Raw genomic sequence first — 72,089 nt, forward strand, 5'->3', positions numbered from 1 at the left:
ACAAGACTTGAAGAGGAAAGACCTAAGAAGCAATAAAAGAGATAAAATTACCAGTGGGAGTTTTTGTGTCAGACTCTTGGGAATATTTTTCCCTTTCCTTTCTTATAATCCTCACAGCAAAACCATTCCTGGAATAGGTAGTTCTCTTCTCATTTTATAGAAGAGAAGTTGAGATTCAAAAAAAGCAAAATAACTCACACAAGATTCCATGGTCAATGAGTAATGGGGTTAAATTGGCATGACACCTTCCAGGCCTCAATCCTTACTGTTCACTGTTCGAACTGTAGCAAAGAGAGGTTTGTGGACACTGGAGTAGACATACCCATTCTATTGTGTTTAAATAACAGCTTTATTTGTGCACATTTTACAGTGACTTTTAATTTCCTACAGCCATAACTATTTTTTGAGCATCCAAAGAGATGAACTTGTCTTCAGAGAAATGTGCTCACACACACACACACACACACACACACACAAACACACAAATATTTCTATATACAGTTTTAGAATTTCTTATCTGCCCCAAAACCCATCTGTTGACCATGTAGAAGGACATCTCCTTTCTTCTTCACAACTATTGCATTAGATGTAGTTTCATTCTTTTTTTTTTTTTTTTTTGAGAGAGAGAGTGGGGCAGGGGAAGAGGGAGAGGAAGACAGAGAGAGAAAAAAGATCTTAAGCAGGCTCCACTCTAGCATGGGCCAGAAGTGGAGCCTGATCTCACAATGGTGAGATCACGACTTGAGCCAAAATCTAAAGTCAAATAGATACTTAACTGACTAAGTCACCCAGGTGCATCAGATGTAGCTTCATTCATTCTAAGTTGAGAAAGTGGAGACTCTGAAATGTTAACTGACCTTAAAAACTGCACAGTTCTGACTTAACTGGTAACTGACCCCATTCCTACCACCTTACATCGAAATACTATGTCTTTTTCACTTAGAATCACTTAGTGAATCACTTAGTGATTCTATTGCAATCACTAAGAGCAGGGATGCTCAACTATTTCTAGCTTGGGGAAATGTGTGTGTGTGGAATGTGTAGTGCGTGTTTTATAGGAAAACACAAAATACTGAAGATAGAGAAATTTCAGGAGTTTAAGGAAGATATGAAGACAGTAAAGTAAAATATTATATAAATTGACTTTTTTTCCTGTATGAAAAAACTCATTGCCCAATTTTAGAAGGAGAAATCCATCAATGGTTTATGAATATTAACCCAGACAATTGACATACACATAGTTTATCTTGACCATCCATGCTTTCCATATTCATTTCCATTCCTATAATATATATTTGCCATAATAATGAAGAGGACATCAATGCAAAATAAATTTTTAAGTCCTTATAAAATTATTTTAGACATATGCTACATTTATTCATCCAGATGCCCAGTTTGCATTTGTTAAGCACCTACTGTGTGCCAGTACCATAATAGATGTCGGTACAAAAGAAGCAAAAAGTGGGGCGCCTGGGTAGCTCAGTCGGTTAAGCGTCCGACTTCGGCTCAGGTCATGATCTCACGGTCTGTGAGTTCAAGCCCCGCGTCAGGCTCTGTGCTGACTGCTCAGAGCCTGGAGTCTGTTTCAGATTCTGTGTCTTCCTCTCTCTCTGACCCTCCCCCATTCATGCTCTGTCTCTCTCTGTCTCAAAAATAAATAAACGTTAAAAAAATCTTTTTAAAAACAAAAGAAGCAAAGAGGATCTTTCCTGGTCTCAAGGGTTTTGTAGTCTTGTAGAAATTCTTTAAGAAAGAGATATGAGCATATTGCCAAGAAAAAAAATATGATTAAATCCACTTGTTGAATTGATTATCATTGCTTATAGTAAAGTGGCACCCATTTGCAGGGTCATTTGCTTTAGGTACAATGTTCAGCTGAAGAAATGCCATTGCTGTGGGAGTTGTAGCACTGTGCCCACATCATGGAGATACTTGTGTAAAAGGAAGCAGCAAAAACCAAAGTGACCATTTAAATCTTGACAGCGACTCTATTCTGATACGTCCTATTATCCTCTAGTTTCTCCTTATGTATGCTGCTTATGCGGGGTTCCATAGAGAAGTTATTTAGTGGGCAACAGCAAAGACAGTGTGGCCATGGAAAAATACATGGAGAAAGATCCTGAGTAGTGTTCCTGGGGCTGCGTCCTACTGAGATAATCTCTTCTCCATTCTCTTCCTCCACCCTCTTCTTCAGATTCCGCTCTGCTCCTCCTCAGCCTTTTCTTTCTCTTTCTATACTCTTCTTTTTTCATCCTGCTTTTTTCTTCCAGCCTTGTGATCTGCAAAAATTTCAAACCTACAGGAAAGTGGGAAGGGAAATACAATAAACACCTGAAAACCAGGTGGCAAAAGCCACTTTTGCTGCTTTTTAAATCTCTCGTCTCTCTTTCTGTCTCTGTCTCTGTCTCTCTATTTCCCTGTCTCTGTCTCTCTCCTCATTAATTTGGTTGTTACACCTTTCAAAATTAAATTGCAAACATGTAACTGCTGAGGTCAAAGGCATTCTCCCGAATAATGACAATACCATTATCAAATGAATTGAACACTGGTAGAGAATACTACCTAATAGACAATCTATGTTACTATTTCACTGGTTGTCTCAATAACATCTTTATAGCAGGATTTACTGGGGAGGGTTGTTCAAAATCCAATCAAGAATCTCACCTTGCATTTGCTCCCCAAACCCTTTAGCCTCATTTAATGAATGACGATTATGACATTGACATTTGCAAATAGGTCAGTTTTTAATGGAGTGTTTCATATTCCGGAGTCGTCTCATGATTAGATTCAATTTAAACTTTTTTGTTGCCATGTTGCATGCTTCCTATACCAGAACACACCAAAAAGCACACACTTCAGTGTGACCAGTTATTGGTGATATTAATTTTGTGCATTAGGATAAAATAGTATCTACTGGATGTCTCCATTCAAGAGGTACCTTTTCCTTTTGTAATTAAGACACACAAAAACTGGGGTGGTGCTTTGAAATTCTGTGGAAATTATGTGGTTCTAAAATCTTTCACCCAATCATTTAGCATCAATTGATAATCTTGCTTAAATTGATTATTATAATGGAGGTTTAAAGTGGTGATTATAAATTCTTTCCTTCCTTCTGTATGAATTAGCTAGTATTGTGTAAAGAGTAACCCCTCACCTTTTTTTTCTTTTTCTTTACTATCTCTATGTACTCATATCTTTGTTTAATGTTTTTATGATTCACTTATCATTATCCTTTTTATTAAGTTGTCTGAAATCTGATGACTCAAAGCCCCTGCCAGTGAATCTCATGATTTTTTTTTCATGCATCCATCATATTGGGAGCATTCCCTTACTTTTAGGCACAATGATATGTTTTAAAGCCACTGTGCTTTTTCCCTGACCTAGACCTGGAATCAGCATCTTCTTCAAGGAACCTGATTCTTGTTACCATGTTATTTAAACCAAGATCTGACCACAGATGGTGTCATTACAACCAAAGTTTCTTCCAGGCTCTTTTCAGTGACTTTCTACTGACACTTCCAATTCCAATCTTGTTCTGTATTTGCATCTCCTTTCATCCATCAGCAGAACAGGTACACAGCAACATATTTGTGTCTGCCTGTCTCTCAGCCTATTGTCTCTCTGTCTCCCTCTCTCTCTTCTATTCTACAACACACACACACACACACACACACACACACACACACACAAAATGAATGGTTTGAGAATTATTACATCATGACCACAACTAATCTACTAAAATAAAGTTCTTTATATCTCAGCAATTATTTTGGGTCCTTTGAAGAAATCCCACCAATGATGGACAATAGGAATTCTCTGCTCAAAATCATCACTAATTAATTCTTTTTTCAGATGTGTTTTGCTTGTTGTCAATATTAGAAATTTCCTCACTCAACTTTTTAATTTGAATTTTTAACAAAATAGTTTAACCTGAATATGGTTCGCAGGTCAAAACTATAAAAGTGTACAATGAGAGAAATTGATCTCCATTCCATCTTTGTTCACCTATCTCAGAAAACCATTTCAATATTTCCTGTTTTGTCCTTTTGTATTTATTTTTGAAAAATAAAAAAAAAAGGCTTCCTTTCCTCACACAGAATCTGAAAATGCATATGTATGCACATATATGTGTGTATTTTGCTTTTTTAAATTGGACAATATCTCTCTCAAATCCCTACATGTCAGTTTATAGATATATCCCTTGCTCTTTATTTTTTTTTCAACATTTTTTATTTATTTTTGGGACAGAGAGAGACAAAGCATGAACGGGGGAGGGGCAGAGAGAGAGGGAGACACAGAATCGGAAACAGGCTCCAGGCTCCGAGCCCTCAGCCCAGAGCCTGACGCGGGGCTCGAACTCACGGACCGCGAGATCGTGACCTGGCTGAAGTCGGACGCTTAACCGACTGCGCCACCCAGGCGCCCCTATCCCTTGCTCTTTAAATAGTGCCAATGTACTATCATTTTTTGTGTTTTTTTAATGTTTATTTGTTTTTGAAACAGAGAGAGAGAGAGAGAGAGAGAGAGGGAGACAGTGACTGGAGGAGGGGGAGAGAGAGAGAGGGAGACAGAGGATCTAAAGTAGACTTTGTGCTGATAGCAGAGAGCCCAATGTGGGGCTCAAACTCATGGACCATGAGATCATGACCTAAGTTGAAGTCAGACACTTTAACAATGGAGCCACCCAGGTGCCCCATAGGATCATTTTTTAAGCACTTTCTTACTAATGGGAATTTTTGGGTTTTGTAATATTTTACGACTTCATATATACCACAATGAATACCTTTTGAATATGATGTTTCACACTTCTGGAGATGTATTCTCAAGGTAAATTCACAGAAATGGCAGTGCCTGGCCAAAGGATCAATACCCTTGCAGTATTTTAGACATTGCCATATCCTTCTCCTTAGGGTGTTTTTACCTTGCACCACATCAGCAGTGTAGAATGATAATACCTACACCAAATCCCATACAGAGTGTGTTGTTAAGCCTTTGAGTTTTTGCTCTCTGATGAGTAAGAGCTGGTATCTCAGTGAAGTACAATGTGCATGTGCATATATGAGTGAATTTGAACACTTTTTCATTATTTAAAGCATTTGCATATCCTTTCCTGTACTTTGACTGTTGGTACTTTCCTCCATTTTTTCCTACAGAGTTTTTTTTATCTCTTTTGCTATTTTAACAGTTCTTTACATATTTGGGAGCTAGCTTTTTTCTATTTGATATGAGTTGCAAACATTTTCTTCCTGCACATCACATGTCTTTTTGACTTTGCTTATATTTACACACACATACAGAAACTTTTCTTCATGAGCAAAATTTTAAAAAGTAATTTACAGAGATTTCATACAATTAACAGCATGCAAGTAATCTGAGTGAAGCCTTAAATCCAAGGCATTGGGCTTCCAACCAAAGAACCATAGAGACAGAAGAAGCAGACATTCAAGTTGAGTGAGTGGGGGCTTGGAGCAAACATCCATGCTGTGTTTAAAGATAGAAGGATGAACAGTTTTGTGCAAATGAGGTCTTTAGTATGTTGGAGAAGTCCTAGCCAAAGGTAGAACTCTGTGTGTGAAAACAGGTTGTGGGTGATAGTAATGGAAATTAGATCATTAAGATGGAAAACAGACCTGTGCACATCTTAAAATCAAGGGCCCAGGCGTTCATCTTTGTAGTGCCTGCATATCTAGCACCTGGAAAACACTCCATAAATATTTTTAGAAGTGAATGATTTGAATCTAAAGTGGAATAACAAGGAACAATCACAGTGATAGAGTAAAAATATTAACAGTACTAATTTAGATACATCCTTGTGCATGTACTTTTAAGTAAATCTGTTTGCTTGAACGTTCAATACAAATTTCATTAAAAAAAATCAATCACCATGTTAACTCAAACTGGCCATGCAGACAACAAGGCTTTGTTCTTTTAACAATAAACTATCTCTCAAATGTTTCAGGGCATGGTAGTTGGAGAGAGCTACTATTTCTCTTTATTCTCACAGCACTGAACATTTTAAATATCTACAAGATACCATCAATACATACTCATGGATTACTAAACCGATTATCTGATCACCCAGATTTTGAGCTCTGGCTTATATCCTCCTTGTATTTCTCTTAAAAATCAGGCCAATTTCCTGAAGACAGATAATAGGCAAGCCCACTTTAGGGGAACATGGAGTCTTATGGGGAATTGACAACCAGTGCTCAAAAGGGAGCATGTCACAGGAAGTCCTTCTTCCTTTCAAAAGCCAAGGGCTTAGCTTTTGAAATGAGGAAAAGAGAAACTTTTGTTCAATTGCTATTGAGTTTCCTTTTGGTCAAGTGTATGCATTCTAGCACAGCTGTCCCCAAGACCACTTCAAAATATAGTCAGCACAAATACAAATATTTGTCATCCCAGCTCATAGGCTAGAGAACAACAGAGAACACTTCCCTGTCAGACCATTGCTTCTGTTCCTTCTTTGGCTTGGCTTCTTCCTAATAGACAGAATTCACTGCTGTGCTGTGCCCCACTGGTTCTTATGTCCTTTTAACACGGATCACAGAGAATAAACATGTGATTAACAAATCCTGACAGCCTTCAACAAAGTGCATCATATAACTCATTGTTCCTTCGTGAGTATCAAAGAAGCAGCCTCATGCTGCTGACTCAAGATATCACCCTCCAAGAAAGGGGAGTAGCAGGGGAAGAAAGGAAATATACAGCCTATTTATTTTACCAACCCTATCAATCCAAATGTCCCCATCTACAAACTTCAACTTTTGCAGACCAGATTCCACTTCACCAGATCTCACTGTTCCAGTGTTAAAACAGAGGGAGAGAGAAGAGAGGTGAGACATTCATCATTTGGAAACCCTTCTTCTATTAGCATTGACTGTGCTGTTAGAGAAACAAGGCTCACCTCATATTTTATTTCCTCCATGATGAAGTAGAGATTCAAAAATGCAATTGCATTATAAAGGAGCTGATTGATTTGGTATCTGTTATTTTCATCAAAGTGGGATAATGTTTTATTCAGTGCTGCACCCCCAAGATCTAGTAAGGATAGGCACATTCTTCCAGGTTCATGCTTCCCAGTGTTCACTAAGTGGACCTCAGTGTAGGTACTGGACTCACAGCACCACAGGCAATGCAGATTCCTAGGCCCCCTCTGGACATGCTGAATCTGTGTTTGAAAAAGTCCTCTGGGAGATGCTGATGCATGTTCTGGTGTGAGAACCACGGGTTTAACTAAAAGGAAAAGAAAGCAGGGAGGAAAGGGAGTGGGTAACTGTCAAGTGCCATTTTGAGGTGCACCAGCTTTTCTGGGAAGCTGATTCTGACTCTCTCTGCCTGCTACCAGCATCCTAGCAAGGTTAGTGGTACCTTCCTGGATAGCTCCTTGTTATCTGACTATATCATTACCTTAATTACTGCATACTGGCTCCTCGTATACCTGCCCTGGCTTCCATAAGAAGCCATCTTGACGACTCTATCAATCTTTGTTGTCTCCACACTGGTATGGCTCACGGAGCACAATGGGCATGCACATTTGTTGAATGAATGAATGACGAATGAATGAGTCTACACAATGTTCCTTTGTCCATATGAATGTCCACAGTCATAGCCCTTATCTTTGGTGTAGGAGTGTGTATGTGAATGAGAAAATGCAGAAAGAGTTAACGTTACCACACAAAAAATATAAAAATGCATCAATACATATGTTTGGAATGTACTTTTTTCTTTCAAATGTTCATATATGAAACACACAGAATCAGGGAAAGACATCCCCTGTCAAATATGTAGAATGAGACGATAAGCTTATTGATAATGAATTGTTCATAACATACCCTTTTATTCGTTATTGGTTTTCTGGGATGTCCATAAGAAACTGCTACAAACTGGGTCACTTAAACAACAGGAATTTATTGTGTCATTGCTCTGGAGGCAAAAGTCTGACATTAAGGTGTTGTCGAGGTTACTTTGTGCTGAAGCTGGTAGGAAAGGACCTGTACCAGGCCTCTCTCTTTGACTTGTAGGTGGTTGTCTTTGGATTCACATGGCATTTTCCCTGTATGTGTGTCTGTGTTCAAATTTCCTGTTTTAAAAGGACCCCAGTCATATTCTATTAAGATGCCCCTAATGGCTTTATTTCAACTTGATTGCCTCTGTAAAGACCTCATCTCCAAATAAGGTCATATTATGAGAAATCAAGGATGGGGACATCAACAGATAAATTTTTGGAGGACACAGTTCAACCAACATATCCCAACTGTTCTCATGTTCTTGATGTGTCCATGGCCTGAGGAAGTGGCAAACTCAAAGTCTTCTTTGTGTTGGAAAATGTCAGGATTTGCATGAATATGTCTTCCTTGACAGAAAACAGAGCCATCGGGTCTGATGACCTTCACAAGTAGCTGGTATTTGCTGATCTCCTGGAACTGCTGCACCTTGCCTGCTTTATACCCTGCTGTCCTCACTTCTCCTGACCTCCTGGGCTTCCAATCTTACGGCTCAGATGCTTTCTATGTCCTTCTTTTGGACATAGTTTCTCAATCAGTTTTCTCAAATGCAGGCCATGTTTCTCAATTATGAATCAGCTTTTGTCTAGTTCTGCTCTCTTGCCCTCTGTGTCAGACCTCAGGGTGCCCTCCCTCACATGGTCTGGCTACCTTCCAGCAGACAGCCCAGGGAGGGACAGTGTGGTGCTGATGTCACGGCCCTCTGAGCGAGGCTTCCTGAGTGAAATCTGGGCCCTGGCAAATTCTGGATATGGCTTAGCCAATTTGTGATTAGTGCCTCAGTTTCCTTGTCTGTAAAATGAGGATGTCAATAGGGCCAGCTTTGTGGGGGTCCTATGAGGATTAAGTGTTTTTTAAGTTTCTTTTTTAAGTTTATTAATTTATTTTGAGAGACAGAGACAGAGAGAGAGAGAGAGTCAGCAGGGGAAGGGGAGAGACAGAGAGGGACAGAGAGAGGGAATCCCAAGCAGGCTCTGCTTTATCAAAGCAGAGCCTGACAGGAGGCTCAGACTCACGAACCATGAAATCATGACTTGAAGTCAAGAGTCAGACGCTTAACCAACTGACCCACCCAGGTGCCCAAAGATTATGTTTGATGACAGTGCCTGGCTTCTGGTAAGCTCCAGAGAAGCATTTGCTGCCATTCCTCTGCTTCTTTGTCTTTGTCTGTCCATGCTGGACCCTATGATATGCCACTTCACCCAGTGTGAAGCACTTCTTTTTTTTTTTTTTTAATTTTTTAATGTTTATTTTATTTTTAAGAGAGAAAGAGAGACAGAGCACGAGTAGGGGAAGGGCAGAGAGAGAGAGAGGGAGATACAGAATCCGAAGCAGGGTCCAGACTCTGAGCTGTCAGCATAGAGCCCGATGTGGGACTCGAACCCACAAACCACTGAGCCGAAGTCCGTGCTTAACCGACTGAGCCACCAGGCGCCCCACTGTGAAGCACTTCTTATTCACATTCTACAATTTCTAAACTGTAGACTCATATTACACTGAGAAGTACATTATGATGAAGGGTTTTTCTTTCCCCTACTGAAAACTTTCTATTAATTCAAGGGTGCATCTTAAAATCAATGTCATTTTAGAATCGAAGAAATAATGTTGTTAAGTCTTGCTATTTAATGAGAGCCTATTAAGCATCAGATTGCAGACACCTCTTCATAAATTTTAAAATAGTTCTGCAAGGGAGGTTTTAGCATCTCCACCTTGTAGGTGGGAGCAGGGATTGGCATCGCAGACTCTCTGAATCTGAAGGCCACGCAGTCAGTCAAGATCTAAGCAAAGCCAACTAAGTGTGTCCAACGTCTGGACCCTTTCTCTTTGTACAACGCTGAGAAGGTAGCACGCTTGTGCCCTTCATTATTTTGTTTGTTTGTTTGTTTGTTATGTGGTGTGGTGTTGTATTGTGTTGTGTTGTGCTATGCTGTGATGGCTTGTGAGAGAATCCAGCTCTGCTTTGTGTGTGTATGAAACTGTTTGCCTCCAATGCCCTTTTGGTCAGTGCAGCACCTGGTATACTGTGGAATTAACATTTTCTCATCAGACTCCATAATTAAGGATTTACTCTCTTCATCATCTTTATTATATCAGGACATAATTCTGTCACAATGAATAATGCTGAGATCATTAATTGTTGCTTGCATATATACTTTATCTCTCTAGCGAGACTATGAGCCTCTTACAATCGAGAATGATGATATGTTTTCTGCATCCATGGTATTTTGTGAGAGCAGAGTAAACAAAAATTAAAACCAAAACCAAAACCAAAAACAAACCTCTAGGTACTTCCCCAGTGTTTATTTTCTGTGATGGGTTTAAAAGGCCTTCTAAGACAGTGGTTACGTAGGTAACCTGATACACCCTAATATGCCAATGGAACAGCACACTCTCTCTATTATACGTGCATAGATTAATAAAGGGCATCTGAAGATTATTCTCCTTGTTCCTGGGTTATTCAAAGATGGTAAAATGTGTCCCTTCGCTACCTTTCCTCATTCTCAGCACCCATGCAGACATTATTAATTGATGATGGAGCTTTTACTGCTAGGGTCAGATGCAGACTCTGTTTTGCAGCACAGCACTCTAGACAATCACTGCAATTTCTTTGAGGTCACATGCAAAATGATGCTAAGTTAAGCATCCTTTGTCTCACTCCTCTGTGGTTTCGAAAGTGGAGAATGCAGAGCATTTAGGAAGAGGAATTATTGCACAAGAAGATGGTCAGCTGGAATATATGACCTGGGGGGTCCCCCAAGTGGCCACAATATAAACATTCTTCAGCTTCAGCTAGGGTAAGACTAGCCCTGATTTTAAAATCACATCAGTCCTGGAGCAGAGTGGATCTTGTTCAGAAGTTACCCAAGAAGAACTCTGCTCTACAGGAGTTCCATTCCTTCAGGTTTTATAAGCTGGCCATGCTCAGGCTCTGCCCCAGACCTCTCCAATCTGCCCAATTTAATCAGAAATCCCAAGGAAGGAGTCTAGACATTGGTTTGTTAAAAATTGTTCCACGATTGATTTAAAATGCCCACTTGCGGTGGAGAACCAGTGTGCTACCTAGGGCGTTTGCTGATAACAGTGCCTCTGAAAAAGATGCCTTCTAAGGGTATTTACATGGAGGCTCTTGACAAATGAAAATCCTTAGCAAACCTCCAGAGACGTATGCATGATGGGATTTCAGGCCATAAAATCCCATGGCAATCCTTGGATTGCCCACATGAACAACCTTGCAGCGCTCACCTCCCCATGCCCAACTATACTGCAGATGTTAGATGGGAATACATCACACATAGTAATAAGCTTCTAAAGGCACAGTCTGTGAGGATACAAGTTATTGACAGGTATTTCCAGTAGCATTTGGCCATTTTTTTTCCTGTCTCTATTAGAAGCTGTTTCTCCCAGAGGGAGAAAATAATCAGATGCTTCATATTCACAAATTCCCATAAAGGACTTCCAAAATTGCTGCGTGCATTTCTTCTGGTGGTTTGCCCATAGCTACTCTCATAGCTAATGGTTTTGCTTGAAGAAAAGAACATCTTAAAGATTTCATGAAGAATAAGTTTTAGGAAACCGTATGGGATTTCTTTTTCTCTCTGGGGCAAAATTCACAGAGTTGCCATTCTTTTGTTTTGTTTTGTTTTATTAAATAAAAGTAAGCAGCTCACAAGATTTGTTCGCCTCCTCACCATGGATGCGTTCATCATTGCATGCACTCTCCCAGCCGTGGCTTCTCCTGTGCATGAACTAACAGGGTTGAGCAGCCACTAACAGAAAGTAATACAAACTTACAAAGCAACACAAAAATAGAGGAGCAGTGTCCACTGGTGGACTCCTTCTCTACTTGTCTTGGCCTTTGTATCCCTACCCTCCCACTAATGCCCTCTCAGGATAGCCTAATTCAATCTCTTATTCCAAATGCTCATAGTTGAAGTTGTTATTTATACTTCTTCTGTAATCTTGATTCTTGCCTCTTCACATAATTTCAATCCACCATCCACTGTCTTGCCCTTGTCCTTGAAATGCTTGAGCAAATGTTTTAGCTTGGAATTGATAAGCAGTAAAAACCCAAGGGCTTCCTCCTCTCCCCTGGCCCATACTAGGTGACAAACATTTACCAGCCCATAATATTGAAAGAGAGAGAGGTGTAAATTTTGAAGTGGAATCCAGAAACAAGGCTAAGGCAGTAAGATGTGCTGGTAGACCTCAGAGAAAGAAAATAGAGTAAATAATATTGAAATTAGTTTGCCTAAATATGAGATGGGATTTGTGTTAGGTTTTGATCTTTCATGACAGTAGGTGCCTGTTTCTATCCCAGGAGGATCTCAATAAAATTTCCTAAGGCTGGATTTCTACAGCCTCTGAGAGAAGTGACTTCCTACACCCATAAATGTTTATGTAGAGGCTGTAGGTCCTCACTGATTCTTGAAACCCACGTCTCCATTAGTTTGAAGATGCACGGGACAGTCCTGGGCTCTGGAGTCTAGGGGCAAATACCAGCTCTGACACCTACCACTTGGTATTGTGGGAGTTGAAAAAGTATCTCCACACAATTTTCAAGGAAATTATTCAAGGAAAGTATCCAAGAGCTGTGTGATTCTGGGGTTTGTGGTGCCTGGTCAGGGAACTTAAGTCTAATGCAGGACTCTGATAGATAAGAAAACATGCACATGGAGTAAAGCCCCCAATATGAAAAAACACAGGATTTTCCATGGACCCACACAAGCACTGGTCTTACGCCAGAGGCTAAGAAAAGTTTTTTAAAGACTCTTAATACTTGCCCAGAGTTAACAGAGCAAGAGACAAGGGCAGGGCCTTCTGGGAAGTCTGCACTTCAAATACCCAAAATCTGGATCTGTGGAACAAAATATAATTTTGCTCAGGGCTGGGATACTTAGCAGGCAAGAGTTGCTGAGTTAGCCTCTCAACGGGGCTGTGAAGCTTTATTCTCCTCATTGCTTAAGCACAAACTGTGGTGAAAGTATGAAGACTTCATTTCTTTGCAGAAAATGACCCTGAAAAGAAAGCCAACTGCTAATGCTTGCAGTGGCAATGAGGAGAAAGGGGTGATTCCTAGCCAGAAAATAGCTTTATAAATTACTTTGGTTCTATATTTATAGAACAATTCAGGGCCTATAGGGTTCAACTACATTTTCTAGTTATATTTACTACAACTAAGGTTGGAATTACATGCTACAGTGTATGCAAATTTGGGAAATGTACAATATTGTGCACATTTCTCGTAAATGACAAGGGTCTGCTGTAGTTCAAATCATTATAGCTGAAGTGTAAAGAAAATCATGCACTGAACCAAGCTTCAAACAGTGCAGTATGTTCTGGTGCATTATCCAGCCCCCCACCTAATATCACAGCTTCTATGATGGTTTGAGGCTCATGGTCATTGAGGGAAAAGCATCCATCAAGATTTCAAGGTCTAATGTGTCATGTCAATTTCTGGTTGGTGTCTCAAAGCTGGATGTTTAATGGGCTAATCACTTGATCCTGAGGACTGCAACTAGCTTCCAGTCCCAGCATTTGAGACCAATCCCACAGGATGTTGGATGTAGCAGACAGGGTCCTTGAGACTGAGATAGATTGTGGGTGAAGTTAACTTTTGAAGCTCAGTACAGAAGTAATCCACAGGACAGGGGTAAGAATATGTTAACACTGACAGACTCAGTGGTGACAGAAATATGGGCACTGCGTATCAATTTGGAGCGTAAAGTGAAATAGTCACCACCTCATGACTTTTGCTCCCATGTGCTCAGGGGCTGGACATCCAGTTGAGAGTTTTCTCTTGTTATGTAGGGTTGGGAGTGGGTCTAGTGTTTTTAACTCACCATCATTTCACTCTCAGAGTTCCTAGTCCAAGATGTTGAAAAATGATTTTTCAGAGGACTTGGAATGCTGGGTTACATAGCACCCTCTCCCGGTTATTAGCTGTTTATGGAATGATCCTCCTCTTTGGGGCACAAATGACTCTCCACTGCCTCGCATCCCTTGTAGTTTGTTGTGGAAATATAATCAAATTTCCCATAAATAAATGTGAGTATGAATGATACTTGTCAATCTAGGCATGGCCCATAAGATATCTTCCACAGGTGCACTCTGGTGCCATTTTTCTTCTGATGGTAGGTTGCCAACACTGCTGATGTCCTAGGAGAAGACAGAGTCATAAACCAGAGTCTCTGAATCACTGAGTAGATTAGAGGTATCTGTCAAGCAGGAAAATCCATTCTGGACTAATAATACCTGAGGAATAAATAGACTTCTCTTGTACTTGGACAGTAACACATCGGGTTGATTTCTGGCAGCCACCCTACAGTGCTGGTGATGTTCGATTGCTCTCTGGTCCATACTCGGACTTTCTGGGCCCTGCTCTGTACCCAGAGAGGCTATCTCTATAGACTGCATCCCCTGGACTCCTTTTCTCTCCAGCTTTTGGTTGACTTTAGCCAACAGGACTCATCAGCAGCAAACTAGAAGGTAAAAGTCCTAGAGAAAACAAGCAGAAAGGAGAACACAGGAGGAAGGTGTTAGCCTCATGCTCCCTATTGGTTTTTCTCAGGCAGCTACTCTAACACGGCTACAACTATGACCAAGTGCTGGTGACACGGATCCCTCCCATCCTCTATCAGATCAAGAGTATTAATGAATTCCCACTGTCACTAGATCTGGGTAACTTGGCATGTTTTATTTGTTCTATTAGCCCTGCTTAGACCTTTGTAAATAGGTCTTTCCTTAAAAATCTATTCAGTTAAATCATGTTAGTTATGATGTCTATTCTCTCTGGGACTCTGGCAGATAGAAATGCTATAATCCCCTCACTGCCTAACCATATCCATGCCTGGCTACCTCCCTCAACCCTCAATCCCTTATACTGCTGTTTTCCAGAGAAATACAAAATGAGAATGTTTTCCAGCCTATTCTCATGCTCACCATAAAAACTGTGGAAATAAAGGCCAGAGAAGGACACGTTCCCAAAAACATTCAGCATTTTAGGCATAGAACCAGGACTCTGGCAGAGAAGAAGTGAGCATTAAGGGGAGAACTGCCTAAAAAAGAACAGAGCTGGAACTAGAAACATCATAGTTTCTCTCCTACAGACACTTCTTTGTCTGGCTTCCAAGGAAGGGTCACCCAGGGGAAACATCCCCTGCCATCTGTTCTCATCTGGGTAGGAATTAGGTAGGTGTGTTGGCAAGAATTGCATTGGGACCCCCATCCCTGACCTAGGAACCTAGGCTTCCCATTGTGAATCCACAGGGTTTCCTCAGAGCCTCTGGCCCCTATACTGGCCTCCTGTGGAAGATGTACCTTAAATCAGTGTACAGAGTTGGCCAGATTCCTTCCCAAGAGTATTCCCTCCTTCACATTGTGGCAATAGAGACATTCCCTCCACCATCACCAATAAACTTCACAGATAGAATCTGCTTTGAGAAAACGTAACAGCTAACCCACAGCTATCATGGTTAGCTGGTGGGAGAGGAGGCAGGGATTTAAGGTCCCTTGCCCCGTTAGATAGCTGCAAGCAGATAGAAAAGCTTGGAATTGGGGTGGAAAACCTATTGTGTCATTCTCAAAGGAACTATGATTGCTTTTTCTCACTTGACTTTCCTCCTCACCAGCTTTGTATTCCAGGAGTTCTTGGGCAGGGGTGAGGAAATGTGGCCCCTTAGAGAGACTTGGCACACTGTATTCCTAGGGCCTTCTGTCCTGAAGACCCTATTTTCGAGTCCTGTTTCCCTGACATCTTCCAAATAGCACACAAAAGAAGTCCTGGGAGAAGGCACTATGCATTTTCTTGGGGCAGGTCTGAAATCCACGAGGGTTTATGTCTTCGACACCCACACCAGGGCCTGGCAGGCAATAGGTATTCACAGAATGTGCTCTTAATGATATCCAACAAATGCATTTGAGAATGCCCAAAACATCCGGAGGCAGGAGTTAATTTTAGCATATGTTTTCCTCCAACTGCGAATTCTAAAGTTTGCCTATCTTGAAGACCACATTTAGAAAACTTCTTAAAAAAATCAAATACCCTTTTACAGAAGATTTAATGCTATAATAAAATATATGTTCCATTGCATTTATAGGGATCAAAATGGCAATAATTTTTGTGGTGAGCTAAATTGTAAGAAATTATATTATACTTAATATGCTAAATAATTAGCCACCGGGCCAATCATCAACTATTTATTCTTATTTATATCTTTGAGGTGTCCCAATCCTGTGAATCCCCTGCATCCTTATTATGTTTCCAAATAATTCAATTCTGTGTGCCCCCCTTCCTGATCTCCTGCTTTGTCCCATAATCATCAGAATTTTTTGTTTCTGATTCTTCACCAGACTGAATCATTTCAGCTATAACAAAATTCAGCATATATATATATATATATATATATATATATATATTAAGGTTGTTGGATATACACACACACACATATATATATATATGTGCACACACACACACATATATAAACTCTCTTTCCTGACCTCTCAGCTCCTTCGAAACTTGAATCTAAACACCTAATCAAACAGATGTCCCCTCCATTAGCCCCGTCTTCTGCTGTGGTTTGCCGGTTTATCTTCCCTTCTCTCTGGAATAGTCCTTAAAAAGTATTCCAATCAAATCTCATCTCAAAGCTCAAATAATATTTTTCTAGCTGAATTTATAATAGATGACCTACTTTTCTAAGTAGAAGGGAGTGGGAGAATGAGAGAAAAAGAGAGAGAGGGGAGTGGTTTTGTTTTTGCTTTTGTTTTTTCTGTTTGGAAAGGATAATGAGATTTATCATATAATTTTAGAACCAAAATATAACTAAAAGATCAAAGAATCCAGGTTCTTATTAGATAAGGAAGCCAAGATTCAGAGAAGTTAAGTGGTTTACCCAAGCTCACGCAACAAGTTATTTAAAATGTAAGATTATACTAGGGTAGTGTAGCTCCCAATTGAGTCTTCATTCAGCCCTTTTGAAAGTCTATTTATCTAACACTTATTTGTTCAGGAACAACAAATTAAAATTATACTGTAGTAACTGGAGATATGAAACATTTAATATAGGATCCTGTCTTTGAAATGCATGCAGCCACCTACAACTAAATAAGGCAAAAGAGGGTGTTGCTTCAATTTATAAATGCTTTATAGTAATATCAACATTAAAATTCCCAGCAGGTATATAGTGTTTTATAGTTTTCAGAGTTCCTATAAATCCACTGGCTCCATGGTTTCATTTGACCTTGTGAGAGAGAAAATGGTTCTTTAATTTCTGTCTTGGTTATATCCTTTTGTACATCATTCTCATCTAGACCTTAAAGCAGTAATACTGACCATTCTGAAACTCTCCAGAAAGAGTTGTAAATGAGGCCATGCAAGTCCTCACTCTGATGTAATTTTGATCAACTTATTTCTCCCCTGGGAAAATTTAGAGGAAATCATGCTTTCCCAGACCTGATGCTTTCGTGCACTATTCTTGCTGTCTCAAGCTATGGTTCTCAAACTTCCATATCCATTGCATGCTGGTCTCCAACCTGAGAGTGTCTGATTCAGTAGGTCTGGGGAAAGCCTGAGAATTTGCATGTCTAGCAAGTTCCCTACTGCTGCTGCTGCTGCTGTGCATCTGGGCCTGAATTTTGAAAACTACCCAGCCTGTGTTGTTCATCTCATTCAGGAGAGATGAAGGGGCCGAGGCAGATTTTGCCGATGCTGTGCCTGGGCTGGCACAGTTCCTGGCAAAGAATAGGTTTCTTTCATGCAGAGATATGTGGCAAAGTGAAGAAGAATGTATTCAACAAGTGTACATTGAGGATTTAAGTTGTGTGAGGATCTGGGCCCAGAACACATTTGTTAAGAGTCAGGAAGAGGCTGGTTGGAGGGTGAGGTTAAATTGGTAAGGGATGTTGGCATAGATAGCTGCCAAAGAATGCTGTCATTGGGTCCTTCTGTCTTTGGATGGGTATGCCACTCGACCTCATGTGCCTGGGTTTCCAATTCTCTTTGACTCTGGGTTGGCCTTGTGACTTGCCTTGGTCAGTGAAATGTGGCAGGAGTGCCACTGAGCCACTTCTGGGCTTTGGTCTGGAAGAGGCTCCGCAGCATGTGCTATCACTCTGTGTATCAGACACCATTTAGGAAATCCAACTACCCAGAACCTTCCATGTTGTGAGGAAGCCCGGGACACTCTGTGGTGAGGCTACGTGGAGAAACAAAGACTCTGGACATGGAAGTGAAGCCTTCTTTGACTTTCTAGATCAGACCAGACATCAACATCAAGAAAACAAATGAGTAACTCTATCTGACACCACATAGATCCAGCCAATACCAGTGAATCAACAGAATTCTGGAAAAACAAAACAAAACAAAAACAAAACAAACAAACAAGAAAACAAAAACAGTAAAATATTGTTGCTTTAAGCCACTAGTTTTGGGGGCAGTTTGTTAAACAGTGAAAGATAATTAAAAGATATGGGGTGTTCCATAAGCTGTAATATCATCATCTGTCTCTGTATACTAATATTACACCATAAAACAACACCGTGGAACAGAATTGAATTCACACAGAATAAATGCAGTAAAAAGATAATGTAATCTCCAATACTCACCCATTCAACAAATAGTTAATAAGATATTCTACTTATAATAAGAGATAAAGGGATATAGTGCTTAAGAGATAAAGGGATATAACTCAAGAGTGAATAATATTAATACTAGTCATAGAAATAATTACCATAGTCGAAGCCTTACTAGGTACCATGCAGTGAGTTTTAAACAACAGTTTTCCCTCTTAATCCTCACAAAAAGCCATTACCCAGGAGTTTTTTTTTAATATATATTTATTTTTGAGAGAGATAGATCATGAGCAAGGGAGGGACAGAGACAGAGGGAGACACAGAATCCGAAGAAGGCTGGCTCCAGGCTCTGAGCTGTCAGCAGAGAGCCCAATGCAGAGTTTGAACCCATGAGCTGTGAGATCATGACCTGAGCTGAAGTCGGACACTTAACTGAGTCACCCAGGCACTACTACCTGGGAATTGTTAATCACAGTTTAATGCAAAGAAATCTGAGACCATCTATTAGGTAAACTAAAATAGTGACCTCAAGCACTGAAATATATTTTTTCATCTTCTGTAACTGTAGACATAGATCTTGCCCTATTTTTTAAGTCCACTATTTTGTATTTTGGGGTACATGGCACCTTACATGTGCCAACAAAAAATATTGACATGTATGTAGTGGTAAGAATGGGAGGGCAAATGTTTGACTCAAATAAGAGAAAAACGGGGTTAAAAAATGTTAAACACATTTCTCGACTCAGTAAATCTCAGAGGCTCTTTAAGGGTAATGATCTCTGTGAGTACTACATAACCTTTCTGGAAATGATTTGACCTTGAAATCCTTTCAGACCATCAATTAACATCACATTTAGATAGTGGTATTCCACAAAATACAGATTGGAAAATGCTGTTCTAGATAAAGGAATGAGGTGGTCAGTTGATTGACTTTTAACTGAAACAACTTCACTTGGGGGAAAAACAATCTGCCAATGTGGAGACACAGCCCACTTTAACATTGTTATTTAATTTTGCATGATATTTTTGTTGGCATATATTGTGTTTTTTAATTAAAAGAAACATTAAACCTGTGCAGATATAAATATTTAAAAAATCATTTCGGGTATGGCGGCCTGGGAAAAGGAGACCATGTTCTACACACAAGCCCGTGTTCTCAGGAGAATTTACAAATCCGGATTTTATTTTCCCTGTAGCCTATGCCATGTTAATTTCGACTTCCAGAGAAGACGTTCAGTTCAATGGTGTGAAATAAGACATGGCAGGTTAAAACAAACAAACAGCATGCATACCTCTTCCTGCCCATTGATAGAATCTCTTTTTGCTTGCATTCTGTTCTAGAAGTGGTTCTTCCTATCTGAGAGAATGGAAAAAGGTCTCCACTGTAGTGTGATAGAAAGAGAACACATGTTGTCCTGAGTAACGGGACAGAAGAGAGGACTCATCCTTGCGTGACAAGTAAAGCAAATGGCTTCTGTACAGAACAAATTTGGAAGACTCTTTCAGAATCAGCTAAAAACAAAATAGTTCTGGAGCTGAGTTTTAAATAGTTGTAAGTAGTGAGAAACAGAAATGAATTTGAGTCTGCATCAGAGGCCACCCTAAACTGAGTGCTATAAGCCCAATATAATAACGGGAGATAGGAAAGAAGTTGAAAAAAATTAAAAATCAGAAAGACTGAAACTGTTTCTATGAACTGCTTTTAAAGAAGAAATAAATATTTACATCAGAACACAATCTATATTATTTGGAGTATGTTCTTATATGTGATTGAGAAACCATAAATTATATAAATTTCTCATTTCCATATTATTAGCTGATTACACTCAACTAAGTCTTCTTAATGAAATCACAAAGTCCTTAATTTGCCTTTCTAAGTATTTTTATGGTCAGTGAAGACCTTTTCTAAAACTTGCAGTCAGGTTCTGGTGTCCAGTATATTCCTCTCTTTATAATGTTCTTTACTACATTGTATTTTCACCCGAGTGTACTTGACACTACAATGGCTCTCTTTTGGGCAATTGTGTCGGTGGAATATTCAAAGTGCTCTGTTGCTAAAGGGTAGTAAGGTAATAACTGAGACTATTGTTAGGTAGTACTATGAACTCAAAGAGACTGGTATCCAGATCTACTTGGGCTGCATATTTTATCCCCCTAACAATATTCACTTGCCCATCATATACTGTCATGAAACAGTATACAAAGAACATACAAGGAGACAGAAACAAAAAACATTTGACACACATACACACACAAAGACATAAACTTGGAGTAAATAAAATACCTTCAGTTGAACATACTTATTTAAAACCCCAACTTTATTTATTAAAAACGCCAGATTGTAATTTCTATATTTCACAGTGTCCACATGGAGACTCCGTCAATGATTAGGATTCAGGAACAATGTATCCTGTGTACAGAGCATGGACATTAGTGTCCAATGGACTCGTGTTTATAACCTGGTTTTGCCACTTTGCAAAGAAAACATTTGGGACAAAGTCAGTTGCCCCCATGCATATTTCATGTGTATCTCAATCCAAATCCCATAGGTCATGGTGATACCAATGTGCCACAACTAGCAATTCAAATTACTTTGTTTATACAGTGTTTTAGTATGAAATGATTTACAAAACATTCTTAAGAAATATTTCCCAGGGTGCCTAGGTGGCTCAGTCAGTTAAGCATCCAACCCGATTGGCTCAGGTCATGATCTGTTGGTTCATGGCATCAAGCCCATGACACCACAGAGCCTGCTTGGGATTCTCTCTCCCTTTCTCTCTGCACCTCCCCAGCTCCCACTATTTCTCTCAATATAAAGAAATAAACATTTAGGAAAAAATAAATATTTCCAATGCCATCAAAATATATTGATTTCTATTATTTGGGGTGATTTTTATAATTTAACTGCCATTCTCTAACAGTACAAAATAAGCGAAGTTTTTTTTCAGTACATTATGTGCTTTCTGGTGGGGAAAATAATATGAATATACATGTAGATGGAAACTGACAGTTAAATTATTTTTAGCTGAGGTATAATTTACAAATGATAAAATTCACCTTTTTGAAGTGTGCAGTTGGGGGCACCTGGGTGGCTTAGTCAGTTAAACATCCACCTTGGGCGCAGGTCATGATTTTGCAGTTCATGAGTTCAAGCTCCACATCAGACTTGCTGCTGTCAGTGCAGAGCCCATTTTAGATCCCTTGTCCCCCTCTCTCTGCCCCTTCCCCACTTGCATTCTCCCAAAAATAAATAAATATTTTTAAAAATTAAAAAAAAATAAAGTGTACAATTGGATAAGTCCTAAGTGAATGCAGTCATACAACCACCATTATGACCTAACTATAGAATAGTTTTATCATCCCCAAAAGCCCCTTCTACTTCTACTCCTGGCAACAAGTGATCTGTTTTCTGTCCCTCAGTTTTATCTTTTCTAGAGCATCATATATGAATGGAGTCATTCCATATGTAGTTGTTGCGTATGATTTGTTTCAGTTAATATAATACTTGGAAATCTATCCATGTTGTTGAAAGTATAACAGTTCATTTTTTTTATTGTTGAGGAATATCTCATTGTATGGACCACCACAACCTGTGTATCCATTCACTAGCTAGTGCACAGTTGGGTTGTATTCAATTTGGGGCTGTGATTAATAAAACTGTGAACATTTATGTCCAGATATTTGTGTGTACATGTGTTTTTATTGCTCACAGATAAATAAGTTGGATTGCTAGGTAGTATGGTAAGGGCATATTTAACTTTGAAAGAAATTGTCTATTTTCCAAAGTGAGACATTCAGTTGTCCCAAATCCTCACTAGTACTTAGTATTGCCAGTTTTTGCTTTTTGTTTAGCCATTTTAGGAAGTGTATAACAGTATCTCAATTAGTTTCAGCTTGTATTGTTTAGAGTAATGATTAGCATCTTTTTATATGCTTGTTGGCCCATTATATACATTCTTTGGTGAAGGGTCCATTCATATCTTTTGACATTTTAAAAATGTGTTAAATTAAATTAATTGATTGATTTCTGTTGAAGTATAATTAACACACAATGTTAAATTAGTATACAGCATGGTGATTCAACAATTCCATGCATAAGTCACCATCTGTCACCACACAACATTATCACAATATTACTATTTCTCTATGCAGACTTTTCATCTCCATGACTTATTTATTTTATAAATGGAAGTTTGTACCTCTTAATCTTCTTTATTTTTCCCATGTCCTCACCCCCCTCCCCTCTGGAAACCACCAGTTTGTTACCTGTATGAAGTGCCTGTTTGTTTTATTTGTTTGTTCATTTGTTTTGTAGATTTCACATGGAAGTGAAATCATATGGTGTCTGTCTTTCTGACTTATTTTCACTTAGCATAATACCCTCTAGGCCCATCCATATTTTCTTTTGCATTTATTAAATTGAGCCATTTGTCTTATTACTGATTTATAAAAAGTCTTTATATGATCTGGCTTCAAGTTTTTTTGTCTAACTATATGTTTGGCAAATACTTTCTCTCATGTGGAGCTTGTATTTCCATTTTCTTAATTGGCTTTTGAACAGAAGAGATGTACTTTTGACAATGTGCAACTTACCCTTATTTTTCTTTATGATACATGCTTTTTGTGTCCTTTCTAGAAATCTTTGCCTAAGCCAGCCACGTTAACAAAGATTTTCTCCTCTTTTTTTATCTAAAAGCTTTGTAGTTATAGGTTTTACATTTATGTCTATGATCCATTTCATGTTAGTTTTCTATATGGTGTGAGGTAAGAGCTGAACTTTATTTACTTATTTTGAATATGGATATTCAATTGTCCCTACATCATTTGCTGGAAATATTGTTGTCAGTGTTATTTTTTCCCACATTAAAATGCCTTGGCACTTATGCTGGAAATCAATTGACCATTTACATGTGGGTCTATCTGGACTCCACATTGTTCTCCATTACTCCAAATATCTGATCTTAAAACAGTACCACACTGTCCTGATTACTATTAACTTTTAGAGTGAATCTTTAAACCAACCAGGTGGTATAAATTCTCTAACTTTGTTGTGCTTCTTGTTTTTGATATTAGAAGTCCTTTGCATTTCTATATAAATTTTAGAAGTATCATCAATTTCTGCAAATATTGTGCTGGCATTTTGGTTGGGATTACATTGAGTCTGTAGGCCAGTTATAGCATAATAATATTGAGTCTTCTGATTCATGATTGTACAATGTACCTTCATTCATTTAGATCATCTAAGATTTTTCCTGGCAATGTTTTGTAGTGTTCAGTATATGTTCTTGCACACTATTTAATCTATTTATCTCTAAGTACTTCAAATTTTATTTCTATTGTGAATTACCCTAATGTTTTCATTTCTTTTTCCAATTGTTCACTGCACATATGTAGAATTTCAATTTATTTTTGTATACTGGCCTTTTATTCTGCAACCTTGCTGAAGTCACTTGCTATTTCTAGTAGCTTTTAATAGGTAACAAGATTTTCTATGTAGACTATAAGCAAAGGCAATTTTACTTTTTGCTTTCCAAACTGTATGCTGTTGTTATCATTCTTATTCTTCTTCTTATTATTATTAGCCTTATTGCACTCAGTTACTCTAGGCAAGTGACTTTTAAATGAATAAATTATAGACTTACTATTAGATTTTTGTACATATATAATCATGTTTTAAATTCATAATATCACACAGTAGATATTAGTATTACCCTTGTAAAGTGAAGAAATTGAGGTTCAGAAACGTTAGCATATCGGTAGTATTAACTCACATTAATCACATTTTATTTTATAAAAAGTTATTTATTCCTGGGTCAGATGTCTGGGTTAGTTGGTCTGACTCTTGGTTTCAGCTTAGGTCATGATCTCATTATTTTGTGAGTTTGAGCCTCATGTCAGGCTCTGTGCTGGCAAATCTTCTCTCCCTCTCTCTGGCCCTCCCCCATTCTCTCTCTCTCTCTTTTTTTTTCTCTCTCCCTCTCTCAAAAAAAAATAAATAAATAAACACTTAAAAATGCGTTCATGCACTTATTTAAAAATAAAGTTATTTATTCCCATTAAAGCACTATTCTATTTGACTCTATCATGACCCAAATTTAATTATCCCTCATGGTCTCTGAAATTTCCTTTCTCTCCTGTAGCATGAAAAGAGTCTCCTTTACTAGCAAACTTCCTTCTCACCTTCTTTTTTCCCCAGACACATAGACAGAGCACCTACAGTTACCACCCAGTTACCTCATAGGCACTGGGAACCAAAAAAATGCATGCTTGTTGCCCTCAAGTGTTTCAAGAACTAGTTTGGAAAGTGATTTTTGGAGGCATGAATGAAATGCAAGGAGTGCAGAGAGGTAGGTGCGTCTATAACTGCATAACCTGCTCAGAAAGAATCTCCACATAAAGGAAAAGGTGCGAAAGGTAGAAAAATCTCATTTTTTGTTGTGTTGCAAGAAAGGGCAAGGTGTTAGGCAGTGAGTGACAAGAAATATGTTTGGAAAGTGTCATGATCCCAACAGGAAAGTGGAAATGAAATGCTCTAGGTGTTTCAAATAGAAATAATTTAATGCAAAGAATTAGTTGCTGAGGGCTGGTAGGATTAGAATGCCATATAGAGAACAGTGAGGGAATCCTCAATTTAGAAACAGCAAGCATGCCCTCATAATCTAGGGTTGGAGGGGCTTAACAAGGAGATGGCACCCGGCAGGGTTAAAACCCAAGGCCATCCACAGGAGCTAAAACCATGGCAGAGACTACCTAGTGGCAGTTGGAAACTTTCCATAAATGGCTTCTAGGGATCCTGGTGGAAGCAGAGGAAAAAATCACATAGACATAGCCTCTCTCTTCACTTCTTCTCTCTTCAAATGTTCCGTTGTTATCTCCTATTGAATGAATACAGCAGGGAGCCAGAGGGCAAGAGCTGCCAGCAAATGAAGTTTCCTGTGACACAGGAACAGAAGGATGTGGAAATAATATAAGAGAAAACAGGCACATGATATCTCAGAGGGATTCACGGGGGCCAGACAAAGAAGGGCAGGAGGAGAATCTTGGAAGTCAGTGACCTGGCTGGACTGTCATCTTCTCTGCTGCCTACTGTTCTCTGTCTGCTTTTCCCAGCTGCTGAGGACACAGGTGCTCAAATTCAAGGTATCAAATAAGATTGCAAAAAAAAGTGTATTATAAGATTCATATCATTGGATAGATAGACTTTGATATATAACATACACCAAAATATAATGCTTCCCCCAAAATACAATAAAACTTCAATTAGAATTTCAATAATTTATGGAAACACTGAATAAAAGTACTCGAAACATTATATGAAAGTAGAAAGTCTTGAGAATAGATGAGGACCTTTTGAAAGTTCCTTTGAATTTTGCATTGCTCCTACAGAAAATCAGTACTACAGAGCTACTGGAATTATATGCCTGTGGTTTGGCCTATGAGTACACGAATAGATCCGTGAGCTATAAGAGAGAATAAGGTAGCAGATTACCTTGTATGTCAGAATGTTATAAATGGCAAAGATGGCATTTTAATTCAATGACAAAGGATGGATTATTTAGTAAGTGGTACAGGCGCAGCTGTCTATCCATCTGGAAGAATATAAAGCTGGACTTCCTTTTTACATCATGTTAAAAATAACACAAAATGTATTAAAGACTTAAATGTAAAAACTGCAAGAAAATTTGAGTCTATGGACGTTCTCAAGGCAGAGTATATATGAATCTACTTGAATTTATATAAAAAATAATATATGTGGTAAGAGATAAGTCAAAACACAAAAGACAGCATAAATATTTGGGAAAGTATTTGCAATGAACAAAATATGTATATGCCCATTATTAATAATAGACAAATATCTTTTACAGATTTACAAGAATAAAACAAATTATGGAAGTAAAAAATGTGCATAGATTTAAAAGATTTAGATAAGACTACTTACACAGGAGCAAATCCCAATGGTCAAATGTGAATAGATGCTCAAAAACAATAGTTATAGTGAAATGCAAATTAAAGTAACAATGAATATTTCTTTATATTTATCAATCTAGCATTTTTTTTTCTTTTTAAAAGGTCTGATTATACTTACTGGAGGCTGATAGGTGAGGAATAGGGCACCCACACATTGCTATAGTAATCCTACCACTTTTGAGGTATAGTTTGTAAGACTGTAAAAATTAAAAATGCAGATTCCCTTTGACTCAGAGAATACAGCTTTGAAAACCTGTCCTGTAGAAATAAAAACTACGGTGCAAAAAGGACTCTGTCAGCAGAGAATATTTGAATAAAATATTGTATATCTATAGCATGAAGGTTAAGACACCATCAAAAAGGATAAATTAGAATCATACCATTTGACTTGGAAGGATTTCTAGAATATTAAGAAAAAAGTATGCATAAGATGTCATTTCTATGGAATAAACGATGATACTGGGCAGAAGAAGAATCCTGTGTGTGTATATATGTATATAAAACATTATATAAATACATAGAAACTATGGAAGACTATATTAATTTGATTATTTTTAGCCTATAAATTTGGTTTATTGACAAAGTAGGTCTTCTGGTGAAGACTAGAAGGAGAGTAAATAAGTAGGCAAGCATAAAGTTTGAAGAAAACAATTAAAGCTGTACTTGTCCCCCTATTACAAGATGATCATGGTACGAGATGATCATGGTAATATAGTTATGTGAAATTGTGTGTGTATGTATAAACATATACACATATATCTATGCAGATATTTACATACATATATATACACACATGCAGATATATTTACATATAAGTATCTACATATATGTGCACATATATACATGCATATGTCTACATATATATGTTTGATCATTAAGACAAACAAAAATTGGTGAATAAACAGCACAGCTTGAGGGCCTTTCTCCTTGTTAAGAACTGAATTTAGCAGGTCTGCCTATCACCTTTGTCTTGGTGGTGGTACCATGGTGACTTTTTGCTGCATGTGTGATGTGTTAAGCCAGCGAGCCTACTCCTGCAGTTTATGTGGCTCTTTCTAAACAAGCGATGGGATTAATTAGGATGTATGACACTGTTTATCTTTATCATTTATTTTAGTTTGTGGTTTTCCTAAGTGATTACTCTAAAGCTTAGTCAATTACTTTTCTCTTTCCCTTGGGTTTCCCTGGAATAGAAGTTATCTGCATCCATTTCAAAAGCACCAAGAAAGTAGAAGTCAGCTTGCTTAGGCCTTAGTTTTTTTCATCTGTGAAATGAGGATAATGATACTTTCTTTGTCCCTGTCTCAAAGGGATGTGATGACAATGAATAAGATAATTGACTGGATATCAGGTCCCAGTAAAGATGTACCATGTAAATACAGCCTCTGCTCACATCATGTGCCTTTCACTTTTGTAAGAGTTTAATGGAAGGAAACCTATTCACCAGAGCTGTTACAATTAAGCAGAAGGTGATGGAAGTAAATTCACTTATTTATAGACTGATAATCAACTATTTTGCAACAAGGCTTTGGGGTCTTGGAAAACAGATTAAATCTCAAGAGACATTTTAGTAGTCTGTCCAAAAACAAGCAAAGCAAAGAAAACTCTAGAAACCAATTGCTCTTCATTTTAATAGCCTCAGGTTGTAATTCCAGGGCCTCATTTTCTGTTGATGCAATCATTTTCTGCCTTCCAGTTCTCTGGGATATAGCCTATTCTCTGATTTCATCAAAGCAATCCTTTTAAAACTCTAAACAATCTTCTAAAACACAAATCTCAAAGCCCATGCTGAACACCCTTAACCAGTTCTTCTTTTCCTTCCAGACAAAATCCAAGTGCATTTATATGGTATCAGGCTGTCCTCCATGACTGGATTCCTTCCCATTTTTCAAGCCATGTTTTCATGACCATTTCCCTGGCTGTTGTTCCCAGCCATCTATAGATAGGGATGGGGAAATGGCCTGTCACTCTCAGTGCCCAGACACTAACTGGACTGTCCCTATTAGACCCCCACCCATGGCTTCATCACTGATGCAACTGGGACATTGATCAGCCTCACGTGGCTTGGGGCGTTATAGACTGTCCCAAGCATACTGGGCAAGGCAATGGGTAAATGGAAGTATACTGAAAGTGCCTAATCATACAAAGTGAGAGAGGGAACATACAAGAGAGAGGGAACAAGGGATAGAGTCTGAAAATAGAGAGCTAGGAGGTTTGGAGACAAAAGGGTGTGGTGGAGGGTGTCCCTCAGGATCACTGCATAGTCTCCACCTGGCTTAACATTTACTTTCATTTTTTTTTTCCCTTGGAGCAAGCATTATCCCCATCAGTGCCCTCTGTTTCCAAAAGTTCTTCTTGGGACCAACAGTGCACCTCACCTGGTGTTTAGAGTCCATGAGTCTTAACAATGAATAAGTTAACGTTAGGGGCGCCTGGGTGGCGCAGTCGGTTAAGCGTCCGACTTCAGCCAGGTCACGATCTCGCGGTCCGTGAGTTCGAGCCCCGCGTCAGGCTCTGGGCCGATGGCTCGGAGCCTGGAGCCTGCTTCCGATTCTGTGTCTCCCTCATCTCTCTGCCCCTCCCCCGTTCATGCTCTGTCTCTCTCTGTCCCAAAAATAAATAAAAAAAAAAAAAAAACGTTGAAAAAAAAAATTAAAAAAAAAAAAAAAAAAAAAAGTTAACGTTAGCCCCAAATCCAAATGGAAATGGATGTATGCATGTGAGGCAAAGTTATAAGCCATGGCTAAACTGACCAAGAGTGAACTTAAACCAGTAGTATGCTGGCAAAGCCTTACCAGCTTTGGCTGTCAGAGGGGGAGCCCTGATTTGTAGTATCTGAAGATGGCCATGGTGTAAATTCCTTATTATAGCCAATTTTAAGATACCGATGCTTTACAAAAATGACTGTCAAAATTCCTGATCCCTACCATCAATATTACTCAGAGACAGCACACCCTACGAGAAAAGGAGCTTCCAGAACAGTCTTCTGATAATCAGAGCTGGGAACTGTGAAATTAAAGAGCCAAATCAATAAGAACAGACCAAGACTGGAGCCAAAAACAACCCAAATCTGTGGGTAGCAGGGTGGAGTGTACTCTGGAAGGGAAGGACTGATGTGATCTTCGATGAGGCAAAATTGAGGCATACGAGGAGACTTCCTGAAGATGTGTCACCTGCAGTCATGAAACGGCTGCCGCTCAGGTTTCTTTGTCACTCCCACAGCCACTAAGTATTGGGGGGTTACTCTCTGATGGCTCTCTAACACAATATATTAAATATCCCCTCTCTCAGTCCTCACAAACATCCTGGAATCATTCTGCCCACTTTGCAGGCAGTAGACCTGAGGCTCAGAGAGCTCACGTAACTCTCTGCAGCACCCATGCTTACAAACACCTTCTGAGTATGTTGGGAGACCTGGATGCCTGTGTATACCTCTGGGGCTTATTTCAGTCAGTGAGCCATTTAGGATTTGCTTCACTCCCAGAACTTCAAATGAGTAACTGTTGTCCATTTTACAATAATCTGTATTCAATCAGTATTTTCTGAATGAATTGATTTTATAATTTCTGTTCCACATTTATTCATTTTTGAGAGACAGAGGATGAAGGGGGGAGTGGCAGAGAGGGAGGGAGACACAGAATTTGAAGCAGGCTCCAGGCCCTGAGCTGTCAGCACAGAGCCCTATGCAGGGCTCGAACCCACAGGCTGCGAGACCATCACCTGAGTCAAAGTTGGGTGCTTAGCCACCCAGGCCCCCCCTGAAGGAATGAATTTTAGATAACATTTTCAGTCAACCACAGAGAATAACAGCCATCTACTGTAAAAGTCACCCCCACTTCCCTGCTGAATTGAAATTAGGGAGATGAGCTAGGTGACAATCACTGTTCCTTTCGATGCTGAAATTGTAACTTTTTGTTCTTATGATGTCTGCCACTTTTTAAGCCCCTACATGTACAAGCTGCTTAGATATTTCACCTTGCTTCATCTGCAGGAATTGTTTTTAAGTTTATTTATTTATTTATTTATTTTGAGAGAGAGAGAATGCACGCACAAGCAGCATAAGGGCAGAGAGAGAGAGGGAGAGAGAGAATCCCAAGCAGGCTCCGTGCTGTCAGTGTAGAGCCAGACTGAGGGCTCAAACTCATGAACCATGAGATCATGACCTGAGTTGAAATCGAGAGTCAAATGCATTACAGACTGAACCACCCAGGCACCCCACCTGCAGGAGAATTTTGGAAGAAACAAAGTGTCATCGCCACCATACAGCTGAGAAAGAGAAGCTCACACAGTTTAAGTGACTTGCCCAATTTCACACAATTTATAAGTGACAAAGTCGATATCCACACCCAGGTCTGTCCCCATCTTCCTTCTTGATGACATAAGCTCCCTAATTTCTTGTCTCTGCCATTCCCCGGCCTTGAGTGAAGCCCTGTGGCTTCCTCCTGCCTTACCGTGACAGGAAGCACATGTGTACAAATAACAGCACTGTGGGCAAAGCCATTTTTTTTCCACGTGAACTCTGCTGCTTTCAACACACTTAAATCCAAAATCCTGAATCCAAATATGTGACACTCAGCACAATAGTCACCTCTGGCCAACTGCACTCCAAGTACAAAGCTATTCAATAAATGCTGATCAGAAAGTTCAGGGAGTTATGACATGGCATGACCCCCCAGACCCCACGCTGCAGCTTTAATCATAATTGGATCTTGTCTAAAATCCCTCTGTTCGTCTGTACGAACATATAGGATTTTAATCACAAATTTTCAGCGCTCCATCTTATTATGAAAGGGAAAAATCCCTGGCAATGCTGTTAATTGACCTTAATCTAATGTGATGTGTAATACACTCAGCTGGATCCTCAGGCACTCTAGAAATAGAACAGTAAAACACCTCTTAAATCTAAATTATATTTGAAATAGCAGATTAGATTATTCCCAGCGTCCTCAAACAAACTGTAGCCTGCTGAAATTTATCTTGTGCTTTCCAAACAAGGCAGAGACTCCAGCCTGACAAACTGAATGCTTTATGAGTTCATCTACCTTGAAAGTCACACCAGTGTCTTCCTAATGGACCACCTGGCTGATTCCTGCAAGGGGATGTGTGGTCTGGCACGAGGACACTGACCCATATCTGTACTGGCTCTGAGGTCAGGCTGACCTGGAAGGATCAGGTCATGTGTTTCAGACACAGACAGACTGGGACTCATTGCTAGTGTGGCATTTCCCAGCCCTGTGACCTTGGGTAAGTGGCTTAGCATTGCTGAAGCACAGGAGTCTTCATTTGTAAAGTACGGACAACCCTATGTGGTGCCTTAGAGCTTTGTAATGTTTAGGGCTTGCTGTGCTGTTTAGGGAGAATGTGTGGAAACCACATAGCTCATAGCAAACCTCGATAAATTTGGAGAGGGTTAATATTGTTAGTGTTTTTACAAAATGGGACTGAGGATTTTAGAAAAGCCTACCCACAGCCATAGGAAATGGCTGAAAGTTGATGACGTGACCATGGGCAATCAACTTTTCTTCCTCTTTTGTTTTTAATTAACAGTTTATTTGTGGTTAATATAGTTGAGTATACGGGTATGAGAAATAAAATTGAGGCATCTCAGATGTCTCATTTAGCCATTACTCAGTTTTCCCCATCAGGAATGTCCTGCAAAATTCAATCAGAATGCTTCAACCAGGACATCAGCATTGTCACAGTCAAGATAAAGAACAATTCCATCAACACACCAACATTTGCACTCCCCTGTTGTTATTAACCCCTGGGAACCACTAATCTGTTCTCAATGTCTACAATTTTGTTTTTTAAAACATTTATATAAATGGAGCTATACAGTATGTAGGCGTTTGGGATGGGCTTTTCGCGTGCATTCTCTGGAGACTGATCCAGGTTGTTCTGTGTATCATAGTTCCTTCCTTTCTATTGCTGTGTGGTATTCCATGATGTGGATGGACCATAATTTGTTTAAGTGTCTACTTATTAAAGCACAGTTGGGTTTTCTCCAGTTTTTGGCTATTTTGAGTAAAGTTACTATGAACATTTTTGCATAGGCTTTTGGGTGGATATAGTTTAATTCCTTTCGGATAAATGACCAAGTTCACAATTGCTGGGACATACGGCAGTTGTGTGTTTAGTTGTAAAAGAAACTACCAAACATTTCCAGACTGGCTGAGCCATTCCTACTCCCATTCAAAACGCATGAGTAATCTATGTTGTCCACATCCTCTCTAGCATTTGGTATTGGCACTGTTTGCTTTAGCCATTCTGGTAGGTGTGTAATGTTATCTGATTTGGGTTTTAATAAGCATTTTCCCTGATGCCCAAAGAGGTTGAACACTTCTTTATTTGCTTATTTGCCATCTGTACAGCCTTTTTTGTGAGATGTCTGTTCATGTCTTTTGCCCATTATCGGACTGGATTATTTGAATTTTTACTGTTTAGTTTAAGGTTTGTATGCTATATTCTGTATGGGCCCCTTGTCAGATATGCCATGTGTAAATATTTCCCTCCAGTGTGCACCTTCTCTTTTCATCCCCTGGTCAGGGTTGTTCACAGAGCAAAAGCTTTTAACTTGATATTTCCAATTTTATAAATTTTCATTTAAGGAATGTGTGTTTGGTGTCAAGGCTAAGAATTCTTTGCTTCAGCCTAGATACTAAAGATTGTCTCCTGGGTTTTGTCTAAAAGTTACATAAAGTTAAATTTTATATTTAGGTCCATAATCCACCTTTAGTTAATTTTTGTATAAGGTATGATATTTAAGTTAAGGTTCACTTCTGGGCCATGTATGTCTATTGTTTCAGCACCATTTTTTGTAAAGAGAATTCTTCCATTGGTTCCTTTAGCACCTTTATCCAAAACCAGTGGGATGTATTTGTGTGGGCCTATTTCTGGTTCTTTATTCAGTTTGACTGATCTATGTGCCTGTCTCTCGACCAATACCACACTTTTGATCATTTTAGCTATAGGGTAGGCCTTAATGTTGGGTGGACCAATTCTTTCCACTTTATTGTCCTTTCGTGACTTTTTTTTAAAGCTATCTAAGGTTTTTGTTCTTACATATCAATTTTAGGATAAGCTTGTCTATGTCTACAAAATTACTTCCTGGGATTTTCAAAGGAAGTAGATTAAACATACAAATCAATTCAAAAATAGTTGACATCTTTACTATGTTGCGTCTTCCAATCCATGAACATGTTATGTGTCTCCATTTATTTAGGTCTTCTTTGATTTTTTTCAACAGGATTTTGTCATTTTCAGTGTACTGATCATCAGCATGTTTTACTAAGTGTGTATCTAGGCACTTCATCTTCATTGGAGTTATTATAAATGATACTGTGTTTTTAATTTTGGTTTCCACACATTCATTGTTAGTATATAGAAGTAAAACTGATTATTTTGTGTTGACCTTGTATTCTGTGACCTTGCTAAACTCACTTATTAGCTCTAGGCATTTTTTGTAGATTCTTTAGGATTTTCTACATGAACAGTCATATCATCTGTAAATAGGATGATGCAGCAAAAATGGTAGTTGCTGAGAAAAACACTTAATACCCATTTCTTTTTTTTTTTTTTTTTTTTTTAATTTTTTTTTTCAACGTTTTTTATTTATTTTTGGGACAGAGAGAGACAGAGCATGAACGGGGGAGGGGCAGAGAGAGAGGGAGACACAGAATCGGAAACAGGCTCCAGGCTCCGAGCCATCGGCCCAGAGCCTGACGCGGGGCTCGAACTCACGGACTGCGAGATCGTGACCTGGCTGAAGTCGGACGCTTAACCGACTGCGCCACCCAGGCGCCCCTTTAATACCCATTTCTTACTTGTAGATCTATCTTTACATACTTCAGACTCTAAGATGTGCCTCTTTCCCTAGGCTCAGTCATGAGCAGCACATAGGAGCTTTCAAAACTCAACCTCATTAATCTCTGTATGTAGAAGAGAGTAGCCCAGATTTGTTTTCCCACTGATGTGTATTATGTCACACAGGACATTTCCACCACAGATAGGTAGAATTAACTACAGTCAGTTTGATATCTAAGTAGTTTTAGAAAAACATTCTGACATTTACATAATAGAAATACAAAAGAAGTCCACCTTATAGACTTACTGTGAATGCCAAATGACAAAAAAACGTATAAGAAATCTTTTTCCATGTTATTAAAATATCTGATAGCAATTGTGTCCAGCTCAAATTGTCTCTAGCCATGAATTTTCAAATCTACAACCTCTGCATTCTCAACAGCAGGACACAGGGAAAGGGATAAATTTCTTGTGTGACTAGAGAAGCCAGAATCTTTAAGACTCTCTCAATGGCAACCAAACAAAAACATTTCTTAATATGTCAGGATCTCTGCAAAGACCTTGTTATCTTCAAATTTACATACATAGTGGTAGTGTTTGAGGATTGGGTAAATCAACATAAAGAAATTATATTGAATCAAGTAACCATATTTTTTTCCCACTCCCTGGGGACCTTTCAAGTAAGCATTAAACTGAATGAAGACACCATAAAGCGTATAAAATATATTTTAGGGATGCCTGAGTGGTTTAGTTGGTTAAGTGCCAGACTCTTGATTTTGGCTTTGGTAGTGATATCACAATTCATAGGATCCATCCCTGTGTCAGCTCTGCACTGACAGCACAGACCCTGCTTGGAATTCTCTCTTCCTTTCTCTCTCTGTCCTTCCCCCACTCATGCTCTCTCTTGCTCTCTCTCTCAAAATAAACCTTTAAAAAAAGATTTTAACAAACATAAGCCTTCTAGAGACACCTTTTTTATCTAACAAATCCACTGAAATCCTGAAATCCAAAGGCAAATTATGTTATAAGCAACTGGAGGTTTTCAAAAAGCAGTTTCTGAGACCATACTTGACACGTCCTCCTCTCCCCTACATCTATTATATTCTTATTTGTTAAGTATTGAATGTTGTCATGGGATCTTCATTTTAAACTAATTCCTAGGCATCTCTGCTTCACAGGCACACAGGCACACCTGATAATGGCTAGTCAAATCAACATGAGGTTCCCAGGGTGAGAATTTTACAAGATAAGTCTAGTGTTCTTCGAAGTGAGGATGAAATCCAGGGCACATAGTGGTCTGGGGACGAGTACAGGGAGGGCACCAGGTCCTGTTGGAATGTCTCAAAACAGAATATGGAGGGAACCAAGCAATATTCCCCTTCTCTGTAGAATCAGAATGTTCAACAGTCTCCCAGTCTGACCCTCCATTAAAAAAAAAAAAAAAGCCTGTCTGTGCAGTGACTTCTCTGTTTCCATTCCCAAAACTGCCTCTAAAGACAAAGCTGTAAAATGAGAGGTTTCAGGTCTGACCCTCTGTTGAAATTAATTATCTTGGACAAGTGTTCCATATAATAAGTCACAAATAATTTATTAAACTCAAAAGGCAAATAACTTAAAAAGACAAAGACAGAAAGTTGAATTTATTATTATAGCCACCAAAAAAATCTCATCTCTTCTTTGTGAACACCATATTTTCTGTGTAAGAAAAAGACATATCGCATATGCATGAAAATCAGTGCATCTATATTGTATCCAAATAGTGCCGATGGAACTAACAAATGCATAATCAGTCTAGCCCATTCCTTTGAAAATAAATTGATTCTTCAGCACTTTTCCCCAAACTCCAGTTGCTTTGAAAATAAAATCATTCTCTTTTTTTTCTGACACCAGTGAATTTTAAATGTGGGCATTTTCTCATCAAATGATTGTTTTTGTGGTTTTCTCCTACTGATTGGACGTATCTAATTATCCAAATAGCTATTTAAATAGAATGCATTTTCAGTAATGTCTTTAAAGTGCAGTTTGAGGAGACGCAGCGTTCTATGACCTTTAGACCACAGCCACCTGCCTTGGCTCAGCCCTGAATGAAATTAGGCACCACAAACAATCTTAACATCAATACTCATGGATTGTTATTGGAATCTACGTTTTAATTTTTTAATTGCCAAACAAGGCAACTACATGGCCATAAAAGGTGATTGAAAGTGCTGGTACAAGATGTGAAACTGACTGTTTTCCACTTATAATATAATACGAACACAGATTTATCACTGGAGCTTATTTTCTGTTGACATTTTTATGAAAATAAATGTAGTTTGGGAGACTTTGCCCCACTCTGTTCAACCTTGACTGGAGACCCTAGTGTAGCATGTCTCCAGATGAGTTCTCCACTTGTAGATGTGTGCTTGCTAAAACACAAACTTTTCCTAAACACTTAAAATGTAATCATTTTTCTCTTTCCTCATGTGTAATTGATATATCTACTTCCCTTATAAGGACTGCTGTTGACCTATTATCCACATAAATGATGGAATAAGGGAATATATATATATATATATATATATATATATAGTAACATAACTGTTGGGATATTATTGTACCACCTTCGTTTTGAACCAGAAGAATTGGATTGAATTTCAGTTTTGTGTGTTTTCTTATTTCATGGGCTGAATTTATAACATCAACAATAAAATTCTGAGTTTAGAAGCAGCTTTCTTTGATGGCATTCTTTTCCTCAATTTTTGACTCCAGTCACACTTAGTTTTTCAAAAAAGCTGAACTCCCTCCTGCCACAGGATCTTTGCATATGTTGTTCCTTTTATTCACAATGCTACCATATGGCTCAGATTTCTTGACCTAGATAGATAAAGGGAGAGGAAGGAGTCCCAGACAACCTGTGGACTTCTGGCTTATGACTGGATGAATGCCAAAGCTCTGAAGCAGGAATGGATACAGATGAGAATGTATGGAAGTAGAAATGACAGTTCTGCCCAAACAGGCTGAGTCTGAAGTCCAGCAAGGCAGCCACCTGGGGTGTAGGAGCTGGATACCGGCACACAACAGGGCTCCAACACAACTACTGGTTTAAATCAGGAGAGTTTCACCTGACTAAAACAAAATGCACGCATTAAGACGGACAGTGGTTGGCTCTGCCCCCAAGTAACACAGATCAAGACAGGAAAGGGGACTTCCAAATTATGTGTTGCCAAAGCTTTTAGAGTGAAAGATTTTCAAGAACGATCAAGATGGAGGGATGAATGGGGGTTCAGGGAGAAGAGAGTTCCTGTGAAACAAACAATGCAACCTCATCATTGAATCAGAGATACAGTGCTGAGAATAGTCTTTGTACCGAGAGGTAGAAGGTCAATGTCCTCTTTTCTTGGTGTCCCACACACCAGGAATGCAGAGACTGTGACAAAGACTATTCACTGGACTAAACATTACGTCAGATTTATCTTCTCTTAGCTCATATGTGCACTTCCTTATAAAATCCTGTTTGGGCAAGAACCTTAACCAGAACCCCCACCCTCAATATTTCATCAGGTTCCTCATCCTCCACCTTCCCACAGGTAAAGTTTAACACCCTGGACTATCTTCAGCAAGAACCTTGTTAAGTCAATTTAGCCAGAACCCCTATTTACCCCTGATGTCTCCTCTTACAAATTTTCCATCCACAGCCTTCTACCCTGCTTTTTGGTTAAAATTTCCACTTGCCTGTGCTGTATTCACAGTTGAGCTCAATCTGTCCCCCACTGTAAGATCCCACTGCAGTGGTCTCTATACCTGTCATGATGGTCCTGAACAAAGTCTCCCTTGCCATCTCTAGCAAGTGCCATTGATTTTTCCCTAACAATTGTCCCATGGTTATCAGAAACTCTAATGGACTTTTTAATTTCTTTTTGATATATACCAGTGTTATAACAAGAATATAATAATAAAAATAGCAGTATGATGAAAATTTTTGGAGGCTTGGTCAGATAGTCATTGTGCAAATAGTGATACAGAGGCCCAGGAAATGTAGCTGGTGAGCAACAGAAGCTCAAGCTTTTCTCTGTCATGGAACTTCAATAACCTGCAGGTACTCCTTTCCTGGTTAATGATATGGCTCTTTAGTAATCCCATGGAGTTCTTAAGACTTATTTGCATTTCAGATCTCAGCAGCTTTTACTGGCTTCTTGATGGTGTTGGTACCTAGAAGGTGACTGATACAGAATCAAGTAAAAAATATAGAGAAAACCTTTCAGTGAGATTTTTGTGAATATCATTACAATTTCCACTCAAGATGTTCTTCACATTGGCAAGTCTCCATCAACATTGCAACTCCTATGCTACCATAAATACCTGGTGCTATTAACCAAAGAGACAGGAAGTGAAGATTTTTCTGACTGCATTTCAGAAGATGTGTTCAAGACTTGACATCTTCATTAAAATATCTGACTTTCAAGACCATCTTCAAAAGCATTCTTCAACAACCCTGGATATTTCTTCATCCAGTGTTTTCTCCATACACACTACTCTTCATGCATCCAGCATTTTATCCAGAAAGACATGATCTCACATAAATCCCTACAGGAGGGAGAGAAAAGCTAATGCAGAATGTAGATCATCACATGATGTTAAAATCTTGGTTGGGAGAGAAGCAATTCTGAAATGGTGGGGTAAGAATTTCCAAACTCCTGATCATCCATAAAAGTAACAAAAACAGTAGAAAAATTGTCAAAATAAGCTTTTTCAGAGCTCTGGAAATTAACAAAATTATAAAATAATCTGGGTAACATTTATTTAAAAACGGTGACTGAATCTCAGTAAGAACAGCAAGATTTTTGGTGTGTTAGCTCATCATATTCCCAGACACTTCATCCCAGCTCCATGGTCTATCTGAAAACCAACAGCTTCCTAATCAGAGTAGCTCTGGAAACCAGCAGCTGGAATGAGAAGAAAGGACTTGGCACTCCAAAAGAAACACAATTCCTGACAAACTATCATTATTTAACCTATCTGGCAGCTCCCCAGAAACTCCCTACTCAAGATTTTTCTGTACATGTCCTGACTCTGAACTTGTTCAAGGAGAACAGCTATTTCCATGGGACTTTTTTTTTCAAAACACAGCTTCAAATTGTTTCATATTACAATAATCTGAGGTCATGATAAAAGTTAGGAAAAATAAAAGGATGACCAAAAAACTTAAGGGAAACCTGGGGAATGACATATCCATAGTGGAGTTTGAAAAGTTCTGAGACACTCCTGGGAGTCTAGAAAAACAGGAACATGCATAGGACTGTGTACATGCTTAGGGCTGTGTGCATGAGTGGGGAAGAGCCCTAGCTCTCACTACTCAGTGACGTGGAGGTTCTGTGCAAACAGGGAGTGAAGACTGAAGATGGAGTTGTAAGCCACCAGCGTGTTGCAGAAGCCTTAATATGAGCACAAAGGCCCTCAGCAAAGCTAAGAGATTTGTTGGTTCAAGGCAATTTAATGAAATCTCTATCCGTTAATTTATTGACCTTAAGTTAACTGAGCAGAACCTAGAATCACACATGAAAAACAATACAAACAATACAAACAATTCAAAAGTCACTAAACAATTGGGGTGACTGGGCGGCTCAGTCGGTTAAGCATCTGACTCTTGATTTCTGCTCAGGTCATGATCTTGTAGTCCTGAGAGCAAGCCCCACACCAGGCTCTGTGCTGACAGCAGGAAGCCTGCTTGGGATTCTCTCTCTCTCTTTCTCTGCCCCTCCCCTATGCCTCCCCAAATGCACACACAGAAGCATGCATCACACACTCTCCTCTCAAAAACTAAAAATAAATAAAAACATTTTTAAAGAATCCCTAAACAGGAAACAGCAGCAACGACAACATAATCTGGAGGGAGGGAAGAAATAGGATTTTGAGATTTGCCAAATCATTTTAATTAAATGTTTATTTTTCAACAAAAGTTATGAGACATGAAATGACATAGGGAATGCTGACCCATACCTGGAATAAGGCAAGGTTGTCTACTCTCACCATTTCTGGTCAGCATTCTACTGGAAGTTCTAGTGACAGCAATTAGATAAATTGGAAAGGAGAATGTAAACTACCTTGACATGTACATATGTCTATGTAAAAGACAAAAATTTGTATACAGAATGTGTTAATAAATCCAGAAAATATATTATTAGAACAAATAAAAGAGTCCATCAAGGTTGCAGGATAAAAAATCAAAATAAAAAAATCAATTGCATTTCTATACCTAAGCAATGAACAATCCGAAAAATAAATTAAGAAAACAATTACATTTAAAATATGTCCAAAAGGATAAAATACTAAGGAATATATTTAACAAAATACATACAAGATTTGTATAATTAAAATTAAAAAATATTGTTGACATATTTTAAAAAGTCTTAAATAAGTGCAAAGACATCCATGGTTTTAGAAGAGAAGTAAAAATTCTGTTGAGATGTCAGTCCTCCAACACTAATCTACAGATTCAACATATATATATTCTCTATCAAAATCTTGGCTGAGGTTTGTGCAGAAAGTAATATATTCATGTGAAAATTCATATGAAAAATTCATACGGGAATACAATGGGCCCAAAATAGCTAGAACAATCTTTAAAAAAGGACAAAGTTTGGATGATCCATACTTCCCAATTTAAAAACTTATAAAGCTATAGTAGCCAAGGCAATGTGGTACTGGCATAAGGCTAGATATGTAGATCAATAGAATATAATTGAGAGTCCAAAAATAAATAAACTCTTAAGTTTATGGCAATTGATTTTCAATAAGGGTGTCAGGAAAATGAAATGTCTTTTTAAGAAATGGTACTGAGATGACTAGATATTTGTGTATAAATGAATACAGCTCAACTCTTACTTTATATCATATGCAAAAACAACAACATGGCTCATAGAAATAAATGCAAGTGCAAAACTAAAAAAACTCTTAGAAAAAAAACAGGGCTGTTGGGATGTTGGATTAAGTTATGGACCCTTAAGATGCAACACTAAGAGTATATTTATGAAAGAAAATATAGGTAAGTTGAACCTCATTAAAATTTAAAATTTTTGTACTGTACCATCAAAAAATAGTCAAATTGAAAAGTCAATTTACAGAACGTGAGGAAATATTTACAAATCATACAAGTTTTCAGAACAAAGAACTTTTGCAAATAATCCAATTTAAATATGGGCAAAGGACTTGAATAGATATTTCTTCAAAGAACGTCTACAAATGACCAATAATCTGAGGAGAAGATGCTCACTATCATTAGTCAGGGAAACGCAAATCAAAATCCCAATGAAATATTTCTTCACACCCACTATGATGACTAACATAAAAAAATGGCATAGCAGAAGGTATAAAGTTATTGAATCGATGTATGTTGTACACCTGAAACTAATGTAACATCGTGTGTCAACTACACTTAAAAAGCAAACAAACAAAAGGAATAAAATACTGATATATGCCATAAGATAGATAATCCTTGAAAACATTATGCTGCAGGGAAGAATCCAGATACAAAAGAGCCCTGTACTATATGATTCCATTTATACTAAATGGTCAGACTAGGCAAACCATAGAAACAGTATGGATTGGTGGTTTTCAGAGGATGGGGAGGGGCAAATTGAGATGGACTGCTAATGAGTTCAGGGTGTCTTTTGGGGGGAGATGAAAATTTCTGAAATTAGATAGTGGTGTTGGTTGCCCGATTCTGTGAATATACAAAACAAACAAACAAAAAACCTCAGAGGGTGAATTTCAGAAGATGTGAATTATAAAGTTATTATCTGGTAAAAGTGAAGGAGAGAGAAGTATTCTGTGGGTCAGGGAAGGACTGAAGACATCAGGCCTTGCAACGTCTTGTTCTGACCCCATGAAATGGGAATGCGGTAGTGGAAGGAGTATCCTTCAGGGACTTCACTTCAAATCTCTTTGACATTAGAAATTACCCTAATTGTTTTCAGGCTTAAAAAAAGATTTTGATCAATAAAAAGTCTTCATCCTTACCCTTTAGAATTTTCTAGATGGTAAAATGTTACCATAATCCCCAGAGCCTTTTTCTGTTGTCTGATCTCTCATATAAGCTCTCATTTTGGGGGTCTGTAAAACACAAGCATTGAACATAAAAGTTGCTCTCCAGCACATTCTTGAGATTACACTTTATATTCATAATTGAAAATTCAGCATCAACCCCCATTTTATCACACCTAATGATTATCATAATTCCCTTCTTTCAAACCCAATTATTTTTCAATTAGAAATTCAAATGGTTTTTCAAGTTTCTATCTTCACCTTAAAATGACAGAGGCACTCCACACAGACTATTTCAGCCACAATTTGAAATACTGTGTAATGAGGATATTTTTAAATGTCAATTAAAATATTGTGATAAGAAAACCAAGTCCATTAATGAAATATAAGATGATAAATATCTAATTATTTCTTGACGAAAATCTCCATTAGATGCTTTTAGCATTCTATTAATGTGTAGGAGAAACAGAATAGAGTTTTTTTTTTTTTTTAAATCCTTTAGAGTTTTAATCTTCTCCCTCTGTTCTCCAAGATTTGTTAATTCATTTACAATCTGATTGGACCTGTTGGTAGCAGGTGAAGCAGGAGAAGGACTCAGAGACAGGAGAAGCGATATGTGTTGAGGACTGAGGACAAGGAGGCAAAGTGTGGTAACTCAAAGGAACTTGATTAGTTTAATTTGATTGGAATCCATAGTGCATAAGGAAAAGCAACAAGAATCTTTTTCATTTCTCTCATTGAATCTTTTAAAAACAAAACCTGTAAGGCTGATTATATTTCCAGGAGGAAATTACGATTCAGCCTATGTAGGTGGCTTGCACCATTTCACAAAGTCCTGGAATAGTAGGGCTGGTCCGCATACTCATTTTCAAAATTCCAGGTCTTTGGTAAGCTTTTGCCTTTCCCATGGATGCCTTTCTCAATTTTCCTGGTGTGGAGAGAATGTCCTGGTGGAGTAAGTTGGAAAATGAATAGAAACTTAGAAAATAAGGGCATTGAAGGGATGTGCATCACATTAATCACTGATGGTGAACAGTGTGGCCGATCCCACTGTGCTTGACTCAGAGACACCATTCCTGTGAGTCTTTACTGAGTGAAGAGGGGAATTTCAGGTTATGTTTCTATACAGAGAGATAATTCCAGAAGACAGACCCTTTAGTCAAGAACAATTCTAAACAATGATGGGTGACTATGCTGTGCTGCCTTGCTCTTTGATGAATAATCATACTATATTGTCATCCAGAGTTGAGATGGATGTTCGTGCACAGATAGCCCCAAACTTTAAAATTAAGCCATCTGTTCAGTAATAGTTTAGCATGGGAACATTTTTTATCAACACTGAAGAAGTACAGGAGTAGTATATGAATGTGCGGACATGACACCATTTCTTTCACTGATCGACCTTTCAATGGACAAATTGAAATATCCCGTAGTCTTCTCTACAAGCATTTATTAAACATATGTTGCATGTGTAGGTGTAAATTTGATTATTTTGTTACACACATACATCAAAGATTTAGCTCCCCTCTAGAAGTCATTTATAATATGAACAGCGAGTAAAAATTAGCGCACATTTGGGGAAAGCATAAAAGTACCAATTCCAAGTAAGTCATTAAGGGGGCTGTGAAGTTTTAACAATATTGGCCCAGGGCTTCATCACCTATTACTCACGAGATTTCAAACATGCTACTTAGCATCTCTTTCTCAGTTTTATTTTCTATAAAATGGAGATAATGTACTTTATTACCTATGTTATTATTATGATAGATGATATGCATGCAAAGTGTCTAACACAACTCTCAACAAATATTAAATACTCAATAAAAGCCAACTATGTATTCATAATCATTTATTATGTTTTAATTACTAATTATTTATCAAATAATTAAATATTTACTAAATAACTAGCAATTAATAAATTGTTTGTAATTATAGCTAAATTTTTTTTATGATCTCAGACAAGTAGTTACTTTTTGGGTAACCAATGTTGATGCGGAATCAATCTCAACAGAGGATCCTGAAGATTCCCTTCAGGCAGAAATCTTCTGGCCCCAGTTGAAAAGATCCAAAAGATCACATAATATCATGTGCCACTTTGCTTCTCTGGTTATCCATACATACCTCATCAGGGCTTCAAGTACTTTTTCTTCTTCTCATTTCCTTTAGTATACTACATTTGTCAAACATCTGCCCTTGTGTGCTGATGAGTGTAACTTGAACTAGGACACAAATTACCTTGACGCCCTGTTACAGAGATTGGAAATGCTATTTTCATGTATCTGCTAATAGCCATCCTCCCCAATAGCGCCCATGTGACCTTTAAATATCACAGAAGCTAAGTGGCAGAGGAGAATAATAATGGCATTTTAATTGATTGGTAAATTATTGAGCAGCATTAGCTAATCCACCGTAACACTTCTTCTCTCTGCCCCACTCCATCTCGCTGGAACAAATCATTATGCTCTCTGGAGGGTTCCTGTTTTTCTTACATGTGAGTCTATGATCCATTTGACCCTGTCTTCTGTGGTGTAACATATAGGCTAGCTAAAAGAAAGTGCAGATAAATGTTGGAGAAAATAACTGTGTGGAAATCGTATGCTAAAAAGCAAATGTCATTGTAGACTAGGTCTTACTGAAGTTCTAACTATTCTGAGTAAGTGATAATAGTACTCTGAATTTATTCTTGCTATTTTTAAAATGATTTTTAAATGAGTTTAACAATTAATTTCAAGTCCCTTTGGACATTATTTTCTGGGGTTCCTATATTTCTGACCCTGGTAATAATTACCAAGCTTTGATATTAATCTCAAGTGAGTGACTATGTGACCCTTGTCCCATAATATGGCATTACTATCTTTGGAAGCATTTTATTTAAAGACAGCCAGATGTATTCCTCCCTGCTCAATAAAATTCTGACCTCATGAAAATTTCCAAATCATCTTAACCCATGCTGAGTTTACTCCTTCCTGGAAATATTTAGAATTTTGTAATCCATTATCAGGAAAACCTTACAAGTCTTTGATACGTTTCAGGAAGCAGTGGGAAGTGTGGTAAAAGTGGGGAAACACAAAGTCATCAAGAGCAGTCTGACCATAAGCACTGGATTCTCATGAACCTCAGTTTCTTACTCTCAACAGTTCCATGGAGTCATGAGAAAGAAATAAGAAACCTGCAGCTCCCTGTACTAGGAGTTTGGGGTGGCCCCTGGACTATGCAGCACAGACACTCTTGATGGCCCAGGCACTCAGAGTGTGGTCAGCAGATAGTCCCTACCCCCAGCAGAAAGAGCTGTCATCTGTCCAGGCAACCCACATCCAATGACTGATTATCAACCAAGTTAGTCCAAAGTAGTAAAGCTCTACTTATCCTTCTATGTTCCCATATGGACCCCAAAGCTCCTACTGGGTTTGGCAAAGGCTTTGTCAGGCTTGTGTCACAGTTGAGCTTCTCCTGCCTGGTCCTGGTTTCTCACCCGCTCTCTTATAAATGGTCATCCCTAAATTATATCCCCACCCACCATTGTGTCTTATCATCTGATTCCAGAGAATGAAACCTGAAATGGTACTGACACACACTAATCTTACAGTTGAATTTTTATGTCCTCCCCCAAGGACAGGAAACCAAGCCTTCTGCATTTTCCCCTGCCTCTCCTTTGATGAGACCTTTCAAGCTAATATCACTCTCTAGTCTTATCAGTCTCCATTCCCAACTACACCACCCCCCAACAATATAAGCATTGAACTCTGGGCTCCTTCAGCAGTCTCTCACATTTATTTGCCCTATGTGGCATGTCCTTCTCCTAAAAATGCCATAATTCCTTTACCTCCTAGAACATTTAGTTCTGCTTTCAATCCTCTGAGAAAATTTCTTGGGCCCTTTGGTTTGTATTTGGTGTTTCCATGACCATCTGGGCTTCCTTGTGCAAGTAATGATTGTGCTGTGATATACATGTTTATGTTTATCTCCCCTATTCATCTGTGAACTCACAGTAGGGGGTGATGAGACAGTGAAAATCATACTCTTCTCCATAGCAACAGTTCCTAGCACAGGGCTGGGGTGTGTTAGGCATTTAGAATCATTTGTGGAAAAGACTGGAGGGATAAGCAACTGAATTAATTAACAGTTGATACTTTTTCAGTGTCATATTATTAATCTTCCCAGATTGCTCCCCTCTTACTGTTACCATTAGTGTTTTTGAAGTGAAGATACTTCTATATGATTCCAAACCAAAGGAATGGACTATGTGTCTATCTATCTGTCTCAAGAAACGTTCAGAGGAAGAGATTGGCTATGTGCTATTTCTGTCTGCAGAGTTTTCAAAAAACCATGTGTCACAACTAAAGCTTCTGTACCCACAGATACACTTATGCTGGCAGTGTGTGGTGTGTATGTAACCTTCTCTCTCATTTGATACTAAAATTAGCTCATTAAACAAATAACTTATACAGCTTACACAAGTTCAGTATCAAGATGGCTGTTGGGATTTAGAAAGCTCCGGGGAACAACAACTTGCAATGAGTTCAATGGGTGGGATGGGAGGGGAAGCATGTACTGAGAAGTGAGTTATAAAGCCAGAGAGAGAGGCAGCATCAGTGCAGTGGAGTAGATATGGCAATTCAGGAGCAGAGGAGGAATAGAGAGAAAGACTTATACTTCAGAGTCAGGTGACTGAGGTTTGAGGCTCATTAGGTTCATCTGGAAATGGGGATAATACTTAATTCATAGAAATGTGATGAGTATGTTTTATCCTCATTGGTGAGGGTTTTAAATATGTTTGGAATGTTGGCATAAGCAACATGAACATCAATGAGTACTTTCTATCGGTCTGACGACAAGATGGTAGACAACTTCACTTACTTCCCAATTCTACTTAGGAACAGGCCTATCACATGACCAATCATGTTTAGACCAGTGTTCTTGGCCATGAGGAATGTAAATTCTTGTAGAGCAGGCTTCCTTCAACAAGCCTGCATGCCTTCCTACAAAATGGGCAGGGGTTCTTGGAGGACCTTATCCAACTGAAATCACCAACATTTAAGAAATGGTGTTTTCTGGGGCACCTGTGTGGCTCAGTCGGTTGAGCATTTGACTTCAGTTCAGGTCATGATCTCGAGGGTTCATGAGTTCGAGCCCCGGGTCAGGCTCTGTGCTGACAGCTCAAAGCCTGGAGCCTGTTTCAGATTCTGTGCCTCCCTCTCTTTCTGCCCCTTCCCCCCTTACACTCTCTCTCTCTCTCTCTCTCTCTCTCTCTCTCTCTCTCTCAAAAATAAATAAACATTAAAAACGATTAAAAAAAAAAGAAATGGTGCTTTCCCTTTGAAAACAGACTGACTTTATTTGTTTTGGATTTTGTGGTTTCCCTGAGTATTTATAATGAATGTAGAGGGGATTACAGCATTAGGTCAGAAGCCCAGCACCAAGCTCTTAGCCTCTGGAGAGATGAGGCTTCTCTCTCAGTGTCAAGTCCCAGTTGTAAGAGATCTGGGCTCCACTCACCTTCTTGGGCCATTCGTAGAGTGCAGATAGTCTTTTCAATACATCCTTAAGAAACACAAATGGAAGAGTTGTGATTCCTGCCCTCCTTGCCAAGGCCATCGGGACTCAATCAGATGCAAAGGGAATAAAAGTAAAGGAATGATAAAAGGAATCTCATTCAGCACTGAATTCTCTTTTTCAGCCCACATTCACCGTTTAGAGCAATGAGAGTGAACTCACTTAATCCATGAGCTGTACAGTAACCTATCTACACTGCCTTTGGCAATTGCCTCACAGGCTGGCAATCTAGATGGCACTGGACTATGTTCCCATCCCTTATTTATAGTACAACAAGTTGGGAGGGTGAGGGAGAAGAGGTGTGGACAGTGATTGGAGATGGGTCTTGAGTACATTGTGAAATTTCCAGAATCACAGAAGCTAAGTCCTGGCACATTCTGATGTCAGATACAACAGCTCCTAAACGTTTATTACATGCCAGATACCCATTCTGGCAATGGGATACAGAGAGGCAACACAGTGATTCAGTTAAGGGTTGGGATTCTGCAGTTAGTATGCCTGGGGATGAGACCTGTCTGATCTCCTGACATGCTGTAAGGCTTGGGAAACTGTCTCCTAGTCTGTGCCTCAGATTCTTCCTCTGTACAAGGAAGATAAGAAAAATACTTGCCATAGGGTTGTTGCAAGGATAAATGAGTTAATACAAATTAGGGACTTAGAACAATGCTTCAGTAACTTCTCAATAAGTGGTAGCTACTATAAATATTAATGAGGAGAAAGATAGGCCAAGTACCTCTGCTTCCTCTAGCTGCAGCTGAACTCCAGATTCTACCCCCACTGCTTCCCTCCCCAGATGTGGCATTTGGTGCCCTTGTCAATCTTTGCCATTATCAGTGACCTTGAATTTTATAGCTGGCCCTGTTTCCTGAATCTACACATTCCTCAATACTTAGTCTTGGGGAAGTCTTCCGAAGACTTCCTACCTTCTCACCTCCACCTTCTTGCCCTCAATCCAGTCATATGCAGCATTTCCAAGTTCTAATTCTGACAAAGTTGGACTTCCTGTCTATGATCTCAGAGACACATCACTTAACATAATTTAACCTCAGTTTTCCATCCATGATAGAGGAGCTAGACATTAATTAGATAATTAATGAATTATTTAAGGTCTTTTTCAACTTTAATTTCCTGTAATTTATGACTATAGCCTGTTAGTCATTTAAAAAATAACCCCATTCTACCTTTTGAATCTAAGGTAAACATACTAGATGTTCCCCCAATATGGAAGTGAAGTTCAGCATTATCAAGGTTAAGAGCTCTGGACCCAGGTCATAACGGAACTGGTGTTTGTCCATGGTGAACTGAGAAACCACTATCATGGGCTGAGCCTGACTCGGTGTCAAAGGAAAGCCAAGGATATACTGGGGAAAGTGGATTGACAAGAAGTGCTTGTCCTGATGCGTTTCTTGGAGGCCAAAGTTAACAATGAATCTGAGGCCCAGACAGTGGGCAACGGAAGAATAACCTGGAAGCGAGTTCTCCAAGCAAAGGCCAGAACATCAGAAAAGACAGAAACTCTGGGGACTCTTTGTGTTAGGGGTTGCTCTTAGGCGGATTTTATTTTCAAAATGCTCAACAGAGCTGAGCAATGCTATTTCCTCTCCCAGAACAAGAAACACAATTCAGTCAGGAACCTGAAAGGAGCAAATACCTCAGTATCTCCTCCTAGATTTCAATAGCACAAAAATCCGTGTGTGTGTGTGTGTGTGTGTGCGTGCATGTGTGTGTGTGTTTGTGTATGCGTATATGTGCAGGCACAATCCCCTAAACTGGAGTCAAATGAGATATAAAAAGTATTCAAGATGAAAACCATTTGGAGCACATTAAACAAAGTGGAGTCCGAATCAGGAATCCTGATGTTTTGTTGTTTCTCTCTCCTTTTAACCTCAATGTGGTCATTTTACAGATCTCCACAGTGTTCGATGCTTTAATTTTCTTCCCTGTGTATAAGATAATTTGTTTTCAGTTGAAGTAACATCTGTTTCTGTAGATAATTAAGTTATTAGATGCCGATCAATTTAATAAAGCCACAAGGCTTTCCTGACCTCTTTATGCATAATCAATGAATTTAGATGCAAAATGTGAAAACTTTACTTTTTTAAAAATGATCTAAATCTTCCATTAACACAGTCATTTTGCAATTATGTGGTGCTTGCAATCAGAGAGCTATGCAAACATGACATTATGGAAACAAAGATTATTTAGTCATTATGGGGTAGCAAGAGAGACTGGGAAAGTAGCTGATCTTCTTTGTCCTTGAACAACAGTTTCTATCTTTATTACCCGAAGTTCTTTTATTTTATACCGCCGACAGTTAATGTTCCTATCCCACCTGTTATAATAGGTGTCATTTCTAGAGTGTTCTAGGCACTTTGCATATATTTTCCACATTTAATTTTTCCTGGCAATCCTGCAAATAATTATTAATATTTTCCATTTTGCAGATGGCTGAGACAGGCAGGCAATTCATCAGGGCTTCCCAAGTGGAGTCAGAATTTAAACCTTCAGCCTCTGGACTCTGGAGTCCACCTCCTCATTGCACCACTAATTGGTGGCCGTTAGCCATTAGCACTGTACCCTGCTTCTTGTGTACTTATCTGTGTTAATTGGGAGGGGGGTTGGGGAGGCAAGCAGCTTTGACTCCCATAGATTCCCAAAGTCATAATGTATCCAAGATTCAGAATTCTGTTTCTGGGGTTCCAACAATTCATAGGTAGACCACCTTCACTATAAGAAGTGGAAGTAAACTTTCAAGTTGATGGGAGAGCAGTGAAAGAATGAATCAGGGATGAAATTAAATATTTTTTAATGTTTATTTAATTTTGAAAGAGAGAGAGCATGTAAGCATGATTGGGGGAGGGGCAGGAAGAGGAAGACAGAGAATCCCAAGCAGGCTCTGTGCTGTGAGCCCAAAGCTTGAAGCGGGGCTCAAACTCAAGACTGTGAGACCATGATCTAAACCAAAATCAAGAGTCAGCCACTTAACTGGCTGAGCCACCCAGACATCCTGTGAATCAGGAATGAAATTAGACACTACAGGTCACCATGATAACCTTCCAGTCACTAGAGAATGTAGAAGATTCCTTTTTTTAAACCCAAAATATATCTTGTGACTTTCACCTTAACTTTATGTGCCAAATACACATGGGAATATAAATTAGCAAAAGATTCTATTTATCTTTTTTCTGTCAAATGTAATAATTTTTATTTCCCTTAAGACATTTTTTTTATGTCGGGTTTCCTGAGTGGCTCAGTCAGTTAGGCAACTGATTCTTGATTTCAGCTCAGGTCATGATCTCACAGTTCAGTTCATGAGATTGAGTCCCACCTCAGGCTCCATGCTGACAGAACAGAGCCTGCTTGTTCTCTCTCCCTCTCTCTCTGCCCCTTCCCCACTTGTGCACATGCATAAACAAATAAATACATAAACATTATTTTTTAAAAAGAAATTTTTATGTCATTAATAAAGACAGTAACACAAAAACAGCAAAAACAGTTGTGAAGTGTAATTGACAAGATAGAAATCACCAAGGATGTGAACCTCCTTATAGTCCTTCCAGGCTCAACACATCAGCCTTAGTTTTCTCAAACATGTGGAGAAGAGATTACATCTGTTCTCTGTACATCTATCTGTTACATGGTCTTATTATGAAGATCAATGAGGGAGTGTAAAATGCAGAAATTCTGAAAAGTGTAAAGAGCCAGATATGTATAAAGTTTTATTTGGTAATACATTCTTGTTAATTTCCATGTGGTAAGAGATTTCCATCTGATGGGAGTCATCATTTCCGTTGTGCTCATTCCAAAATAAACTAATGATTTTATCTGCGAAAGTTAAATGAAGTTGAAGTGGTACTGTTTCTAATAAATTATTCTCTTTCTTACAGAAATATAAATTAAACAATCAATTCATAAGATTACTAACTGTTCTTCCCTGATCTGTCACCATGCCACATCTTTGAGAGGCAAGATGACTGAGTATGACCATAGCACAAGGCTGTGTTTTTCTAACTTTCCAACAACTGTAGAATTAGAATATACAGGTCTTTGGGATTAGCAAGTGGTATTTCAAATGTGACTTGCAAATGTATCTTAGTTTAGGCACTAACTATACAATAATAATTTCATGTATAATTTTAATACTAAACATTGAACTGTTTCGATTTTGAACAACCAACGATTTTGCCTGTCAATTCTTATGACCATGTAATGCTGCAGGTAAATCTCTAATTGCCCCTGACATTCTTGCTTTGTAAATTTGTTATCTTATTTTTGGGGTTTCCAGGTTTTCTATTGTGAAACACACCTGTATATATAAAGTTTATTGCTGTGTGTTTGATTATAATGACCTTAATCACCTTTTTTTGGCATGTAAGATCACAGAAATTTCTTTTTAGGGGGACAAGTAGTGAAAAATTAAAAGAGGCCATGAAGGAAAAACAAAGTCCTTTCAGAACTCTCTGACTCTTAGCATACAGAAAAGATGAGTATAAACTCTGGTTTAGCCTTTGGTTGACACAATCTGGATTTCTGCCCGTTGTCTTGGTGGTCCATTTGGTTTAGTGTTTTTCCATTGACTTCCCATATTCCCCCTCCCCCCCACCAATAACTATGTTTTAAAATTAAAGTATAAATTATACACGGGAAAGTCTAAAACCCTTAAATGTACTATGCTTTGCGTATGTATGCACCTGTGTAACTACTGCCCAAATGAAGATACTGGAAACCTACCAACTATTGTAGGTTTCCAGCTACTTATAGACTCCTCAAGAGCATTCCAGCTGACATCTCCCCAGAGGGATTCAGTATGTCAACCTCTAACACCATAGATTAGTTTTACCTGATTTTGAACTAGATATAAATGGAATCATAACAAAGTATCATTATTATGGTTACACTAAAATAAGCCAAGGGAGGCTCTTAGGCCTCCACTTTGTACTTACTTTAAGCTTCTTTCACAGTCTTCCATAGTCATGTATGAAATGTGTGCAGAAAACAGTTCTTGCTTTATGCATGATTAGATCTGAAAGATGATTACACAGGACGTATCTTTCTTTTCCATATCCTTCCAGACACAAGGTTACTAGTGACTCCCTTCCAAGGAGCACATGCAGGGGACACACATTAAAACAAAGTGCCTTTAGGCAGGAGCAGCTGGCCACATCTAATTCTTTTGGCTCTTGGGATGTGGGTGAAGAAGTATTCATCACAGTTCTCCATGATGGCCACTTGATGACCTCCCATGGTCCGTGTCATAATCAATAAGATTCACAAAGCCACTAGGATCGCAGTCGGTTGTGTCAGTGGGAAGTGAAGGGAAACCATAACTTAGGTGTACTCTAAATGTGGTGGAAAAATAAAAAGCTGAGCAACCCTGCTGTGGAGATGTATTGCGATTAATCTGAGCAGTCTTGCTGCAAAGGCTTGGTCATTTATTATAAGGTGCACAACTATTTGTTGTGTGGTAACACCTTTTTTCTTCTCTTATAATAAATGTTTTCAGTAGTAATGAGCTCAAAAGAATGAGAGTGTGTTTGATGAAAAATTAAATGCTAAATTTTCATTTTTCAAAAATGTTGATGATGAACATGTAAGGCACTAAGTATGTGTCAACATTTACTATCAACTGTGAGACATTGCAGTGTTATCACAAAGACATGAAAATCAAAACACAAAGATTAGCAGACTAAGCTTCATCATCTACTGCAACAAATAGTAATTATTTTAAGATGATGCCTGGAAATAATTTAATATTTGTATCTAGAGAGGGTGTGTTTAAATATTATTCTAATGCAATATTACCTTTTTTCCCCCTAGATCAAATGAGCATGTGTTGTAGTGAACCTCCAGAGTGACTCCCAATGGTTCCTACTTCTTGGTATTCAAACCCTTGTGTAGTTCCTCCTACAGTCCCAGGTTAAGTTACATAAGACTGTATTTTCTACCATGAGTTGTCACTCTATTTTTCTCTCTCATATTCTTAGTTCTGCAAGGGGTCCAGGTGCCATGTCATAAGAACACCAATGCACCTGGTGTATCTTTTCTGAAGAAGCGTATCATCTTATGGTAAAAAACGCAAGTCTGACCGACAGCCAGAAGAAAAAATTGTAAGAGTAACCTTAATAATGTTTTTTAAAAGTCTCCTGGAATGTACACCACGGTGATGCTCCACTTTGCAAGCAGCCCATCTCCCTTCTCTAACTATATGATGTGATGCTGGACTTAAGAGGGAAAAAAAAAATTTATATATATATACTTTATATATATATATAACTATATATATTTATATATATAAATATATATAAAAATATATATATATACTTTATATATATATAACTATATATATTTATATATATAAATATATATATATATATATATATATATATAGCAGCAAAAAGAGTATCTAGATCCCACTGGACCATATAAACTATTTCATCTGTAGTTCTAATTTAACATCTTTTCCCTTAAATTAATTTTTTCCTGAAGTGTTGAGATTGTTAATTTTGTATACGCCAGTTATAAAATACAGATGTCAAACATTTTAGGTGGAGAACATGAGTAAGAACAGGGAAGAGAAAGAATGATTATTTTAAACATAAGCCTTTTAAATAACCAATAGATTAAGACTGAAGGTGTTCACAACTACCGATAACTCCCTTATCCAATGAGGTCCCTAATGAGGGCTCACCCATTGGACACAACTCAGCACATCTCTGTCTCAGCCTGGTCTGTTTTTGCCTCCTCCAATAGAAACAATCAATCTTTCCCCAGGGCATGTTTTTTGTGGTTTTGATTTCTGCTTAATCATGTCTTCTTACTCGTCTTTATCTATTGCTGTGTAACAACACCAAAATTCAGTGTCATAAAACAACAACCATTATTTTTCATGGTTTTGGGGGTTGACTGGGCTCTGGTGTATGGTTCTCCTGCACCATGTGGCATTGTCTTACCTGCCTTCAGTTGGGTTAGGTCGTAAGGTCTAAGAAGTTCGCACTTGCATGTCTGGTATCACACTACTCCTTCCTATGAGCTCTTCTACCTCAGTAGCTTGGTCTTCCTCACATCATGGTGATCTCTGCATCAGTCAGAATTCTTCCTTGGCAAATCACTTGAAGAGCAAAAGCAGAGGCAACCAGGCTTCATGGAATTCTATTTATCAAAGGAACTTATGAGGCAAACCTAGATACAAGAGGAGAGTAGGAAGAGATTCCATTTCTTAATGGGTAAGGCAGGTATCCATACACAATGAAAGAAATGTTGCTGACATCATCTTTGGAGAGTTTAACATATTCATGCCTCCCCCTAACTCCACCTTACTCCTCATCTGCACTTTTTGACTATATGTTCTTTAGCTTTTAGCTCCCTGAGTCCCCCATCACATACCAAGCGTAACATCTCTGGTTCAAATTTCTAAGAGAAATAGCTAATCAATTAATTATAATTGTCCTTAGACATAATAAACTTTCAAAGAGAAACATCTCACATGTCATTGATCAGTTTATACAAATTATTCTTGAATTTGGTGCTGGTTTTTCAACCAAAAAGCTTGGCTACGAAGGGCAAGAACAGGTGTTATAGTGAGTGACAGGCATGGTCTGCTTTATCAGAACAGGGCTGGGAAGTGTGGTCTTTTCCTTCAGAAGAGTGCAGTGACTGTGAAGAATGTACCTTGACCAGCAAGCTATCTCTTAACTAATGAACCAAAATGAGGTATTGATTTTATAGTTACCTGGTTATTTATTTTTCTCCATCTAAAAGTGTCCCTTTGCTAATCTGAAGCCCCTCTGCCCATGGGGTGAGGCAAAACAATCCATCACAGAAAAATCAAGACCGAGTTACGTTATTTATCAGCCTCTAGCATACTGGGATGCTTTTTCTTAACTTTCCACATTCTAAACAATGGAAGCATGAGGTCTTTCTGGAACATTATAGGTCTCTTTAGAATACATTTGAAATATAAAATTTACATAATGAAATAATCTCTTCATTGTAGTATGTTCCTCAAACTCCTTTCTCCCACACATTTATTTTCATTGCTTTAAACTTTAATTGTATTGGTTTGATTTATTTTCTTTATTTCTTTTTTATGACAGAAAACTTGATAATAGATTTGTACAAGTTTCCCTGTGATGCAGCCCTCTCATATATATACCTAGAAGTTCTTGCCTATCTGATGTCCAGAAAGAATAATAGTATAAGACAGCAAAGAATAATAGAAAGAATCCATAGTTCTATCAGAAGCCTGGTACCTAAGAAAACTGAGATTTTGTTACAAAGGACTTGAAACTCTTTTTTTATCTTTCTTTTTCTAAACAGGTGCTGTATATACGTCTCTGGTCCACTCTGACACTGTGTACTTTGAAGCCGTTGATCCTAAGCTGAGAATAAATAGAGGAAAAGAGTTTTCATCCACCACTTTAATCCTTTGTTTTATTACTATTACCCATTGGGACTTTACTAAATATTTGAGATATCTGCCTTCATGAAGCTCAGATAAGAGTAAGAGACATATATGAAAATGAATATGCTTTGTAGGACACAGGCCACAAAGAAAAAAGTACTCATTCTGCTGAGGAAGGAAAGAGCAGAAAAGTCTTCATGGAGGAGACAAATTGAAATGTGGAGTTATATTTTTAATGGACATCCTGTTAATCTTCATTGTTGTCAGGACTTGATACTGTCTTTCTTTTCATTTATAGCCTTAAAGTGGACTTTTTTGTGGGATATGATTTCCATTGAGATATTTTCTGGGACTTAATTTTTAAGTATGTTAATTCATTTTTCTTATTGATTTCTAGCTTAATTCCACTCTGGTCAGAAAACATATTCCATATTATTTCAAGGATAAGTGATTTTTGAAAATTTTCTATGGGTGTTTATATACATATATATACACATATATATAATTAATATATACACTATAATACTATATTATTATGTATATACTATACATAATAATATAATACATAATAATACTACTATATTATTAATGTATATACTATATACCTATATATATATGTATATATATGTGTTTATATATTTTTAGGAATGTTCAAATTATCTATATCTTCATTAATTTTTGTTTACTTATGTTACTAGTTACTGAGATAGTTATATGAAAACATCTTCGCTATTATTTTGGATAAGCTCTAATATTTCCCATAATTATGTCTATGTTTTCTTTCTATGCATTGCCTGTGGAATTTACATCAGTAGTTGTTCTGGAAATCTGTAAAGTGTGAATGCTCATATGCTATATGACTCAGCCATTCCACAATTAGGTATAGTTGACAAAGAAAGGCTTGCTCATGTGCACTAAGAGACATGTAAAAATAATTCAGAACAGTAGTATTCATAGCCTCAAATTGGAGATAATACAAATGCCCCTTAACAGTAGAATAAGTAAATAAATTGTGGCATATCCATCCATTCAATGGCATACCATAGAGCAATGAAAAATAACAATTGATAGCTATACTATATACAAGTACCACAGACAAGGCTAAGGAACAGAAGGCAAGTGTGTACCATATGACAGCTTTTATATAAGTCAAAACCAGGCCATAGAACCTAGTGTTAGAGCTCTGAAAAATTATTACTTGAGAGAGGATGGTCGGAAAGTAAGTGAGAAGGGACATGAGAGTGACTTTTGGGTGATACTTTAATTTTATTAAATTGGTGTCGATTCAAAAGGATTTAGCTTTCTGTTCATTGAATGGGATATTTATGATCTGTGCTTATCTCTGCATATTTGATATATCAATTCAAATATACATATATATTTAGTTTATATACTAGCATATGTGTATATAATGAATGTATATATGAATATAAGAGCATGAAGGGTATTCCAGACACAGAGAGAATCGCAATCCAAGGAACAGACAATAAACAGCAAGGTCCTTCCTGGCAAATTCAAAGACTTCAGCACCAACAGACAAGAGAAGGAGAACCACAGTAGGAAATGGCTGACTAACCGTTCACTTAGCGCACCATTGGTTTGTATGTTTCCTTCATGTTTGCTTCCCTCGGATGAAGAAAAACAGCCCAAATGTCAAAACACCACTTTGTTTTCTTTAAGAACATGGATCTCAAGACAAATGAATCTCAAATGAAGTCAACAGCACCAAGGAATGAAATCAGTGTTCTCCCAAATTTGTATAAGAAATACTCTGTGCTGGGGAGCCTGGGTGGCTCAGTCTGTTAAGCATCTGACTTCAGCTCGGGTCATGGTCTCGCGGTTTGTGAGTTCAAGCCCCACATCAGGCTCTGTGCTGACAGCTCAGAGCCTGGAGCCTGCTTTGGATTCTGTGTCTCCCTTTCTGCTCCACTTCTGCTTGCTTTCTCTCTCTCTCTCATAAGTAAATAAACATTAAAAAAAATTTTTTTAAAGAAATACTCTGTACTTGTGTCCTCTACATATTGATTCTGTAATTCATAAATCTTCTAAATAGCACTGCTAACCCACAATATAAAATGTACATTATATATGAAAAATAGAAAGTTATAAAATTTTATATGAATAGAAATTTTGCCATTTTCTTTCAGCGTCTCGGTAGATCACCTTGAGAACCCCTTTGGAGAGTCAACTGTGAATTCTTTCTGAAATAGGCACTGCTTTATTACTAAGGAGTCTCCAGAAAAGCTGATAATAATGTGCTGTAATTCAGGATAAGGAGGTAACCTGTGCGCTTTGTCCCTAAGACAAGGTTTTCATGGTTTTAGAAATTAATTCGAGAGTAGAATCCTGGTTAGAAGAACTGACCTTCAGCACTAGTGGGAGGAAAACAGCAGGCATCTTTGACATCTATTAATTTACATTCTGGGAAACTCATCCTCCTTTAGGATTACTTTTTGGTAGAGAGTTCATGGAGGAAAAGGAGTCTTGAATTGAATCTTGAAAGAATCATTACACTTTTAAAGGAAGAAAGTAATGAACACTTCAAGGGCAATGGAAACTTGGGATTTAAAGGGGAATTTTAAGTAACAATTTAATTTTCTTTCTTTTTCTTTTAATTTTTTTAATTGTTTTAAATGTTTATTTATATTTGAGAGAAAGCATAAACAGGACAGGGACAGAGAGAGATCGAGACAGAATCTGAAGCAGGCTTAGACTCCCAGCTGTCAGCACAAAGCCCAACATGGGGCTGGAACTCACAAACTGTGAGATCATGACCTGAGCTGAAGTTGGATGCTTAACCGACTGAGTCACCCAGGTGCTACATTTTTTAAAATTTTTTAAAAATGTTTTATTCATTTTTGAGAGAGAAAGAGAGAGATTGGCAGAGCGAGAGGGAGACACGGAATCCAAAGCAGGCTCCAGGCTCTGAGCTGTCAGCACAGAGCACGATGTGGGGCTGACCTAAGCCGAAGTCAGTTGCTTAACTAACTGAGCCACCCAGGGGCCCTGATTTAATGTTATTTCTTAACTTGGGTTACAATTAACAAGTTCAGATTTATGTCATTTTATTGGATGAAATATTTATGTTTTATGCACTTGTCTTTTCAAACATCAAAAAGAGTAATTTAATAACGGAAAGGTTTAGAACATATGAAGTAATAGCCTCTAGGGGGCATCTCTGTTGAGAACATTGAGAAGGAAAACAAAACAACAAAAACTTCCAGGTGTTTTCCTAGAAAGGTCAGCAGGGCAGGAAAATTATCTCTTGAATTGTTGGTAGTGAAGCAAATAATGGAGCTTTCAAGTTAAGATTTCTGTTTATCTAAAACAAACAGGAGGCTCACCTGATGCTACTACTATATAAATTAGTTTCTCAGAGAATGTGCAAGAAACTAAATAAATCTCTTGAATTAGTTGCCATCTCTGTATTCGCAGAGGCTGAATTATGCATGAAAGTAATGCTAACTGAAATTAAGACTTCTCAGCTTGCTCAAAGTGAGGAAAACTGGAGTCCCAAGGACATGCAGACAGATAACAGACCCTCACTCCCTTAAATGACACTGATAATATGCACATTCACACTTGAGTAATTCAATTATATATGAGTCAGAAAGTTAAAAAAGAAAGAAAAAAAGTGCAACATTTCTGGTTTCAGTACTGACTAAAGAACTTAGAAGAACTTCAAAGTCATTATTCACATCCTTATAATAAATACAAGCTGGGGTGCCTGGGTGGCTCAGACGGTTGAGTGACCAACTTCGGCTCAGGTCATGATCTCACAGTCTGTGAGTTTGAGCCCTGCATCAGGCTCTGTACTGGTGGCTCAGAACCTGGAGCCTGCTTCAGATTCTGTGTCTCCCTCTCTCTCTGCCCCTCCCCCAGTCATGCTCTCTTTGTCTCAAAAATAAATAAAAACATTAAGTAAATAAATCAATAAATACAAGCTGAACAAACTGAAAATTAACGACTCTTCTTACACTCATCAGAGAATGAAGATTTCAGTAAAAACTGCCACCGCAAAATCTAGAAACAGGTGAATCCAGAGAGTCACAGTTGAAATATGCTTACCTCCAACAGAAGCTGTTGGAGCCATCCACCAGTAGGAACACTTAAATGATAACTTTGACAAATTGCCAGAGGTGGAGTGTGAACCACTGTGACACAGAGAATCTACTGGAGGCTTCTGATCTGTAACACCCTTACACTTCTGTGGTTTTATGCCCAGTAATCCTCTCCAGTTCTCATATTGAAAATCCGAGAAAGATCCGCCCGCCCGCCATGGTTCTGACATGGGGAGGAATAGGGTAATCACTGTGAAATATACCTGAAGTGGTCGACATACCCTCCAGGGGAAAAGATTTTTTCCACAGCCTTATCCTAGCTGGAAGAAGAGCATTCTGCCCCCCTCAACCTCCTCCAGCCTTCTTGTCTCATCTAAGGTATAAAAGAATATTACTGGGGGGAAGGGGACATGTTAAAATTCTGAGGCAGGCTAAGAAACAGAAAAACATGATCTCTGTATAAGGGTAAAAACCAGCAATAGAAACTGTATGTAAGAGTGAACAGATGTCAGATTAAAAGACATAGACTTCAAGGTGACCATGTTCAGAGAATGAAAGCAAAACGTGCTTAAATAAATAAAGTATGATGAAACTGTCTCATCAAAGAGAGAATGTATATAAAGCCATAGTTAGTAGTTCTTTATACTAACTTTAGAAGAAGAAAAGTATAATTATAAATTAAAAATTCCTGGAGAGGCTCAAAGTAGATTTGAACTGGCTGAAGAATTAGAGAACTTGAAGAGAGACCAATGCAGATTATGCAGTCTGAAAACCAGAAAGAAAAAGGAATGGGAAAAAAATTAACAAAGCCTCAAAAAAAGATGGGACACTATTAAATGCACCAGCATATACATAATGGGGGAAGTAGCTTGAGGGGAGAGAGAGAAAGGAGCAGAAAAAAAAGTATATTCAAAGAAATGATGGCTGAAATTTTCTCAAATTTGAAAAAAAAATCTATATATTAAACAAGATTGATAGACTGCTATTAGGATAAATGCAAAGATATCCATGTGCCTATCATATATAGACGATGAAAACAAAAGACAAAAAAACATTTTGGAAACATCAAGTGAAAACAAATCATCACATAAAAGGGAACCCCAGTAAGATTGGACTACTGAAATTTCATCTGAAATAATGGAGGCCAGAAGGCAGTGAAATTACATATTCAACGTCCTCAAATTAAAAATACCAAGCAAGCATACCACATCCAGTAAAGCAAAGTGCAAAAATAATAGCAAAATATACTTCAAAGTTTTACAAAATCAAACAAACACGGAATTCATTTTTAGAGGATCCATCTTATAAGAAATACTAAACAAAGTTATTCCTACTGAAAGCAAGTGATTCCAGGAAATAATATGAACTGACAGAAAAAAAACATAGAACACTAGTACAGGGAACTATGTAATTATAAAAAATAGTTTAAATGCATATTTTATTTTATTCCTTTAACTGACTTTAAAAAATAATTGGATAAAATAATACGTATCGGATCATACTGATGGGCATAATGTAATATATTTGCCGGAACATCGCAAAGGAAGACAGTGGGAACAAAGCTGTGCTGAGCTAAAAAGTGAATCTAGACAGTAACTTGAAAACATAGGACAAATGAACAGAACAGGAAACATGAAATACAAAAGCAAATATAACAAAAAGCTATAAATACATGCTTTTTTTTATACTCATAAAGTTAAAACTATAGCAATATATTGTTGAAGTTTGTCAAATATATAGATGTAATATATATAATAATAATACTTCAAAAAACAAGAGGAAGATCAAGTAATATTTTTATATATAATTGAAATTGTTTTATGAATCTGAAATATATTCTGACAAGTTCAAGTGTATATAGTAAGCCATATAGCAGCCATTAAAGAAATAAATCAAAAACTATATATAGAAAACATTATCAAAGAAATGAAAATGTATTTATATAATGCAGGAAATATGAGTGAAGTAAGAACAGAGAAACAAAAAAAACATGAAACATATAGAAAATAAAATGGCAGAAGCAAATTCAATTATATTAATAGTAACATTAAATGTAAATGGATTACACAATCTAATTGAAAGGCAATAATTGTCTGACCAGATAAAAACCAAGCTATGATCATATTCTGCCTACAAGAAGCACACTATATATTCTAAGATACATAGACTGAAAGTAAATGGATGGAAAAATATACACCATGCAAACAGTAACCACAAGAAAGAAAGAATGAGTATACAAATACAAGAGAAGTAGATTGTAAAGTAAAAAAAAAATACTAGAAATGAGATACATCTTATAATAATAAAAGGGTCAATCCATCAGGAAGATATATCAATTATAAACATACATACACCTAACAATGAAGAACCAAAACTCATGTAGCAAAAACTGACAGAACGGAGGACAGTTCAACAATAATAGTTGAAATTTTTAATAAAACCCGTTTCAATAATGTAAAGAACATGTAGGCAAAAAATCAGCATGTAATTAGATTTCAACCATAATATAACCAATTAGACATAGCACACATGTGTCAATAGTCCATCTCACAAACAAAGAATATAAAGTCTTCTCATGTGCGCATGGAGCATTGTGTAGGACACACCATATGCTGGGCAATAAAACAAACTTCAATAAATTTCACATGGAAATTATATAAAGTTTGTTTTCTGACATCAGTGGAATGAAATTATAAATAAATAACAGAAAGAAACTTGAGACAGTCATAAATGTGTGGAAATTAAAGAATACATCCTAACTAACAGATCAACGAAGAAATCTAAAGGGAAAATAGGAAGTGCTTTGAGATGAATTAAAATAGAAACACAACTAACAATGGAATACAGCTAAAGCAGTGTTTAGAAATGTGTAACTGTAATTGGCTGGGTCAAAAAGAAAAGAAATATTCTTAATAACTTAAATCTTAAATCACTGAAAAAAAAATAAAAAGAAAACTAAACCTAAAGCAAACAAAATCAAGGAAATAAAATTTAGGGCAAGATTTGACAAAACAGAAAACAGGAAATAGAGAAAATTAATATAAGAAAACTTTGGGGTTTTTTTGAAAGTTTTAATAAATTTGATAAATCTTTAGATAGATTGACAATAAAAAACAAAGGCACTCAAATAAAGAAGTAAAAATGAAATGGTACATTACTATTGACCTTACAGAAATAAAAAAGATTATGAAAGAATTTTTGAAAAATTGCATGCCAATAATTACATAAATTAGATAAAATGGACATGTTTCTATAAAGACATGATCTATTCAATTTGATTCAAGAAAAATAGAAAATTTTGAATAAATGTATATCAAGTAAAGAGATTGAATTAATAATAATACCAGCAACAACTACTGAGAAGAAAAAGCCCAGTCCCAATGACTGCTCTGGTAGATTCTACCAAATATTTAAAGAATAATTAACACAATTTTTCAAAAAGCCTTTCAAAAATAGAAGAGAAAAAAAACACTAGTCAACTTATTTCTTGGAGCCAATATTATACTGGTACCAAAGCCAAACAAGAAATGACAATAAAAGAAAACTATAGACGAATAGCACTTTTGAATATAGACATAAAAATTCTAAACAGAATACTAGCAAACATAACTCAATTAAGTTAGAACAATTATAAGTAGAATTTATCCAGGAATGTAGGATTGGCTTAATATCCAAATATCTATTTTTATTTTTTTTTTAATTTGAGTAGAGTTAACACACAATGTTACATTGGTTTCAGGTATACAACATAGTGATTCAATTTCTCTATACATTATGCTATGCCCCCAAGTGTTGTTAACATCTGTCACCATACAACACTATTATATGATCATTGACTGTATCTTCTAATCTGTGCTTTTTATTCCTGTGACTATAACATGAAGCCTGTATCTCTCATTCTCCTTTACCATTTTGCCCACTCCCCCACTTCCCTCCCTTCTGGAAATGATCTTTCTTTTTTTTTTTCTCTCTCTGCATTTACATAGAAATATGTAATCTTATTCTGTTTTTGTTTATTTGTTCATTTGTTTTGTTTTTAGATCCCATATATGAGTGAAATAATATCAGTCATTGTTATATACCATATAACATAAGATATATGTTATAAAACCAAATAAATAGGGGCACTAGGGTGGTTCAGTCAGTTGGGCAGCCAACATTAGCTCAGGTCACGATCTTGAGGTTTGTGAGTTGTGAGTTCAAGCCCCATATGGGGCTCTGTGCTGACAGCTAGAGCCTGGAGCCTGCCTTGGATTCTGTGCTTCCCTCTCTCTCTACTCCTCCCCTGCTCGCACTGGGTCTTTCTCTTTCTCTCTATCTCTCTCTCAAAAATAAATAAACATTAAAAAAATTTTAGTAAAAAATACACCAAATAAATAAATAAAATAATTAAGTATTGTCAATGAATGAAAGACAAAAAATCCAATGAGAAACAAAGGTCACATGATTATCTTAATAGACATGGAAAAAGCATTTGACCTTTTCATAATGAAAATGTTCATTGAACCAGGTTAGCAGGGAATTTCTAAAACCCGATAAAAAGAAATTTACAAAAAACCCTGCAGCTAACATCATACCTAATGGTAAATGACTGGATGATTTTATTGTAAGAATAAAAACAAGATAAGATGTACTCTCCTTGCCTTCATTTAACATTGTATTAAAGGTTCTAGCCAAGGCAATTAGATAAGAAAGTGAAATCAAAGGCATCCAAATTGGAGAAGGAGGGAAAGAGAGATAATTGCCTCCATTTACAAAAGGCATGATATTGTATATAGAAGTCCTAAGGAATCCACTAAAACAGCTATTGTAAAGAGTTCAGAAATGTAGAATATAAGATTGATATACAAAAGTCAATTGTATTTTTATATACTAGCAATGAACAATCTGAAAATGAAATTAAGAAAATAATTCCATTTACAATAGCATCAAAAACAAAAAGTTTAGAATTCAATTTAACAGAATAAGTCCAAACATTATACTATGAAAACTACAGAACATTGCTGAAAGAAATTAAAGAAGATTTAAATAAATGGTAACATATTCCATGCACATGTACCTGAAGACTTAATAATACAAACATTAATAATACAAAGACTTAATAATGCAAATATTATTAAGGTAGCAATACTCCTCAAATTGGTATAGAAATTCAACACAATCCATTTATTTACTTTTTAAATTTTTTTTAGCTTTTATTTATTTTTGAGATAGAGACAGAGCATGAGTGAGGGGGAAGGGCAGAGAGAGAGGGAGATACAGAATCTGAAGCAGGCTCCAGGCTCTGAACTATCAGCACAGAGCCGTATGTGGGGCTAGAACTCATGAACCGTGAGATCATGACCTGAGCCAAAGTCAGAGGCTTAACTGAATAAGCCATCCAGGCACCCCCCGCCATTTATCTTTAAATTTTTTTTAATGTTTATTTTTGAGAGAAAGAGAGAGAGCATGAACACAGGAGCAGCAAAGAGAGAGGGAGAGAGAGAATCCCAAGCAGGCTCTGTGCTCTCAGCCCAGAACCCAATGTGGGGCTTGAACTCATGAACCATGAGATCATGATGTGAAACAAAGTCAGTCACTCAACCGCCAAAGCCTCAGTCACCCCCAACACAATCCCATTTAAAATCCCAGCTGGCTTCATTGCAGAAATTGACAAGCTGATCTTCAAATTCTATGGAAAACTCAAAGGAACAGAAAAGCCAAAAAGTTAGTAGACTCACCCTTCCCACTTAGAAAATTTAGTATAAAGCAACGTTAATCACGACAGGGTGGTACTGACATAAGGATAGACATACAAATCAGTAGAATAGAATTGAAAAATCCTCACATTATGGTCAATTGACTTTCAGTAAGGATTCAAAGTAATTCAATGAGAAAAGAATAGTCCTTTCAACAAATGTTGCTAGGACAAATGGCCAACCACACACAAGTAAATGAAGTTAGACTCCTATCTCACCCCATTATAAAAACAAACTCAAATCAAAGACCTAAATGTGAGAACTAAAACTATAAAACTTTTAGAAGAAAATACAGATATTAATCTTAATGACTTTGTATTAGGCAATGTTTTCTTAGATATGAAAGCAACAACAGAATAAATTAAAGAAAAAATACATAAATTATGTATGGCACTTTCCCCTCACTGATCTTCCTCCCCAAAACCCATAATCCCAAGGTAGTCAGGCAAATTGCAGTCTGGAAGATTTTACGAAATAACTAATTGTACTATAATTTCTCAAAACTATCAAAGTCATCAAAAAACAAGGAAAAAATGAAAAACTGTCCCAGCCTAAGGAACCATGGCAACGAATTGTGATATGATACAACACTTTATGGGGCCCTGAAACAGAAAAGACACAATAGGTGAAAACTAAGGAAATCTGAATACAGTAAAGGCTTCAGTTAATAATAAGATACCAATATTATTTCAAATTAGTTATTTCAAATTCTTTAGTAAATATTCAGTAGCACAATTTCTGGATCATAAGCCAGTTCTATTTTTAATTTTTTGAGGAGCTTTCAAACTGTTTTCCACAGTGGATGCACAAGTTTTCATTCCTACCAACAGTGCATAAATGTTCCCTTATCTGCACATTCTTGCCAACACTTGTTTCTGTTGATTTTAGTGATTCGACAGGTGTGCAGTGGTATCTCATTGTAGTTTTGATTTGATTTTCCCTGATGATGAGTCATGTTGAGCATCTTTTCATGTGTCTGTTGGTCATCTGTATGTCTCCTTTGGAGAAATGTCTATTCACGTCTTCTGTCATTTTTTAATTGGATTATTTGGTTTGGGGATGCAAATTACTCAGGTTTGGGTGCATTCAGTTTCATAAGTTCTTTATATATTTTGGATACTAACCCTTTATCAGATATGTTATCTGCAAATATCTTCTCCCATTCTGTAGGTTGCCTTTTAGTTTTGTTTATTGTTTACTTCACTGTGCAGAAGCTTTTTATTTTGACGTAGTCCCAATAGTTTTTTTTTGCTTTTGTTTCCCTTGCTTCAGGAGATACATCTAGCAAAAAGTTGCTGTGGCCGATCTCAGAGAAATTACTAGCTGTGTTCTTTTCTAAGATTTTTATGGCTTCAGGTCTCACATTTAAGTCTTTAATCCATTGTGAGGTTTGTGTATGTGTGTGTGTGTGTGTGTGTGTGTGTGTGTGTGTGTGCCCACGCACATAGTGTAAGACAGTTTCAATTTCATTCTTTTTCATGTTGCTGTCCAGTTTTCTCAACATCATTTGTTGAAGGGACTTTTTTCCCATTGTATATTCTTTCCTCCTTTGTCAAAGGTTAACTGGCCATATAATCATTGGTTTGTTTTTGATATTTTTATCCTGTTCCATTGATCTATCCCCTATGTTTATTGCAGTATGACTTACAATAGAAAAACCTCCGAGAGATTATTTTTTGGGTCTGGGAACACTCAAATTTCCATATAAATTAACTGTAATTGCTTCTTTGCTTTATGCCATTTCTGTTCATGAAAGATTTTATGGAAACACTCTACTTTTAGCATGGAAACCTGTTTACCTGTTTTGGTTTATTAGTTTTAACATATGTACCATACGAATGTAAGATGTTACTAATAGGGGAAACTAGTTGCAAGATATCTAGGGACTCTGTCACTACCTTTGTGATTTCTTTGTACTACCTTTGTGCCATCTTTGCAAAAATTGTTCTAAAATGAAAATTTTATTAACACATAGGAAGGAAAGAAGGGAGGAAGGAAAGAAGTAAGAGAAGAAGGAAGGAAAGAAGTAAGAGAAGAAGGAAGGAAGAGAGGAAAGACGGAAAGGAAGGAGGGACAAAAACAAGGAAAGAAGAATAAAAGGAGAAAACAATTATAACCATGGTAAGACTTACATCTTAGACTGTGGAAATTTTAGTGTAAAGGGATTTTAATGTCTTTGGCAGGTCACTATTGAAGCTTACTAATGAGTGGTTTGTGGAATAAACCTCCTTCTTTTTAAATACTGATAGAATTTGCCCATCTCCAGTCTTTCAGAAGCTTTTGTCCTTACATGAACATGAACAATCAATGACAGTTATCTCATTTAGAGTCTCTTGAGACTCTGGTGTGTAATTTAGACAGGTCAGAGGTTTGAACTCATGCAAAGCAAGCATGTGTACTCTTACAATCGTTTGGCTAAATCATGAATTTATCCATCCAGCAGAAATGCTCGCTGTACCCTTTTCGATCCAAAGATAATTCTTCTTATTCTTCTTGACAGAGAATAAAAGGAACCAAGAAGGAGTTGAGGAACTTTGCTGCACCAACATTGTCTCTTTTAATGTTTATTTGTTTCCCTAAAACTGCTTGTAAGATGACTCCTCTGCATGTGTATGCATGTATGTGTATTTTCATGTGTGTATAAATTTATAATGTATATTCCATATAAATTATAATAGATTTATTTATGAAAGTATACATAAACTTTTATATAAATGTATTTATAAAATTAGTTTTTTTTTCTGGAACATTAACTTACCTTGAGCCTAAATTATCTGACATTTTTTAAATGTACTTATCACTCACCTGCATTTAACATTGCACATTCTATCATTTCTACAGTGGAGAAAGTTGTTTCTCTTACCTAGTAAGTTGTTTCTAAAGTCCAATAATGCAGAGTATTTTTGTATTCACTGTTTCTTAATAAATCTGGAAAAGCCAATTTCCTTCTCCAGGAAGGCAAAGGATAGAAATTGCCACATATAAAGTTGTTGACTTGTAGGGAAGAACTGAGTTTTTACTCAAACAAGCTCTTTGATGACCTCTGTGGTGTATGAAGTGGTCAGGTTTAAATTAAATATAATACCATGAGATTTCTAACCCCATTTGCAAATGATGCAACTGACACTTGGAGAGATTGCAGAACCTCAAAGAGCTAAATAAGATCATATAACCATACGTGTGTGTGTGCACTTGTGCAACCTTATTTGATCTTATTTATATAACCTTAATTAGCCCTTTCTGTAACTTCTCATATTGTCAGTGTATTTGCGTGTCTGAGTGTAGATATGATCGCAGGCTGCCACCCTGCCCCTGGGAAATAGCAAACATGTCAAAAATGATCTGGTGTGTATGTGAATGAGGGAGGGACTATGATGGAATTAGCAGTGAATGGTTCTTAATGAAGACTAGGGAAGCGGGAAATCTGGATTCTGGTCACATGGAGGGGCTGGCTTTGTCCTCAGGGATTCTGATCTGAGAGCTCTTCTGGCCTCCAGAAATCTGTACTCTTTGAACACCCATCACTACAAGTACCTCTTTGTTTATAAACCCCTTGGGAGGGGAAAGATCCCTGCTTCCCCACACTTGAAGACATTATTCCTAGTCACCTCACCACTAAGATCTGTAGGGCCTTGGGCAAATCATTTATTTTCTTGACTCTATAGTTTTCTTTGTCTGTAGAATGAGAGTAGGAGGGGATATTGAAAGGATCAGTGCCCCAGGCTGATTTGCATGAAGTCTGCAAGTCTTTGCATGAAGTCCAAGAAAGTGTTAGAAGGGAACAATAGAGAACCCCAGCTATGAAGACTCTGAGGAGAGAAAGAGGCTACAGGAAGTTGGGGCAGGCAGGAAGGCTTCCCAGAGGAGACAAAACAGGAGATGAGAATTTTGAGGCATCTAGCCCATGTGTGAGTGCTTTGGGGAATGCAAAGAGAACAGGCTGGGATCAGAAAAAAATGAGACCCTGCAAATCAAGTCATGGTGTAGACTTTCTGCTCAGAAGTGTGTCCTGTGTGCATCTCTCCATAACCCCACGTGTGGAAAGTTGAGAAAGGAATTCTGGGAAGAATGCTGACCCTGATTACACACCACCATGAGGAGAGGACAAGTGTGCTATGGAGCCACTCCAAGATGGTGGCACCACGTGCACAGGCCCCAGGTCAGGGCCAAGGGATCAATAACTCTGGGGTACAGAGTTTCAAGAAAGTCAAAACACTAACTGTAAGGGAAAAGACAAAAGGAAAGAGGCCAGTCATAAGGGAGATTGGTTAGAGAGGGAAGCTGCTAATGAGAGAAAAGCTACAGAAAACAGGGAAGACAGTCCCTGAGGCAACTGCACAGACAGGAAGCATGGTGCAGGGGTCTGTAGTCCTAGATGCAAGTGGACATCTTGGGGAGGGGTTCTGAATCTGATAATTAGTATCCAATAACCTTAGTTCCTGGGTCTACAATGGGGGCAGTCAACACAGCAGAACACAGACATGTGGTATCTCACAGCTGCAGAGCTGGTATCCTAATCACATATGCTAGAAGCTTCTTGGGTGGCCACAGTGACCTGGAAGCTGAAGGACTCAAACCATAGGACTCAGACAGCCCTTCAGGAGTCCCCTTTAGGGAACAGCAGTATTTTTGTTATTCTACCTGCAGAAGTATCCATAAACTATAGCTATGAGGATGTCAACACTTCTCTATGGTGAGTCTAAGAAGTCACTGTAACAGTTCTGGGACACAAGCTTGTATAGGTCCAGCACTTTTGTGTTAAAAACCTACTATGTATTAGCTATCAAGCTAATCTTTCCTACCTTAAAGAGCCCCAAATTTCTTACTTTTACTAACAGACACCAGCACCTACATCTCAGGGTTATTACAAGAATTAAGTAAGATGTAAATCAGGAGAGGCAGTGTGGCTGTTAACCATTAAATTATCAATGAATGGTAATAAGTTTTAGTATAACTATTAATATTAGAATTAAGGCTAGTATTATTTATTGTTGCTCTTATTTGTCTGTTGTTTTCTATATATTTAGAAAAATAGGGGTGCCTGCATGTTTCAGTTAGCTGAGCGACCAACTCTTGATTTTGGCTCAGGTCATGATCCCAGGGTTGTGGGATCGAGCCCCCAGTTGGGCTCTGCACTGAGCATGAAGCCTGCTTAAGATTCTCTCTCTGTCTCCCTCTGCCCCTCCCCCTCACTCACATGTTCTTTCACTCTCTCAAATAAAATAAAATAAAATAAAATAAAATAATAATATTAAATAAAAAATAAAAAATTAAAATAAAATAAATAAAATAAAATAAAATAAAATAAAATAAAATAAAATAAAATAGCATTCCCTTGAAAAGTCATCCATTTTCCTCTAGGAAAAATAATACAAAACATCAGAATTCAAGGTCACCAATTCTCTCAGTGTCCATTTTATTTGCATTATTTTTATTTATATTATCCCTATATCTTTCGTTTATCTCTCTTCCTCTCTGCTTCCTTCCTTCCTTCCTTCCTTCCTTCCTTCCTTCCTTCCTTCCTCTCTCCCCCCTCCCTGCTTCTTTCCCTCTGTCTCTCTCCTTCCTTGACTCTCTCTCTGTCTTTCTCTTTCTCTCTCCTTTCCTCTCTTTTCAGTGGTGAGCATACTGAGAGCAAGGCAGAGGAATCAGGGCATTCAAGCAAGGAAAACTAGGTTTGGACCAGAAACAAAGCATCTTCCAAACAAGGTGACTTTGTTAAAACACAACTCTTTGAATCATTCTCATAGGGAATTTTTTAAAAGAATTTATTCCTATGTTCTTGCCCCTATATCTGAATTTTCTATCACAGTCGCATTGCCATTTTATTATAGAGCTCTGACACCAAAATATGGGATCATTTCTGAGGCTGCAGGAACATAGCATAAAATGGCTAAAAAAAATTAATCACTCATTTTGATTTAGTCTTCTCTTCTGCCCAGTAATGACTTTGGATGCCATCCTATTG

At 37.7% G+C, this 72,089-nt stretch overlaps 1 long non-coding RNA gene across 3 annotated transcripts; it reads right to left on the minus strand.

The window, feature by feature from the left end:
- Positions 1 to 11,583: 11,583 nt before the first annotated feature.
- On the minus strand, positions 11,584 to 46,293 carry LOC131503861 (uncharacterized). Of its 3 annotated transcripts, XR_009257661.1 has the most exons (5): positions 46,192 to 46,293; positions 42,345 to 42,437; positions 14,259 to 14,501; positions 13,847 to 14,162; positions 11,584 to 11,773 (listed from the first exon to the last, which is right to left on the minus strand). It is a non-coding gene; the product is annotated as an uncharacterized LOC131503861 (long non-coding RNA). The 3 variants fall into 3 exon arrangements; XR_009257662.1 differs by lacking the exon at positions 11,584 to 11,773 and having other exon boundaries at positions 13,323 to 14,162; XR_009257660.1 differs by lacking the exons at positions 11,584 to 11,773; positions 13,847 to 14,162; positions 14,259 to 14,501 and adding an exon at positions 39,110 to 39,271.
- Positions 46,294 to 72,089: the final 25,796 nt, after the last annotated feature.

Source organism: Neofelis nebulosa, chromosome 2, assembly GCF_028018385.1.
Source record: "Neofelis nebulosa isolate mNeoNeb1 chromosome 2, mNeoNeb1.pri, whole genome shotgun sequence".
NCBI lineage: Eukaryota > Metazoa > Chordata > Mammalia > Carnivora > Felidae > Neofelis > Neofelis nebulosa.